This window comes from Mytilus californianus, unplaced genomic scaffold (assembly GCF_021869535.1).
Source record: "Mytilus californianus isolate M0D057914Y unplaced genomic scaffold, xbMytCali1.0.p SCAF_2, whole genome shotgun sequence".
NCBI classification, from domain to species: Eukaryota; Metazoa; Mollusca; class Bivalvia; order Mytilida; family Mytilidae; genus Mytilus; species Mytilus californianus.
In genome coordinates, this window is record NW_026262668.1 from 3,893,150 (window position 1) to 3,965,238 (window position 72,089).

Here is a 72,089-nt window from a genome sequence, read left to right on the forward strand (position 1 = left end):
TGTTTTTAAAGCGTTTTATAAAAAAAACTTGTTTATGAAATCTTTAAAAGCTGCATCATAAAATTTAATGATTATTTGCTATATATCCTTTAGTAATTTCGACAAATCTAGATAATTGCAAACATCACTTATCTTTGGTCGTTCTGCTCCATTGAACATTTGTAATAAACGACTAAAAGAAAGTATATGATTTTATCATGTCTACTAATTTTGACATATACATTGACAAAAAAGTGCATTTTTAACCAGAATTTACATAATAGTATTCAATATATATACATATATTTGCAAGATATTCAACATATTAATGTACCATACAAATAACATTCATGCATGACATGAAACATTTTGACTCTGACTGTACGTTTTGCACGATTTAATAGAAAAGAAACAATGTATATAACCGTTTTAATTGTACACCTATACAAATCTTTATCAATCACATTGTATAAGCAGATGCCCCCCCCCCCCCCTACCCCCCCCCCCCCCCCACCCCCACCAGAAAATTAAAAGAAAAGTTATGAAAATTGGAAAAAAAACATACCAAAATATAACAACAAATATCAAACAAAAACAAACAAATCTAACTTTATCTGTATATCTCTGTCCTCTTGTAACAACAAATCTACCATAATCTGTATATCTCTGTCCTCTTGTAACAACAAATCTACCATCATCTGTATATCTCTGTCCTCTTGTAATGTTATTTTATAATTTCTCTTAATTTATGGATATTATCTTTCCAAGAAGGAACCCAGCTATTCGAATAGGAATATAGAAATAAGGAGATTTGGTATGATTGCTAATGAGAAAACTATCCAACAGTAACCTGACGAAATTTTAAACAACCACAGGTCACAACTATATGACCTTCAACAATGAACCAAACCCATACAATTTAGTAAGCTATAAGAGGCCCCGAAATGACAGACAAAGGAATACTTGTGAATATGATTAAGTGTTTGATCACATTACACGGTGACTCGGCAGAAATTAGGTTCCCACAAAAATACAAGGACGCATGACATTGACAGCTTAAATATTCAACAAAATTTGACCAAACTCTTCAGACATGCTGTATAGATAGACTTCCAAATTTGCTCAGATTATATCGAACCAAGTGGAAACTTGCAAAATCTATATATATTCATGTATAATGTTTGAAATATCCTTTGTATATATTCGCTATGAGGCGAAAAACCCTTTCCACCAGAAATAATTTGCAAATTTTCGAAATGTTTTTTCCATCTCTGAAACGATAACTTTAAACGTTTTCATACTTTTAAACATTTATGTGGTTTGATCAAATCTGACTGACATTATGATTTGAAAACCTTCTATATTTGTATAAATTTCAGATCTCCTTTCGTGCTGATCAGTTCGTTATCAGCATCTCAATATCTTTAACTATAATGTTTCTTGTAAAAATTAATAATTGACGGTATTTTTCATCCTACCTTTTATTGTAACGATGTGTCGCATATATAACTTAAGCATTGAAAATAATATATCTAAACTCGGGAAAGTTCTGGCATCTTTCTAAAGATGTTCAAATAGTCGTCACCGCAATCCCGTCCTCTTTACTCCGAATGTGACCTACTAAATTAGACTTATCAATGGGTTTGTACTAACATGGGCAACACAATGGGTGCCACATGTGGAGCAGGATCTGCTTACCTTTCCGGAGCACTTGAGATCACCCTGGTGGAGTTCGTGATGCTAAATCTTTAGTTTTCTATGTTGTGTTTTGTATGCTGTTTTTGTCTTTTGGTCATTTTCGTTTTTTGCCATGGCGTTGTCAGTTTATTTTCGACTTACAAGTTTGAATGTCCATTTGGTATCTTTCGCCTCTCTTTTGTTAACACATAGTTATGAGCAAAGTTTGGTATCAGACATGAGCCAAAAAGCAGATATATATCAACTAAGACAAAGTTCAAGAAAGTTCGTATAGCTGTACTGGTTCTGGTGTTTTTATTGTCTATTGTCCAGTACTTTTCCTAACTGGTTTTATCGAAAGTTCATCGATGTAAGTTAGTTAATCAATTCATAAAGATTAATAGAAGAGCGCTGATTTGTTAGATAATTAGTATAACTCCACTACATTCTCATAATTATACCTATCCAAAATAAAGAACTGTGTCAGAATCGACTTCAGTTAAATCACAACTTCTTTGGTCTTTTGATGAACATATTGTTGATTGCAAAACACATAGTTTTTATTTCCAGTCCCAATTTTTCTACGGTTGTGCGGATCGTGGTTGGTTTAGAATTTCACATACTGTGAGGATATTGTCAATATTAGTAGACCTTATGATGACCTCAAGCTATCTTTTGGGTTCTTTGTGTCGTTTGTTTGCTATCTCATTTATGTGTACCCACATTTTCTTTAATTCATGACATTCTATAAAGATAAAAAGGGAAACTTATCGAATCTAAGTCTGTGCATTTCGTCCAAGTCTTGTTGATTATTTTAGCGTTCAACTTGGTCAGTTGAATGTACATTGAACTCGCTACAGACATTAACAATCTAAGATAACTTACGATGCTGCACACAAGTGTCCGGTGGTGCATTATGTGACTGGTAATGTATAACGAATCTAATTGCACACTGTAGGTAATTGCAATGTGTTTTCAGAGTTTAAGTCGTTGCTTGGCATTCATTTGTATCCAATTTGTTCGGTACCAAAATGAAATAATTCAAAGATTACTATGATACAATGGTATTGATATAACATTTTGTGACAGACAAGCATTTCACAATTGAACATTTTAATTTAGCGCACACAAACAAAGATTACATATTTTGGACTAGAACGAATTTGTTTTATAAACATATATGCCATTTAATTAATTTTTTATCATACATAGCTATTCCTTTATTTTTCCATGGTCTGTTTATTTCGAATCAAAAGAAACACGTACTTATTTACAGCATAATTTCAAACACGACTCCTGATTTCCTTCTAGTTCCTTTGTCACTACTGACAATTTGTTCACATGAAAAAAATCCTGTTTGTTTATCAGCAGCCATGTTGTCTTCGATTGACGTCATACTATTCCCGTCAAACGAAGCTGACCTATTACTCTCGAAAGAGGTCTGCCGACTGTCGTTCCCAAATTTCATTTGTCGAAAGGAAGATGCATAACTGCAATTGTCTAACGATTCCTTTCTAGAATTCGAAACAATGCTATTGTTATCTGAACTTGTGACTTCGGACAATAAACTCGTGGTATCATATGACGTAGATCCGGTATCTGGTATAACATTATCATCACGTGCTGGTTGTCTTGATGTTGAATCAAGATTGTTCGTTTCAGTTGTTAAATCCTTAGGCGATAGCGGTTCTATATTGGGGCTAAGAATATTTTGACCACTTGATTGACCAGAAGAATTAGCATTACTCTTCTTATGCAAATTTTGCAAATCATTAGAAAGGTCATTTTTTATTTCACTGTACTCACAGCTTGACAAGTTATTGGTACTATCTTGCGCCGACAATGTATCGCTATCACTTGAAAGTGTTAGCTCTGATTCTGTATGACATATGTTAAAAATAGGTGATGAACATGTATGGGCCAGTTCATCAGATAAATATGTATCCATTGTGGGAGGAACATTAGTAGAATGTGATCTCGGCTCTACATGTGCGTGTGTTGGTTGCGGTATAGCCTCTCCTGTCGAATGAGAACGTTTTGTGTATTGTAATTTGGGCTTCCGGTCAATGATATTTAAACTTTTCATAATCCGTCTAAGAGTTTTAAGTCCCGGATTTTTCTTGTCTTTCTTACCCGTTGTAAGACTCGCATATTGTTCTTTTTGACATATTCCTGAGGCACCACTTGGTAGATCACAACAAGCAACGCTCATGGCAGGTTTATCCGATGGAAAATCATTAGTCAGAACACACGACATTTTTTCCGTAGAATTTAAATGATCCATTTGTTGTTGGAATGAATTATTTTTTTCAGACTTTTCCATCTGTTGAGTTGCATCACACTGTTTGTGTAAACAAAATTGATCGGTTTTGTCGAAACTGTTCATGTTGAGTTTGTTGGCATTGTTTATTTCTTCATCATTTATAACTTTTTTTAGACGTAACGACGAACCCAGTAAATTCCAAAATCCATGTCCAAACTTTAGCCGCCGGGCTTTAATTGAGCTGATGCCACGTAAGACACGGGGATAAGATACATCTTCATCTAGGAGTACGGGAATAATCTTTCTGCGTTTAGCATCTGAAAAAATACCAATAAAATATTCATATCGTGAATCAAATTAACTGTCATGTGATGGTGATATTATGAAAATAATGTTGAAAATAATAACATACTAAACGGAAATACCACAAAAAAGTCTTTTACTCTACAATCCACACCCACATCGTCCTTTCAAACGTTGATTTTTATTAGTTAACCTTCTGATAAAAAACAAATTAAATTCAATTTAATGGCGCCCTATAATTAATGTCAATAACCTATGTTACTAGATTTTAGCCTGTAAATAAATATACATATATATGAATAAAAGTAAGGGATGATGGGTTTGCTTCAAGTTTTTAGATTCCAGTTAGAAAATCAAAATTAAGACCGATCTCAAATGTATTTAAAATGCGCGTTCAAAGGGAGATAAGTAATACTATACGATATATTAGGTGTTTCTTTTTTTGATTTATGCGATTATAAGATACATTCAAAATCATAGCAAACTTTTACACAAAACTTATTTTTTTACCTTTACGTAGCCTTTTCTAAGATACTTCCTTGCAATTATATAAACTAAGGAGATTTGGTATGATTGCCAATGAGACAACTATCCAACAGAGTCCAAATGACGTGGATTTAATCAACAAAGGAATACCAAACAGTTTGAATAATGAACAAAAGCCATACCTAATAGAGTTTTTTTTTTTTTACTTCCTCAAATAAATAAGGTTCTTTTAACCTATTCTTTTAAGAATTATTTTTTTTTTATACTTTGTCATATGGGGACCTTTTTTAAAGCTCTTTACTATACGGTATGGGTTTTGTTCATTGTTGAAAATCATGTAGTAACCTGTTGTTATCCTTTCGTCTTTGTTGGATATTCATTTACGGTTTTCAAAATTTAGTTTTGAATATTATTGAATTAAATAAAGTATCCCTTAAGAAAATGTTTCAATCATTTTCTTTTTTCAAAATTTCTTTAAGAGGTTGGCATGTGACCTAGTAACCCCGCCACATTCTGTGTGTGCCTGTCCCAAGTCAGGAGTAATTCAGTGGTTTCTGTGTGTATTAGATACACCTATGAATTTCTCGTTTTTATATAGATTAGACCGTTGGTTTTCCTGTTTGAATTGTTTTACACTAGTCATTTTGGGGCCCTTATAGCTTGATGTTCGGTGTGAGCCAAGGCTCTGTGTTGAAGGCCGTACTTTGACCTATAATTGTTTACTTTTACAAATTGTGACTTGGATGGAGAGTTGTCTCATTGGCACTCATACCTCATCTTCTTATATCTATTAACGCTATATGCGTTACTACCAGTCTGTGGAATACCAGTGCTACGGGACAATAAGTTCATTGGGGGTACCTTCCACTTTGTTATCAAGTCGTCGGAACAAAGATGATTGCATGAGTTTTGATAAAATCAAAGTTGATAAGTTTGAAAATTTCACCCAAAACATAATCGGTGAAAAGTTGACCGTTGAAAGGTTGTATGTATAGCTTCGTTTGTATTTATACACCATCGTCTCTTCATCGTGATGAAGATTGTATGTCTGCATTACAGTAATTCAGAAACTAATGTCCGAAAAGGCAAATATGCTATGTTTTGCAAACATTCTAAAGGTTCTTGACATTGTCTACAACTTAAAAATTTGTGACACCTACTGTGTTCCATAAAGCAATAGTATTACACATTGTTTTAAAACTCAATCAATCGAATTAAAAAAATATCTTTAGTTCCTCAGCCATAAAAATGGAAAAAAGAACACTGCTAGAGTAACAAGCATTCTGTGAGTATTGCATGGCAATACATAGTCCCCTACCGGTTACAAATTCATTGTAATGGAACGAAATTCTAACTTGTCATGGTGTTAACTACACAAAAATATCAAGTCAAAATCTTCAAACACGACGAAAAAAACTGTTGAAAACTGATTATTTAAGTGAATTTTCTATGTCCAAAGACCATACATAACTCTGCACAAAATTATCAGACTGGAACAAAATTCCAACTTGATCTGTAAATTGTCACGATAAAACTATATACTAATTATCAAATCAATATCTTCAAGAATGACAAACAAAACTACCTGTCCACTAAATTATTCAAACAATTTACCAAAGAAAAGGAAAAAATTGAAAATGTCATTTTGTCTTTTAAATCTTTTAAAAAATGAGTCATTTCCCTTCGAACAGAAATCTACTAATTAATAAGTATTTCATCAAAAATTTTATTCTAGGGAAAGGGCTTCAACTGAACAAAGAGAAAGGCTAAAATCGTGAAAATTAAACTTGACCTGTAACTTGTCATGATAAATCAATAAACGAAATATCAAATCAATAAATTCAAGCACGAAGAAAAAAAGTCTGGAAAACTGATTTGCCGGACGGACAGACAGACGGACGGACAGACGGACGGAGTGCAAACCTAAAGTCCCCTTCGACGGACTAAAAAAATAAAATTCAACTCGGTTGAAATACAACGACTTTTTCAAAGAAAAAATAACCATTGAAAGTTCATGATTTATCCATTAAAAAAAGATTATCTTTCAAATATTGAGGGCATTCTTAAGAAACAACTTACTAGAGTCGAAACGCATATATTACATTTTACAAATAGTTCAATGTTCTTCAGAATTGTAAATCTTCTGTTTTAGACAGTTACAACCGGAAACGAAATTATTTATACTACATGTACTTTATATTTGTTAACATTCAATAGATACATAATATCTAACATTAAATCAATATAATTTTGTAATTTGAAAAATGCAATACTTATTCAGCCAGGACTGACATGAAATCTTTTTAACAGCTTTATGATTTTCTTTTAAAAAGCCATTCGACATGGTTTATCGTCAGTTTTGCTACCGTTGTTGTGTGACTTACACATGCTATAATTCCCCATGGTATCAGCAGCTAGGCTTTAATACTGGCATGATTAAAATCGTATAATTTGATTGCAATGGTTAATGAATGATAATGAAATGTTTTGGTCTGTTTAAATCGAAGTATTGAAATTCATAAAAAAAAATAAGATTCCTCATAGTAACATAAAATAACTATAAGCAAATATAATCATCGTGTACACAGTACACCAGATGTGTCAGTCTGATCTTTAATAATAAAATTGACATATGTTTGAAAAGAAAAAAAGAAGTTTGCAATTTTGACAAGGCTCCTATACCATGACCCCACCAAACCTTATCCCTTTTGGAAAATACAAAGAGATAGTTAAAATGTGTTTACAAATTGATGCAATTTTAATTGACCGTTTACACGGTTAAAAAAAATACACCAAGAAACCTTATTAATATCTAACATTACGAAAAAAAAAACAATATTAGCTTTATTAAAGGAGAAAATATCAAAGGTCAGTCACAACACTATGGTCAAAAGAAAATGACAAGAAGACCAACAATATTCACAAAAACAAATAGCAGTCCACACAAAACCTTGAAGGTTAGACAACACGAATCCCAACACAAACCGGATGACTCAGATTCTCCGGAATGGTAACCTATTACCTCCAATGCACACAAATGTGTTCACTTAATTTCTTTAAATTCTAACAGTAAAAAAGTTCAATTATGTACTGTATGCAGATTCAGACATTTCTCATCGGCATAAAAGTGATGATGCATCAATGCTCGGCGGCATAAAGCGACAAAGCATCATCGCCCTGCGGCATACAAGCAACGATCCAAAATAAAAAAAATTTGATTTTTCCTTTTATCGTCTATATGTATGTTTTCTTTTGCAGATATTGTCCAAAATATCAATTTTTCCCATCGCCCTCATTTAGTAACTAAGGCATAATTTTTTTCGCTCTTAAAATTGTAAAGGCTTACCTGGATCGAGTGTCTTGACAAACTGTGTTGCAAATACACAAGCAGGACTGGTAAGGTAATGTTTAGAGAGAATAACTATAAGTCTGCTGTCACACCTTTAAATATATTATGAATCACTTACAGAATAATTGACAATTAAATGCAAATTGTCACCTTGTGTGATGTAAAATTGAAAGGTTTATGTCCGAATATGATAAATCATTGACAACGAAACAAGAGAAGGCTTTATAAAATATGGAATCTATCAATTTGATAGGAAAGAAATGAAATTAAATTCATAAATCTAGACATTTTACTTTCTATGTAAAATTATTTTGTAATAAAGTGAACAGAAAATATTATTTGGAAAACCCCTAACGAAATAAGGAAATATTTGATTTTGAGGAAGAAGGAATCTATATCTTGTGATCTTTATTTAAATGCAGAATAATTGTTATCATGTGTTTATAAGTGGAATTCAATTTTAAAATTAATAACAATTTTTCCAATATCTAAACGTTAAAAAAAGAAATTAAAATTCCTTGTTATTAAATAATAAGGTATATTACAAAAGTGCATGACTTCGTCTCTCATATGGACATACCAAAAGCAAAATGGGAGTAAAAAAGTCGGAACAGAAATTCAATACAGATTGATGCATTGATAAGACAGACAAATAGAACACAATATATATTAAATGCATATTTAAAGTATGATTGATATCCCAATATTAAATATGGTGCTTGTAATATCTATTTTTTTTCATGCTGGAGGAGCTTGGGGGAAAACATAAAACATATTTCACCGTTATGGAATAAATAGGTAATTTACCTTGTTTCTATGACTTCCGCTAAGGTTTCAAATTCGTATTTTCCACTTAGCAATGCTTCCTGTGGCAAAAAGAAATCAGCGTTCTGGTCTTTGTATTTCATGATGATTTCATTAGCAAGATTTATATTTTCATCAGCACAACAAATGCAAGCAGAATATCTTTTTAGAAAACCTTCCCCTAAAAATAAAAACAAATAATCGATAAGTTTGATCAACTTAATTTAATTTATTTTTACATTCGCATGGTGGGCGGTACATGCACAGCAGGAGATGTTAACCCGTCGATGCACCTATTCTCACTCTTTTTTTGGAGTTCATGCGATTTCCTAAGGTTTGTATTTTTACCTTGACCTTTATCATTTAAATGAATTTATGAGATATGGACATAAGCAAACTACTATTGCTTATAATCCATAGCTTCTTATAATTCTCTAAGTCTCAGAAAACACTTTGATATATAACTATAATACTCATATACTAGTACTTATTTTATTAATCGTGTATTGTGTATTTGTTATTTGTCAAAATTTTTTGTAGAGTTTAACGCTTTTTCTGAACCGATTGTTTTAAGTTCTTTGATATAACTTGTATTAATACCCTAGTCGGCGTTGTTAAAAAAAAGAGGGGCAACTCCGCCAGCTTAGTGCTTTTGTTATTCATGTTTATTTTGAAAAAATGACGTTGATGGCAGATCTTTGATAGTCTCTATTGACAACTTTGTAAGAATCGTGGTAGTTTATGTTATAATCTCTAAATGTCTTTGCGTTTTTATGTCGTTTGGTTGCTGTCTCATTGCTGTATACCCAAAGTTTTTTTTGTCTATGTAAATGAAGTGTTTACAATGATAAATCCACATTAAAAGTGTCAACAGTTACTGTTCATGTAACATATCAAAGTGTCAACTGTTCATGTTACACATCAAAGTGTCAATTGTTCATGTTACGCATCAAAGTGTCAACTGTTCGTGTTACACATCAAAGTGTCAACTGTTCATGTTACATGACAAAGTATCAACAGTCACTGTTCATTTTAAATGACAAAATGTTAACAGTTACTGTTCATTTTACATGACAAAGTGTTAACAGTTACTGTTCGTTACATGACAAAGTGTTAACAGTCACTCACTGTTCATGTTACATATATGAAAGTGGCAACTTTTCATGTTACATATCAAAGTGTCAACAGTTACTGTGCATGTTACATGACAAAGTGTTAAAAGTTACTTTTTATGTTACATTTTAAAGTGTCAACTATTCATGTTACATATCAAATGTGTCAACAATTACTGTTCATGTTACATATCAAAGTGTCAACAATTATATTACATAAACAAACTACTAATATGTCACTAGGGAAATGGCTGAATAAGTATATGCCTAATTTCATGAAATATTATATCCATTATGATTTCTAGTTCAGATTCGTTATCATAATGCAACTATTACTGTATAATATTATTTCCTTCTGCTGTCTTTTGGCTGTTTTTATTATTCGGCTGCTCTCTTATTACAGGTTTACGGAAGTGCCAGCACCGACTGTTGACACCGACATTGACAAGTAAAACGAAATGGGTCATCTCAAATGTGAATTTTGCGGCGAACTTGATTAATAAGGTATTTTTTGTGCAAATAAAACCAGAGTCTCCATGGTCGTAGTATGTATCGCACCACCGGCAATAAACAGCAAAATTTAAATTTCAATCGAATGTGTCACAAGCTCATGTCTGTACTCATGTATTTGAAGCCAGTTAAGAATTTCTATATGATTTTTTTTACAACTACAATGTCATAGTATACACAAATAAAAAAAAATCCCGTTTTCTGATAAATATATTTACCTGTTCAACAGATCTATACGAAAATAGAGGGAAGGTTAGTTATCCAGGGGGAGTGGGAGAAACGGGAACAGATAATCAATGCTGGCAAAAATTACTTGAAAATTTGTGGCAACCAATTAGAGGCTGTGCAGCCATTCTGACAATTCATGTGCCATGAGACACAATTTGGGAAAATGACCGATCAGGGTTTTAGCTAATGGGCCAATAAATGTTTGACGAAAATTTGTCAGCCAATCACATCCCATGGTGGCCATGTTTTAAAAATGTTTGGAATAGTCAGTGCCAGTTTTGGTGGAGAATAATATCAGGAACATTCTTACCATCTAATTTCAAACCTGCATTTAGTAGTTTTTGACGAGAAGTTAACTACTCAAAGGCTGTAATGACCATTTCTATATTAGATACTTAGGGCTGTCAGAAATAAATTTTGTAATGTAACCTCTCATCTAAAGAGCACTCTTTAGTTATTTACAAAGCTTGGTTCAAATACTTTTTAAGCCGGAAAGGACAAAGGACAACGACGGATGACAAGTGATCATGATAATAGCTTACAAATACCTTTGGCCCAAGTAAGCTTACAAGAGGGGGATAATATTTGTGAAATTGTATATAGAAAATCGGGTTATGTTGTATATAATGTGTATTCGGTCGCATCCATCATACCATGTTTTCTCTGGTTGATTATCAACGTTAGGGTTACAACATCTCAAGCGGAAATTACTACATGTATTCCAATATTTCAAAGAGCTTTGGGGTTTTTCGTGTAGTGGCCTGCTCTGAACCAATGGAGGGGAAAACGAGGTACTTGGCCTAGACTCCCTGCTGCAGTCGGTGCAATAGACGGCACTTCTGCATAAATATATATACAGGCTACAAATTGAGTCGCAAGAAATGTATTTTTCCGGTCATGGTCACTACCACGCCATACATACGCAAGTTATAGTTGACAACGAGGGAAACTTTTGTTACTTTGAAAGCGGATTTTAGGCCTTTAAAATGACACATAGTAGTACGTGATGATAAGACAAATTGGACTGAAGCACGGCTAAATTTCCCGGAAAAATATATGCCGATAGGAGATAAGAATTATTCAAATTGGAATCGCCATTACGTGTCAGCAAATCAATAGAAACCCGATCACCAGAAACGGAAGTGTCGAAAATTCAATCGCATCATTGCGGAATATAGAATTATTGTCCCACGTGCCATTAATGACCTGAAAAATTAATACAGTGTGATGGGTATTTTATCATATTTTGGAGGGACCATAGACAAAAACTCAGACAAATTGTGGAGACCTGTGCATGACCTGAGCAGGACTTGTGAACAGACAGACAGAACCGACGGCAATCCTTATTTAATTGCATAGATCGTTCTGTAAGATCGTGTTTAACAGTTATTTGCAACTTTTACCTTGAAATGCTAGTATCATAATGCATTTTATTTTTATTTTGAGACTTCCCCTACATTTGACCTGTCAAAGTTGGTACCGAGACTTTCCGTAAATCTCTACTACTGTATGTACTTCTCATTTAGTCATATTGCATATTAGAACTGATATAAAAATACTCCAAATTCCGATGAATAATTCATCATCGTTATACAGATACCACAAAAAGCATTAGCAATGATAAATTATAAATTGTGAATGAAAATGTAACTTACTATCGTCTGTAGTTAGAAATCCATCGTCTTCATAAACTGGACTGACTGGTCGCGGTACCAGATAACGAACTCCATCATCTGCACATATGCTTCTCTCTGTGTCTTCAACCTTATCTAACTTTTTGATTTTGCTATTTTCAACTGTCCCGCGTTTTTTATTTTCAACTGCACAGCGAATGTTTATCTCTATGTCTCCTGTATTGTTAATATTGGCAAGTTTAGTTGTCTCATTCCTATTGTGATCTGTAATAGATGTGTTCTCTCTACTAATTCTACTTATTGTACTCTCAACACTATCCACTTGTTGAAGATTCACTGCCTCGTTTTCGTTTCCATTTATTAAGGATCGAAGTTCTTCATCATTTAACGAGCACGTCCTATAGCCTTCATCTTCTTGTAAACAGTTGTCGGATAAGTTGTTTTCCCCAAAAACATTTTTATCTATGTTTAACGATGGTAAACAATTATCGGAGAAGTTATTTGCACCAATAACTTTTTTGTCTGTGTTTATCGATGGTAAACAGTTATCTGACAAGTTGTTTTCACCAACAACTTTGAGATCTGTGTTTAACGATGTTACAGTTTTGCATGCGGTACTTGAACCAAGATTGTTTTCATTATCAATATTCCCTAAAAAAAAAAACAAATATAACTAGTCACAAAAATGATCTGCGTCTATTAGGTTTACTCTGTAGCATTTTAGTATAAGATAAGATAAGATAAGATAAGATATTTTTATTTCCAATTATGGACCCCAAAGGGCATAAACATTACAACATCAATAATTTTTTTCATAATACAATACAAACAATGAGATAAAAAAAAAAAAAAAAAAAGTTAAACAAGAACTATTTAAGTTCTTAAAGAATACGTAGATAAAGAATCTATAGTATGTTGTTTTTTTTAATACTAATGCATTTTATTGCAAGTGTGGTTGATATAGATAACAAACAAGCAGCCCAAAAAGAAAAAAAGAAAAATAGATATCCACATATGTATAGTACACAAAAAGTTGGATCAATTAAATATATAATAATTAGCCAAAAAGAAAGTAGAAATTAAACATGTCCATGACTCATCCTGTGTCAGCAGCAAATAGGAAAGCATTATGGTTTCCTAAAGGCAGCTGACACCAGGGGGCGATACCTTATGGGCCATAGGCATGTAAAATGTGTGTAAATGTCTCTTTCCTACCTGTATCAAAAGCAAACAAGGAAGCATCATAGGTAACTTGAATGCAGTTGATACCAGGGGACGATGCCTCAAGGATATAAGAGAACATTTGAATAAATAATATATCTTAACAATTATTTTTTTTTTTAATCGGCTAGTATGTTTGTGATATTCAGATGAATATAATTTTCTATGTCCAATCAAATGTATATACACACATAGATTTCCTTTAACTAATCTTCACTAAGGAAGATGTTTGTATATAAAATTACATATTATTTTAAGTAACTCAACATTTTCTACACTAAATAACCAGATAATTTTGCTTTGACTGTTCATATGATTAAAATAAGAATTATATTGTGCAATACTAGCTAACATACAATTTCTATCATCCTCAAATTTGTTACAATCAAATAGAAAATGAGCCTCATCTTCGACAGTATTGGAAGAACATTTATTACATATTCTGTTAATTCGGGGAATACCCTGATATCTACCTAATTCTATTTGTAATCTATGAGAAGATACACGTAATTTAGTAAAACTTCTTCTAAGTTCAAAATTCTTGATCAATGTTAGATATTTTTCAAAACCAAAATTTGTTTTATATAAAAGGTAGGTTTTCAGTTTACTGTCTGAAAATTTATCTATTTGTTTTTTCCAACAGCTAATAAACAATATTGATAGCTTGGTTTGTATATATTTCTTAAATTTGTATAAGGATTCACAAAATGGAGCATTTATGGCATTTGTATAGTCAATACCAAGTATTTTAAAAACAACATTTATTGAACCATACCATGATGTTATATTCATGTGATGTAGTGTCTTTGATTGTGTATATGCCTCTTTTAAAAGAGGAAAATTATTACCTAAATTCTCTAATCTATACCAGTACAATTACATTCCTTTTATAATATTAAAATATATTGGAAATCTTCCAAGTTCAGATAACACTGCAGCATTTGTTGTTTTCTTGTGTACCCCAAGTATAAATTTACAAAATTTTATATGAAGTTTCTCACAGGGTAAACCTGAATATAATTTTTCAAAAGATATATCTTCCTTCTTACATTTAGAGGAAAGAGAATTAAACATCCCCCATATTTCGCTACCATATAATAAAATAGGTTTTACAGTGTGGTCAAAAACATGAATACTTGTTTTTACATCAGGATTAAGTGATAAAAGATCTTTCCTTAATTTGAAATGAGCTTTCAGGGATTTTTTGTATAGTTCATTTTGAGCATAACTGTATGAACCAGATGAGCTTAAATATAAACCTAGGTATTTGTATTTTGAAACACATTCCAGATTTATATTCTGAAATGTGAATATCTGTTTTACATGTCTGCCTGCCTTGTTGAAAATCAGCACCTTTGTCTTATTAGTATTCACATTGAGACACCAATCTTTGCAAAATTTATCAAGCATTCCCAGCTTTTCTCGTAGTCCTTCAGCTGATGTAGATAATAAAACAATATCATCAGCATACATTAAACAATGTAGATCTTTGTCATTGACATTAACTGGGTCTCTAGTATCTGACAAATATCTGGGCAAATCATTTATGAATATCTTGAATAAATTCGGACTGAGGTTGTCACCTTGTTTGACTCCAATATCTAATGGGAAAAAATCACTTACTTGATTTTGAATTTTGACACATGATTTGCTAATTTCATACATACTTTTAATAATGTTATAAAAATAAGACCCAGCCCCAATATCTAGTAGTTTAATCTTGATCCCTGTATGTATAACAGTATCAAAAGCCTTCTGAAAATCAACAAAACAGGCAAACAGTCTACCTTCTTTTGAATTACAGTATTTGTTAATAAGACAGTTTAAAATAAACATATGATCTGCAGTTCTGGCTTTCCTTGTGAATCCAATTTGACTATCATGTATAATATTATGTTCCTGAAGAAATTTGTCCAGTCTTAGACTTAATATTCTATTAAAAAGCTTTCCAATTGCACTTGTTATTGTTATTCCTCTATAATTGTTAGGGTCACTTGTATCGTTGTTTTTAAAAATTGGTGTAATATAACCTTCAGCCCAAGATGTTGGGTATATACCTGAAGACAGACAAGTATTAAACATCTGTTGAAAACTTTTTAAAAGGAAAGTCTGTCCATTCTTTATCATATTATTACTAATGTTATCCAAGCCTGATGATTTATTGCATTTTAAGTGTGAAATGGCTTTGGATATTTCAGACTCAGTGATAACGGAGTCCAACTCGTTGAAACATTTTGAGTTTTCTAACTGTTTCAGTTTTTCACATAGCTCTGTATATCTACTTTGAAATTCACCTTTCAGTTGTGACAACTTTTGGAAATGTGATATCAAAGTTGATGGTTGTACTCCACATTTTTTTTTAGTTTCATTTTTTTCCTGTAGTTCATTAATTAAGTTCCAATACAGTTTTGGATTCTCTTCGTGCAAGGAGTCCAGCTGACTAATCAATGATTGTTTGTATTGTTTGTATTTATATTTCCTTAGTTTGGAGTATTCACGATTCAGTTTATAAAAGTGATTTTTGATAATTGGATCATATGGAAATCTTGAATACATTTTTCCATAATTAAGCAAGTTAGTTCGAGCTTGTTGTAAACTTGCGTCAAACCACTTTTTGTTTTTTTGTTTGTTTGTGTGTTTTTTTAAAGGTCGTTTAAGTGATAGATTTGCTGCTGATAAAAAGATGTTTGAAAGTTTTGATGATGCTTCATCTACTGATGTCTGAGTAAATTGAATTGTGCTGTTGTTGAATTCTAGTATGTAGTTTTGTAGTGTATCTGAAGAAAGTGTTTCTTGAAATTTTATTGCTGAACAGTCAGTCCAGATATAATTAGGTGTCATATTTTTCAACTGGATTGGAATATCATTTTCTCCAGGAACACAATATTTTGCAGATAATTCCCACTCAAGTTTACAATGACAATCAGATAATGTGGGAATAAATCTGGATACTTTAAAATACAGTACATTTTCAAGAATTTCTTCCGACACAGCAACATAATCAACCACACTTGCACCATTGGGGGTATAGCAGTGTATGATGAAAGTTTTTTGTTACCACAGAAATACTTAATGCATCAAGTAAATACATGTAACATACTGACTAAACAAGGGACAAAAAGACGATTTACAACTTAACACATTGATTTGCAGTTTAATACATTGTGTAGCAACCTATCGATTTACAGCTTAAAACAATGGAGAAGACACCTATAGGTTTACAGCTTAACACATTGTGTAGACACCAACCGATTTACAGCTTAACACATTACAGATTTACAGCTTAACACATTGTGTAGGAACCTATCGATTACAGCTTAAAACAATGGGGATTTACAGCTTCACACATCGTGTCATCTTCGCTAGCCAAGGGTTACGATCCACTTCCCTCCTCTCAAGTGGATCGTAACCCTTGGCTAGCGAAGATGACATCGTGTAGACAAATTTCGATTTGAAGCTTAACACTTTATGTAGACACTTATCGATTTATTGATTAACACATGCTTAATACATTGTGTAGACACTTGTCGGTTTACTAATAAAAACATTGTATAAACACTTATCAGTTTACTGCTTAACACATTGTGTAGGCACTTATCGATTTATTGCATGCTTAACACATCGCGAAGACAATTATAGATTTACTGCTTAACAACAGCTAGTGTGGTAGACACTTATCGATTTATTGATTAACACATTGCAAAGACATTTATCGGTTTACTGCTAAACACATTGTGTAGAAACCTATCGATTTACAGCTTTAAACATTGTGTAGACACCTATCTTTTGTTCCATAGTGTATTTTATTCTCTAAATGCCTTTTGATTATTTATGTCGTTGGTTTGTTGTGTCATCGGCGTATCTATCACACATCTCATTCAATTCATGAAGGTAATACTCTTCCGAAATGTTCAATTTTTTTTTATCTTCTGTATTTGTTCGAACAACTTGAAATCAATAAATATTGGTTCATTTACTTTAATCATTCCATATTTGACAATTGTCTATTATTTTTTTTTTATATCAAATGTGTATTGAAACTTCATAAATCCAGAGATGAAAAGATATGAGACATATTAAATCATTAAAACTATGTTTGTATAATTTAAACTGAAGAATAACAGCTACTATGTGAAGTTTATTCCAGAAACACGTCTTGTTAAGGATGTTCGCTCCACTGTTTCAAAATAACAAACTATTTTAAAGACTGTTATAAATTATTAGTATATAAATAATGGAACTTAAAAAGCAGAAAAAAATTATAGGTCCGTGTCCTTGTTTTTGTGGTATAATTAGCAATTGAAAATTTGGCGGGAAATGATTCTCTCTAGATTTTTCATACATTTAACATTAGCACCTTTTTTCTTTCAAAAACTATGAAAAAATAACAAGGATGATATAAGATTTTCAAAAATGGCTCTTCAAACTATATGTAATAACATTATGAAAAGAAAAGTAGGGGTTAGTGGGCAAAATTTGTTTAATGGCAATACATGGATAAAACCAGAGGATTCCGAAAATATGGCGAAAATTCAAAAACAAGAGGAGGAAACATCCTTAACACATAAAATTATATAATACTGACAAGAGAATAAATCTTTTTTTCAAGTATCATTAAATCAATAATATGTTCTTACCAATGTTAAGTACCATCTCACTATTTCGTGTTGTCCTTTCGATGTGATTTTTTATATCTCTCACTGCAAAGCAATGGTACAAAATTAAAATGCAAGTATATATATTTGATTCATTAATTTGGTTTTTGGATAAAAACTAAATAAAGTCCCTTTCAATGTTTAACAAGATGAATGGTTCTTAAAAAATGTATAAAGCAACAAAAAGTAATAATAACAATAATTAATATATATATATGAAATTGTGATAGAAAGATAAGACGAGATTGTGTTTTAATACTTCAACATATCAAAATGGGCAGGTTATCAAAGTTTTAAATCTTTATAAAAGGTTTGCTTAATTTGGCTATGGATTGTCAGAAGGTAACATTAGAGGCCGTTGTTATATATATTGATATATTTTTAATACAATATGCTATGATACTGTACTAAACTACGGAAGCTCAGTCGTTATAACGAATTAGCAAAGTCGTTATAACGATAATAAAATTGAGAATGGAAATGGGGAATGTGTCAAAGAGACAACAACCCGACCATAGAACAGACAACAGCAGAAGGTCACCAACAGGTCTTCAATGCAGCGAGAAATTCCCGCACCGTTATAACGAGTTAACTTAGTCGTTAAAACGAGTAACTAAGTCGTTATAAAAAGTTAGCTAAGTTGTTATAACGATTTACTAAGTCGTTATAACGAGTTAGAATAAAAAAACAATTTCATAGCACGTACCGGTTTCCGTACTATACACACTATGCCTAATATGGTACTTACATACGGATTCTCTAATTTCAGAGAGACAGTCAAATCGTTCCATGATAACCAAATTCTTTAGTAGATTCCCGATGGTTCCCGAATGCCGCAATCCCCATTCCTCTAAACAGGCAAACGTTCTGCTATACTTAGTTTCGAAATATCGAATATGACAAAACTCAAACCCAGCTAGTTCTGCCAGTCCAGACATGTCACCTAGAACACCATGTGAAGACGGTATAACTGCTGGTGGATCTAGATGAATTGACATCAACCGTCTAGTTGAAGGGCTAAGTATTCTTATTGGTAGGTCATTATATTCTTCTGAAAGGTTCACTCCTTCGCCCATTACGTCACAATATATATGGCTTGAAAAATTATAGACTTATCCTTCTCTCACTGAAAACAGAAAGAACAAAATTAATGTAAGAAAATCCAATCTATGTTTCCTCTTATTTATATATAAAAAAAGAAACATTAGTTATGTTCATGCGTTTTTAAATTGCTAAATTGCATCACTAACGGAAAAATGAAATGAAAGGAACAAAAAGATAGCTCTTACATTTATAAGAGCAGAAATTATAATAATTATGTTAATTCAAAGAATAATTCTGTAGAAAAAATGAGAAAATTGAAACGTTGTTATATTTTTCGCAAAACTTTTTTGTTAAAATAACTATAAAGATATGACCAGAGGTCCGTATCTGGCCTGCTGAAGACAAAATATCTGTCCATATTCAACATCAGCTATTTGATATACATTTTGTATGACAGTCTTAATCCTAACTTTGCAGAATCTACCTTGTATTCGTCTAAATAATCATGAAATACTTGCCACTGGATGTCACACAAATAGCACTCCATCAATCTAATGGTGCATTACAAAGATGCAAATCAAATACTATCTGTGATACTTTTTAACATGAGTGTATTTCATACATCAAGTTCCTAATCTCAATTTGACAGCGTATAACTATCTATCACCTGCAGAACGTTTGTTGAACTCTATCAACTTTTTAACATATTATGACCTCTATCCCATTTGAAACGTATATGTTGACCTCTATCACCTTATTACCTAGATATGTTTTGGGTTTTTGGTGATGTCTGGTGGTCATATGAATACATTTATCAAAGATAAATATGCATTGATTTTAACCAGAACATCAAATTCTTTATTAAATAAAAAAGGACAATTAGGCCCCACAGTGGGTTTCATAGCTAGGCATTTTCTTCTTTTTTTCGGCAAAGAGAAATTGAAGTGTCAGATGTTTTTTTGTCTTCATGTCTATCTGATTAAAAATAAAACTTTTTTCACATCAGGACAATAAAATCACATCAGGACAATAAAAGATTTTGAGAAGGCAGATATTTTCTGGGTAGGTAGGGTTAGGGCAAACAAACATATTCTTTTTCATGCCCTTAACGGGAACATGCATCCAAATCATGTGACAGGTTAAACTTACTTAGTGAGCAATTAACTCTTTCCTTGTATTTGAAAAATGTGACAGGGTTTAACCCACTTTGAGGGAAATCAAATCCCGCCTCTTCATATCAAGTAACTAAAGCTTTACTGAAAAGATGGACAAAACTCCCGCCTCTTCATATCAAGTAACTAAAGTTTTACTGAAAAGATGGACAAATAAGGACTTGTTAAATGTCTCTATAATCATGAAAAGATAAAGTAAATTTACATTACGACAAAATTGAAAATTATAAAGTAACAAGTGCAATCTAATTTAATTACTATTTTAATTGATTTCATCGCTGCATATTTTTGCATTAATTTACCAGAACAAAGAAAGTCCTTGAACAGTAAAGGTTAATCTCCACTGTCTCGTATGTTCCAAATCAAGTAATTGATTGGATATGTACAAATAACTGATGTATAACTAGGAGAATATGTAACTCAGCTTTATTATTAATAAAGAATGTTTGTATTTAGAGAAATGTCTTCCCGGTTCAATCTATCTTTAAAACAGACAAAATATTATCTGTCAAGATGTCAAATATTGCCAACAAATTATGGAAAACTCAACTCAATCAATCTTTTAGTACTCCTACACAGATGTCAAAGACAGTGTAAAAATTCAAAGATTATGTATTTCGTCGGAATTTATTTTGTCCAATTTACTATAACATATATACTGATCTACAATTAACTTTTTAAACCATTTTCGTATTTGAGGTATTGCGGAATAAAGAGAGTACAACGTTACTCCAAAGCTTATTAAGCCAATCTATCCCTTTCTCTACTTCTAGCAAATTTGACGACAAAATGATGACCCGTAGATAATGTCATAGTGCCCGACCCCCTTACCGCCTGCATAACAAATACCATGCACATGGCAAAAATCGGATGTTGGTGGAATTGTTCTATCGTAGCTGTTGGTCAATACCGTGATGTGAAGGAATAACCTATCTCTGTTTACATCTACATTATACAAAGCCGCTATGTTTAAAACTTGAAACATTAAAAACCACAATAGAAAGCTCTGTATTTGAACTTGACTAAATCACAAATGATTGTTCTTCTTCTTACCCCAATTATGAGATTTGAACATCGATAAAGTAATGTTGCCTATATCTAAAATATCTTACCAAATATAGTTTTTTTCATCCTCCCTTTCTTTTGGAAAAATGATCGGACAAGTTTTAGATAGTAACAAACTCAATATGTCGTTTCCTTTTTCATAATAATCATCAAGGGAACGCCTTTTGACTTTTTTGAATACATACGTCATTTCGCAACAAGTATGTCTTTCAACAGATGTCTATATAAGAGAACAAATGGGAAACAAATAACCAAAGGTTTGTGTGACCTAATTATTAATCTATTCTTCGGATACGCGTTTAATAGCGTAAAAGTTGGCACAGCATATGCCTATCAGGAACATTGGTTTCTACAAATAACTATAGTAAAAATGATAACCTTTAAACATTAAAAAAAATGTAGGTCATTTCGCCACAATTATTTTTTATATAATTGTAGTTAGCATATCTATACATATCTGCCTTTTCAATAACCTTTCATTTCACCTGTTGAAGTGAGGCCGGAGATTTGTCGAATCATTCTACAGGTATTAATTGTTGTATGCATGATTTGCATGTACATCATTGTGTTAGAAATCGATGAATTAATTAAATAAAAAGTCGAATCAAAAGTCATAATTATTATCCTCCTGTGGTTACTTTTCAAAAATAGGAAAAAATGATTGGTGAATCGAGAGAATAAAATACACGTTTTGTTCCTGTACATAAGGAAATAACATTGTAACCTTTACAGAAAGTGCAAGGTAAACACGATAGAATGAAAGGAAATTGTTGTTAAAGAGTGTACACCTTTACCTGGAGCATCGTAGAAAAAAAAAACTAGTTCAGAATTTTGCTTCGTCAGGATCTAACCGGAGGCCACTTGTGAATACAACCAAAAAAACTGTTTTTGTCTCCTGAAAATAAGCAGGCGTTTGTGCAGGTCTTGGTCATATACATAATTAAGATATACTTATGTCGTGTATTAGAATAGAATATAATAGCTATATATAATGAATTACAAAAGCATTCATAATAAACCTTCCGCGTTCCAACAGCTGATTATAACAATACTTTATTTGAACAAATATCCAGTGTCAGATCGGAGAAGAATTGAGATTTTCCGATCAACGAATAATCGATATCGTGCGATCAAGGAAGGCTTCTGTTATCTACCTTACATAATATCCTGCATTCTTTAATAGGGCGTTAGATACGATTTAGATAAAAACAATAAAGTATGTATCTATCATTAGTAAAAGTGGAACATTGAAATAACAATTCGCTATTAGCAGCCAGTTTAGTTTGTAAAAATAAGCTGATAAACATCTCTGTTATTATATTGTCTTGCAAGACAATACTTCGGTCTCATTTGGATTCGTTTGCATGCAATCTTTGATTTTACCCTTGGTTGCACATATGCTAAGCTTGGTCAGTTATGAAAAAGAAAGGATCTTAAAATTTTAAAGTGAAACAAGGGAGCCACCAGGAAGAACCATTTTGCTGACTGACTTGGCCCACAAAATACTATACTTATATAGGTAAAATGATGATTTATATATTTTTTAATCTTCGACATTAAATCAAGTAGACCGCGTGCTTTTCTGTTAATTAATGTCTATATTTATGTTGATATCGGGTCACATGACCATCGGCAGTCTTCTGGTGTCATCGCAACGGTTATTAATATTGCGTTCATATCTAAAATACGCTCAAAATGCAAACTGATACACCATGGACCGTCCGTCAAAAGGAGAATTTTGAAATTAAAACACAAGACACATATTCCATTGAATCACTTCACCTACCCGTTTGGACTTGAAATGTAGAAACGGAACTCCAGACGTCTCAAGAAATTTTAATAAGGAGAAGAAGTATTGAAATACAAATTTGACTTCCTTCCTTACACGCTCATTAACACAGGCACTTGTCTCAGAAAATATTTCTAAAAGTATATAGGAAAAAAATTTCAGAGACAAATGCCTGATCGTATCCATCGGGATTTGAATTGAGTCTCAAGAAATAGGTCAGTTTTACGGTTTGTTGTTATGATTCGTTGCATTGATTACTGTTTCCCATGGAACTTTTAGAATTCTGGTAAATATTTTAGTATGTTATGAATAAAATTAAAAGAGAGTCTGAGTAATCGACGGAAATAGATTTGGCAGCTACTGCCTCTTTAAGATGACACCCAAAGTGTTATTTGTTCGGGTAGTTATATTGAATTCAAATCAATTGGAATTATGATTAATATCGCCTACAGATGAAACATGTAGTTAAAAGTATGTCCGTCATTTCGCATGTCAGTTTAATAAAATTACTTCATTATATTCAAATCACGACAAGTGGACATCCGTAAAGAATTTCCAAGTGATTGTGTAAATATAATCATGTCTTTTTTTTACAAACATGATATTACACATCATTTATATATATATATCTTAATTTGACCCATATATGTGTGTAATCAGTTTTGAATCAATAAAACAAATGTAAAAGGAGACTTAATTGAGAAGGCGTGACAACGGTATTTATCCCATTTAAGATCAGTGGACAACTTCTACTAATTACAGATATAGTTTAATATTAACACACTGGTTAGTAAGCACAATATCCCACAGAATGAATTCTGGTGTATATTTCTTTTCATTTCATCAGAAATAAATTATTATTGGGTTATTTGTAAAGCATGATAGAAGGCCCCAATCTATAAAATAAAATAAAATATTTAGAGAAAAGACAGTGAAAGATATTTGAAAAAAATAGATGAAAAGAATATAGAAGTAGCAATAATAAGAAACATTGTTTGTCTTAATGCTTTTCAAAAAATTTCGGCAACAAAACGGGTGAAAAAAGGGAGAAATTCATTACTTCTCCGCTCTGTTCTATCGCGTTCCGCCTCCCATAATGTAAATATATCCTCTCCTTTGAATTATATGAACATTTTTACAATTCATTGCAACCTTTTACTACAACAATTGGTTAATAAAACTGTTACCTGTACAGAAATAAAATGTATATGACTTTACGAAATTTTTCCTGTCTATTACAAGCTCATTGCTGAGTACGAAAAAGACATTCAAACAAAAAAGGCCAACAAAGCGATCATACTTTCAAAATATCAAGTTTATTTAATTGAATTTCAAGTTTTCAGCGGTAGTTGTCCCATGAGTAATCACATGATGATAACATGACGTCAAAACATAAAGATGTATAATTATTTTCACTTAATATAAATTAATTAGTTGAATTTAAGACATATACTTACAGAAACTTTTAATCAGTTAATCTTATAAAACATCATTCCTATTTCACTATTATTGAAGAAGCCATTTTGTATAAATTTAAAATGAATATTTCCAGTCACTGTACGCAGGTTAACGTTAAGTGAAATCAAGCATGAATGACGGATTAGGAACATCATTTTTATGTTGACATCGTACAACGTAACAACATGTTAGGTACGACGTGGGGATATTATATTATTGGTGAATAATTTTATAGGCAATTTACAATTATTTACTTTTTAATGCCTTTCGTCCACTCGAAACATGATTTTCAATTCTTTTCAGATTGCAAATTTTTAATTTAATTTGAATGCTGAACAAACGATCGTTTATTCAAAAAAATAATTTAATGGTCTAAGCCGTATTGGGAATAAATTTTAGGATTTCTATTTAGTTTTCAATGCTGTTCCCTTTTTTATTAGATGAGGGTTGTAATGGGGGTATCTTCATGACGAATAACGGTAAAAAAAATCTGGCCAAATGACGTTAACGGTAATTTTTGGTGCATGACGATAAAATGTACACTTTCTTTATGACGATAAAAAAATCGACTGATTTTGACGAATCAAGTTAAATTTTTCCAAAAATAACGGTAACGGTTAATTATTTGAGACCTCTGACGAATCACGATAAGGATATTTTGACGAATCACGATAGAATTTTAACCAATTTGACGCTAACGGTAGCCGAAAATGACCGTTTGACGCCTGACGGTAAAGGGCATTACCACCCTCTTAGATAACTGGTTTGATTCGTGTGCCACTTGGGATATGTAGACAAAACGTGCATCTGCGAAACAAACTATACATAAGCTTAGTATCTTTGATATATTTTAGCTTTAACACTCTTACCTAACCTTTTTTTTAACTTTACTCTGTTTAGCTGGCTATTGTTAATTGATTCAGGTCACATCTGCATGGAATGCCTTAAACTGTATTTTTTTCAATTTAAAAGAAAAATGTATTTGTTGTTGTGACTTGTAACCGTGTCTAATGTAAAGAAAAATAAATATTGGGATTGAAATGTTACGGACATAATCTCCTACCTAATGATCCCTTATGAGAGTCGCCTCGGTAAACATTTTAAAATCCATTTTAACATTATTCCACAGAAAGTTCACATAATGCATCAAGTCGAGTTTAAAGACAAGTTAAAAAAGATATTTAATAAAACATGTGTACCGTGTTGGATTTATATTCGTTACGTACATAGAACAAGGACAGTTGGAGATGTACCGGTCACCTTTATTTGGCCCCTCAATTCAATATTATGTAAGACTCCTGTTAATAAACGTACATTTGTAGTAAACAATTTCTTCTATAAGTAAATCGCACATTGAAACCGATCACGCACCTATATATAGGCCAACCCATTGGAACTATATATGTGAGAACGTGATATGATTTCCGTGAACTAGCTTCCATCAGCCCGAGCTTGACACCAAAAGACGAGAATCAACACGTTGGAGAACACTCAACTTAAAAGAGGTTAAATATCAATGTGTAAAAGATCAAGAAAATTTTAAATATGTTGATACAAACAGAGATATATAATTGTCTATACATCTATGATACAAACAAGCTATTACATATATATATATGACTTTGTGTTGTTTCCTTTACATCAACCCAACCGACGGGCGACAAATCAAACATTTGATATGTCTACATTAATACTTAGAAGCATGAATGTTTAATGGTATCATAAGTTTCCGATTAAAAAAAATTACGGAACAAATTTTTTGGTCATATGAAAGCAAAACAATGCAAATCTATACAGACAAAAATAGTCATGTCTACAGTTGCACACATATATCAGAAAAATAGTTTTTATTACTTTTAAAAGTGAAAAGGTTACTTGGTCGTATCCTTCTTGTCTTCAGATATGGTTTTTCCAGTTGTAATTAAAAGTAATTATAAATCGCATATCAACATCCTGAGTATGATCTTATTTGGAGATTGACAATATCAGAATAAAATCTGTATGCAATAAAATACTAATATGATTAAATAGAAACTGGCACTTGCAAAACATGCCTCAGGAAATCTTCTGACTATATGGTAAATGTAACTCTTACTTTAGACATATCATTTTTTGCTAAACCGGATTTTAAAAAAAATCCTTTCATTTTACGTGGATAATAGAAATTTGTTTTTTCTCATAGAAGACCACGGGTAGTTCGAATTTCCACTTACAAACGATGAACCAGGAAATACTCATCAAATAATACAGTTTTCAACACCAATTACTGTCGAAAATTACATTTTGGAATTGTACAAGTTTCTGCTTTTCTCAAGACGATATTGTTTTTGGTCTGGTCAAACATGGTTTATTTATCAGTTGAAATATGCTTTGAACTAGCTTTCAGTACCTGGGACTTTTTTGTCTGTTTGTTAAGTTTTTGTTGTGCTTCGTGCCGATCTGACATGTCTGAATATATCAGATCCCTGACAGTTGATTTTAGTTTGTTCTTATGGTGACCTGTAACAGTTACACCACTATCCAAGGCTATTGTAAGGCCCCGTCATGACAAAATACGAAACAGTTCAAAACGAGAAAACCGCCAGAATTATGCTAAAACAATAAATAAAAAAAACAAAGATGACAGGCAGCAACCAAGGAAAACTGTCTAAATTACAGGCAACTAAGGTCAGCCCATATAAAGAATGCGGTGGAGTTACACATGTATGTGAGCGCTCAAACCTTCCACAACTCTTAAACTCGGACGTTGGTGTATTCAATCGGTTTATTTTTAAAATAAAACTGCTTCTGCCTTTTTCTCTTGATTTGTAATGATCTTTTATGAATGAGGTATATTGTAATAAGCGAAAAATATAAATAATGAAAATGTTCAAAGTAGATAGACTCATAAAATGCCGAAGGGACAAAATAAAATTATAATTCAAATAATAACAGAAAAAAAACCGACGTTGTGTGCATGACAAATCAAAGTACTGAAGTACTGAACATCGGATGACCACAAGTTCTTGAGGATGGTCAAAAGCACTTGTCTCAGAAAAAAAAAACAACATATCTCTTTACCTGAAACTGAGGTTAATGTACAGAGATATATTTTTTTCTGAGACAAGTTCGTGCGTGGATGATGAATAAATGACAGGAAATTCATCTTCACCGTAATAACTACATGTATTATATTGTAGTGATACAAATCAGTATACACTGATTTGTTGTTATATATTATATTAAAATAACAGTTACATACATATATGATTTGCATCCATTTGTATATCATTCTATTCTACTATTCTAATAATAGTGCAATGCAAGTGCATGGTGGACACTTTTCTGTAAAAATTCGATTTTTCTAAGATTGGATACGAGTAGGCATTCATATTTTCCCGCAAAAACAATTACAGAGTTACCGGTCCTTCAAAACGTTCTTTGAGATATTCTTCCGCATGCTTTAGCACAATTTTTCGGTACGTGTGCATTGATATTATCAATGATTTTTTACTTATATATATATATATATCTAACTACAAAACATTTTCATATTATTAATTTATGTTGTAAACAAAAATATTTTTATCAGTATTCATTGAAGAGATGTATTTATATCAAACGATAAGGAATGTTATTTTGCATTCGTTTATGTGCGCATATTTATCATGTTTATAGATCGGTTACAAACCCAAAACTAATTTACATAATGGAAATCTAGGCGATAGCAATACATCGGGATGACCTCAAGGTCATCGCGATGTAAAAAGTTCGGCGATGTGTATCATTTGATGATGCCGTAATCTAAGAACGATTTTGTCTTTCCTATGCGCCGATTGTGTACAGGTGAATGTTATTTTTTATTTATCATTATAAACCTCTTCCGTTAGCCAATTGTACATATAATATGAATTGTCAATCATAACATGTATATAACCAGTGTATGTAATGTGCGAATCCTAAAATGTCATTTTTACTGTATCCGTGGTGAATTTCTGATGTAGAATGATAAATAAACAGACGACAAATTCAAGATTTTTGAATAGAATAAGAAATAATATATGTGTACTGTTTTTATAAATTCATGATATAGGTATGATATGCGGACGGGTTTTCATCGCGCCTACAGCCATCCAGGTGCAAAATTGATACACAAATAGATAAATATTAAGAATAGTTCACGAACAGAGCGTGCAAAAAGATTTAAAAGTAGCAGTTAAGTTTCATTTGCAGAAAATGTACCTTTTAACACAATTATTAAGGCTGTTTAACTTAAAACAGGTTTTGTTATTCAGCTTGTTGATATTGAATCAAATTCCACTATGCCGTTTTTCTTTATGCGATTCATGTTTACTGTCGAATAATGATACTAGACTTTCATTTTCACTGTTGGGCGATTCATTTCTATTGTATATGCGATGCATTTTCACAGAAGGAAATTAATTAATTTTCATTATATAAAGTCTCAATTCAGCCAACTCTCTAATAAAAATTTATGAAGTCAGAAGGATTGATTATATATGCATACTTAGTGAGTGAAAGTCTGAGGTAATATATCAATAAATTCCTTAAACATGGTATTTATTGCTAATATAGTCAATTCTATTTTCTCGAATAATTTGTCCTGATCAATATGTAGGATAAAATTTATTCTTTCCTATGACACGTCATCATTAAATACATATATCTTGGACAGTTAAGCCAATCCACGTCACCGGAAAAGCAAAGTTTCTGTTTCGGTCTAAATCTACATCGCATACTAATAAATTAAACGTCATTAGAGCTAATTTCCTAATGCTTGTAGTTAAAAAGTGTGGTTGGCCTTGCTTGTGTAAATGTACTCTAAGCATTGCAATTAAGATTGAGCAAACGTTTATACAAACAAAGCAAGCAAGCCAACCAAACATTTAAACTACAAGCGTTAGGAAAATAGCTCTAATGGATGTATTTGAGATAACAAAGAGCATTTACAAAACGATCTTCATTTCACGATTGAATGAGTGGAAACGTTTCCATCTTGCACAAACAATTGACGCTTGGATGACTGGATAATTGATATTTATCATGCCATTGTGTATAAATCTTATACAGTAAAGAAAGTTCGAGCAACAGTCGAGTCACCTTAAATATGCTTGAATTTCTTACAAGTCGGAGTTACAAATAAGCCAATACACAATTGTGAGAATACAAAGAAATATTGAAAACAGTTTATTGTTACATGTTTAAATGGTTCTACACCACGGGGTATACATAACCGCCGTACAGTTGATTCCGGCCGTTAATCGCTACATCGCGAAGCAATGTTGGTAGATATACCGTTCTTGTATTTACACCAAAGACTAATCAGATCCGACATTATTGACTTACTGTTCAGTTAAGTATTCAATGCTTATGAAAACAAAGTTTACTGCTCCTGGCAGCATTGTATATCATTTATATTACATGAACACCATGTGACTATTTTAAATAGACAGGTCTGATAATTACTTGTAAATATCGCGAAACAAACACTATGTGTAACTCAAACTTGATTAAACTACAAATAGAGCATAGTTGATTGGCTCTTTCACAAAGAAAATTCGTCGTAGAAAAACGTTATATTCATGGATGTTCTGCTCCAGTAAATTTTCGGATCCATGACAAGCTAATAGCAAACTCACTAACAATATTTGAATATTCATGAAATGAACGTGGTTATACCCGAGTATATTCAAGTAAGCATCTACGACTAGCTTGCATTTCAAATTGTAAATATCATCAATATTAAAGTCATTTAAAAACTATTTTTAGTTGTTGTATGTCGAATAATCATATAAAACGACAATGAAAATTCATCGCACTTCCAAAAATTCCACATCAGAAATGATTGCACTTACAGTGATAATTCATCGCATCTATAGTTAAAATGAACGCATTCAGTAATCAATATTATGGATTCTGCTGCTTAAATAACACCTTTTTGGACGATAATCATGTTTTTATACATTAAAATGAAATTCTGTTAAAATATACATTCAAATCTATTATTTTGTATTTTCAAAAAGAAAACAAACGCAGTTTTCCCATCATCCGTTATTCTACAATAGACATACTCGCATACAACAGTGAAAATGAACTAACTGGATTCGCACTTTATATACACTATATAACTGTTGTCCCCTGCTCACATCGGTAAGCTATGTTATTATGTTTCAGGACACTGACCTGCCGATATGTATGGCCTTCGATGATCAGAGAATTGACTCCTCGGCTCGTTTTAGTGTGCAATATGTCCATCGTGTCACAACGAAGTTCCCGAACAATATGAACCAAAATTAACTTAAACATAAGGGAGCACCGTTTATATCCAGAGTTTACTAATATACCTTCTAGGTATAGTACATGTACATGTATTTACTCACCCGTGTTAAAATGTAAATGCAAATAGAAGCAAATATAGAATCGGTGCTAATGAAAGGATCGAATCGGCGCAAATGAGAGATCTAATTTTTTTCAAATCGGCGCAAACGTCATACGCCCTCTAAGAAAGAGGACGGGTTTTTGATAGTAAGATATTTTATGCAAAGACCCCTAAATGTGTAATAAATCTTCTTATATATTTATTACATTTTAATCATGACCGTAGTTTCACATCACATGAGTCATGTTAAAAGATTCTGTTATTGTATAAACCGCAAAAATCAAATGTTGATACTTACTATATCTTGAAGAATATGTTAATTTAAAAATAAATTTAAACGGTAATGGTGGTTTCTAAGCAGGTACAGATTATTTACATAAAAACCTTGTATACATGATGTTTTTGTAAATCTGGTACCAATGATTCGTTAGCTGCGGAACCGTAGCTCTTAGTTCCTTATGTTATTTTTTTACTATTTGCGGTCTATGGTCCGCAAATAGTCAAAAAATAACATAAGGACCTAAGAGCTACGGTTCCGCAGCTAATGATTCGTACGATAAATGACGAATAATAATAGCAAGGCTCATTAATTTATTTAATAGCAATAAGGCACCATGCAGTAATTTGCTGATGATTTTTTTTTACCCGATCATGAAATTATCCAATCTTTATGATTTTGGCTTTGTGATCAATTTGAAGATTGATCTTTCGGGCACGTTAAATGTAATAATAATCAAAGCTGAAATGTCACGGAATTACACGTCAATTAAATGAAAGATTAGACCTTCCCTCACAGTCAGAGAAAAATATAACGGTGATAAAAACAAAACAAAAGATAATTTAAGGAATAAAATAGAAAAGACCATACACAAAGTTGAATGAAAAAAATGAATAAAAAGTAAAAAGAATAAAATAAACAAATTAATGAGATTTAAACACATAAGTTTTCGTGGTTAAAACATAGATGTATGTGTTTATACATCTAAGGTTAAACTTAATGCATAACACAGTGGCTAATATAAATGAAAGGTTTATTTGTTTCCGTTGTTCTGTTGTTAAATTGTTAATAAATTCAGTCAACGATATAATATTATTCGTAATATTTTTATTTTTAACATGTTAAACAAACTCTAGATCTGCAGATCTAAAGAACACAGATAATTCATTAATATAAATACGACAACCATGCTCTCTTAACCACATACACAATCATTAATGTACAAACTAAAATCATGCTTTCTTAACCACACACACAATCATTAATGTACACAGTAGGACCATACTTCTTAACGAGACACACAATCATAAATGTACAAACTTAAATCATGTTTTTTTTTAATAACAAACACAACAGTTTTCTTCAATCATTAATGTATAAACTAAAACCATGCTTTCTTAACGACACACACAATCATTAATGTACAATCTAAAACCATGCCTCTTATTACCACACAAGCAATCATACTATAACCTTTCTTTCTTAACTACACATACAATTATTAATGTACACAGTAAAACCATGCTTTATTTTTAACCACACACGTAATCATGTATGTACAAAGTAAAACCATGCTTCTTAACCACATAAAACAGTCATTATAAACAAACTAAAATCATGATTTCTTAACAACACACATTATCATTAATGTGTGTACACGTTAAAATCATCCTTTCTTAAGGGCATACGATACAGTTTTGATCCCATAATGAAATTTTGATGAAAATTTGCATATAGGCTATTTTTTACCTGATTAAATCAAATATGTAATAAAAAATATACCATCATGTGCTACTTTTTGAGTAAATTGAGGTTGAAATTTCAGATATTTCCTCAAAATTCGGATTTGTGGACGTTCTTTTCTTTTCGATAGAAATACATAACTTTTTTGTTTTAAAAGATAAACACAAGCTGTTTTTTGTTAAATTATTTGTAATTTCTGTTTTATATAAATGTTCTATAAATTTGTACATTTTATTTTTACAAATAACTCATATTAATCAAATGATCATGATTGCAGAAAAAAAAACGTCATTTTTTGCTGTATATTTATCAAATTTAAAAGAAATTGCAGTATTGACTTTTTCATGAAAATTGGTAAACATAATCTTCATTCGTAATCAAACCAAATGTCATTTTAAAAAAAGAGGGGTCCATGAACTCGTTTTCAAGTTAAATCAGATTGAATGATAAAAATCAGTCGAAAACTGCATCTTTTCCCGATAAGTCACAGTTTGACGTCGCGAAAATAACAATTTACGTTAGCAACGTCATTACCTCCCCTGTAACTGTATCGTATGCCCTTAACCATACACACACACACAATTATTAATGTAAACATTAAAACCATTCTTGCTGAAATATTCAATTATTAATAAAAATTCATTTCGGTCATATGTACGTATACGTGTGGCATAAATGTTTGTCTCATTTGCTTTTACTGAGTGCGTTTTGTATACGGCAAAGAAATTTCATCGCTTTAGACTTTTGCTCTGGTCGTTGTTGTATATTTTGACAGTTAGGTAAAATTTTATTAAATGATTCGTACGATGATGATATTTCTAATTTTCTTTTTGGTGATGAACCATTAATGTCCATACAGTTTTGATTGTCATTCAACATGCAGACTGACATATCGTCGGGTAGGGACTCGGCTGATATCATAGAAAATCTACTTGAGCTCGACTCGCTCGATGATCTACCTGACGACAGGATAGTCCAAGAATGTGTTCTTTTTTCGATCCGTTCAGGGGTACTCTTTTTCAACTCTGGTGAACTATTACTTTGTGGCATTCGTGAATTGTTCTTTCCTTGTTCCGATGACCTGTTAAATTTCTCCATTGATGACGAATTTGATAACTCTTTTCGTTCATGACTGTTTTTAGGAACAAAACTCAATTCCTGTTCAGGATCTAAAGGAGCCCTGATTGAAGAGGCTAAGCGGTCCCAAAACCATTCCATTAAATCAGGTTTAGTATAGTCACAAATAGTAACATGTCTTAAAATATCTGGTATTTTAAGTTTGTCTTCCAATAAAACAGGAATCAATCTTTTCTTTCGTGCTCCTTAAAATGTAGAAAAAAGGAGACAATGAATGTAAAAGTCTGACAGACACAATTATTTTCAGTCATTTACGCGGTTTATTCAGTGTGCACCACATTTTTGGGGCTATTTCGAATAGACAGAGAAAAAATTACAGTCATTCCTTATAATTTAAATCTAAATTCCATTTTAAATAGTAAATAATGAAAAACGTTGATGACGTCACGGTCCAATGAGAAAATTATGTCTATGAGCTGATAGACAAAAAACACTCAGCCAATCAGAAAACGTGCATCCAAAATTAAATTATTAGTAAAATTTATTGTACATGTAGATGAATTATTATATAAAGTGTATTTCTTAAAAACTCCGGTCAAAGCTGTCACTATAACTTTATACCGGAATTGGTTTGAAAGATTCCTAAGGTATGTATTGTTAAATCGGTATTCCAGTAGTATAAGTTAGCGCTTAATCTTTAGATTGTCTCAAAACTTTCATTTTCTTTATTTTTTAGCTTTCTGTGTAGTGGTTTACTATTGCTGTTTTGTCATTTTGTCATTTTACTTTTTTTGAAATGATGAAATTTGACTTTTGATTGCTGATTGCAGCCTTGGTTTTTCCTTCTCTCTTTTTGTCGCTGTTTACGATGCATTTGTCCCTAACACGGCCTACCCTCATGGGAAATACATGTTCATAACTTGGTGAAAGAGTTACTTAGTTTTCATCTTCTTTGAGTAAAATATTTTTTATATGATTATAACAGTTTTTCGCAGATTATATTTCTTAGAAACGTTATATTGCATATTTGAATGAAATTACCTGGCGCTAATGATTGTGCAAATTTAACTTGGAAATCGCAATCTTGGCTGAGAAGAAACTCGTGGCTTATTACTATGACCATTCGTCTACATCTGCAAAAAAAAAAAGACAACATAATTATGATTACTTATGCAGCAACCTAATTTATCATAGAGATATCTGTCAGTATCAGCTTTTAAAAATGTTCATTACATGTAATGATGTTGACCATGATATCACACAGTTATAAAAATAATAAGAGAGTAGATCTGAAAATTAATTTTAATAACGTGGCGGTATTTTTTTCAAACAATATTTTCAGGGAATTTACATGCAAATAAGTTTTTTTAAAATTAAGATGTTGTTACTTTCCAAATTATATACCGTCTTTTATTTTCTTGTTCAAGTTAATGGTAATAAAAGATGCAGAATGAATTTTTATTGGTTTTACGACATATATTTAGAAAGGCCAATGAGAAGGATTGCGAGCACGTAAAACTGGTTCATCACCAACCCATTGTGTGCCTGTACAAAATCAGACTATCTTGAACAATTTTTTCGATATTTTCGTCTATATTTTTGAAGGTGTTGCGTGTTGTCCAATATTTTTGGTAATATGTGTTATCCTGTTTTTGTATTATGTAAAAGGTTTTAATACTGAAAATCCAACATCATTGATTGAAGGATGACAAAGTAGAGAACTTGACTAATGTAAGCTGGGAAGACATTTGATATAGCGATAAAGGTTAATGTTCATAAATTTATGACTTTATTTAAAAAGTTTGACACAATGATAAACTTTTATATTAAACAAAAATCTAAAGCAGACCTCCCACATTCAAACTGCCCTCCAGTTCATGTTCTGCTTTGTAAAACGCTAACAATAATTATGTCATAAAAAGAAAAAAATATTGACAATTCCATTCGGTATTGAAGCTATTGGAAATGAGTTATTGAAATCCAGTGTGTCGATTATAAGAAGTTGCGGAAATACATTTGTACAACCGCTTTCAGATATGGCAAAGTCCTTATTATGCAATCGGGAACCTCTAAATTTACTTGGAAGAAACTTAAAACAAGATAGAAGGTTAACAATGTCCAAGAACATACAAGAGGAGAAGATTCATTAAAAACTAAGTAAATGGTTTACAAATACAAAGTTCAAACCGCTGAACCAATAAATGATTAACGGCAATATTTAATGAGTGAGAGGTGCATGTAATAGAAGAATGTAGTACGTTTGAATATATGCAAAAAGGACAAAAAATGGGAACGTAAATGTTTATTCTTAAATATCTACGCATATTATAAATTGCATTTAAAATGCATTTGGTTCCCTCACTCAGAATAAACATTGTCTAACATTTTATTACAAAACATCAATGTATAAACCTCAATTACCTTGCTTTGATCAATTCAGCATCCATCATGTATTTTGCCCCTCCAGCAAGACAATCTCTAATGGGAATACAAAGTTGCAAACCATGTTTGTGTTCAAGCTGTTTAATACATTGTTGTACAAAGTAAGAGTCCTTGCCCTCTGCATTTGGGTTGTAACAAATAAAAGCGTCATATATAACAGGATTATCTGAAGAAAAAAAAAGATAATTATTCCCTTATAGACATTTGTAAACAAGTTGTTGCTTATTCATTATATAATGTACTGGCAAAGAAAGGTTATGACGGGCGTTACCATCTTTACATATATATTAGTTCTCCTTCAATCTATTCGTTTATCACAATACGTCCACAAAATGTGTCCTTATGCAGTATTGGTACATAGATATAGGAAGATGTGGTATGAGTGCCAATGAGACAACTCTCCATCCAATAGATATAGGAAGATGTGGTATGAGTGCCAATGAGACAACTCTCCATCCAATAGATATAGGAAGATGTGGTATGAGTGCCAATGAGACAACTCTCCATCCAATAGATATAGGAAGATGTGGTATGAGTGCCAATGAGACAACTATCCATCCAATAGATATAGGAAGATGTGGTATGAGTGCCAATGAGACAACTCTCCATCCAATAGATATAGGAAGATGTGGTATGAGTGCCAATGAGACAACTCTCCATCCAATAGATATAAGAAGATGTGGTATGAGTGCCAATGAGACAACTCTCCATCCAAGTTACAATTTATAAAAGTAAACCATTATAGGTCAAGGTACGGCCTTCAACACGGAGCATTGGCTCACACCGAACAGCAAGCTATAAAGGGACCCAAAAAATTACTAGTGTAAAACCATTCAAACGGAAAAACCAACGGTCTAATCTTTATAAAAACATGCATTTTCATCACTAAGAGTTATATTTTTTTGTCCAGCTAAATTAACTAATGAATGGTTGCTTTTTCAAGGAGAAATTTAAAGGTCCCAATGAATAAACTCCTCAGAGAACAATAGCTATTGTAAAGGGACAGGTGAACTTGGAAACATCTAAATGGCTTGATAAAGAGGAACTCATTATGGGGAAAGGTTTAGTTTCTTTCGCAACAATTCTTGATTGTAATCGTACTATAACTGGTGACGTATAAAAACTTAAGAAGTACCTGGATTTGCAATATCATGGATTGTCAGGAATTTTGTTTCATCACAAAAATGGTCTCCTATGTTAGGTGGAACGGTTGTTGAAGATACTAAAATATAAATTCATAAAAATTACAGTCAATTAATAAGATAAACTCATAGTACAATGTATCAGTATTATATTGTATACATGAAAAATGTGAAACACGGGTTTAGTATTTCTTTACATGTATCTGAAATTAACCGCGACGAACAAAATGTTGATGATACCTATGGTTGCATAATAAACCCCCCCCCCCCCAAAAAAAAAAAAAACAAAAAAAAAAACATCTGAAAATATCTTTACATTTACGAAAAATAAAGATAAAGAATAACAATGCTGAGTGATGTCTGTTTGATGTATTATCATTTGCAAGGAGAAATGTCTGATTAACTTATATATGTATATACAATACAATACAATATTTTTATTGTCAATCAAGGACGCACTTAGAGAGCAGTATAATTACAAATAATTTATTACAATGATTATTATTAATTCTTAATGATATATAATGACAAAATATAGAATAGAAAAAAAAATAAACACAAAAGAAAAAGCAAAACCCCAGATATGTATATTTATACTGCACTCGTTCTATTTGAGCAGTCAAAATGCGTTGACCGTATATTTCTATGTCATATACAGTCACTGACCTGATATCACTTTTCCTCATGAATATTTAAATAGAAATTGCCGAAATTATAATTAATTATTCATACGACCTATTCAACCTGTTCTTGTTTCCAATGTATGCAACGACTCAAACTTATTTCTTTTGCAATTTTTAGAAAAAAAACATATTTCACTTGTTAATACTTTTGGTTTGCAAACTATAAATCATTAGGTTTTATGCTTATTGTTGATATTTTAGTTCATTCTCAAACAAATTCGTTCACCATCGACTGCGGGTTTCAACAGGCAATGTACATTTCATTGTTATGTATATTTCCCCGCCTGCATGATATGAGGCCTTTTTATAAAAGGGGGAAGTTTCCCAATATTTAAATCAAATAATAACATTAACACATTAAACAACAAATGAAAATGTTTTTTTTTTAGATTGCAGTTTAAGACAATAATAGTGCATTGACTTGACATATCAACGATATAAGGATTCGGCCCGAAACGGGGAAAAAGCTCGGCAGAGCCTCGCATTTCCCTGTTTCTAAGCCTCATCCTTATATCGTTGATATGTCAAGTCAATGCACTATTATTGTCTATATATTTAACATAAAGAAATGTTGAGGCATATATTCAACTGTTTATGGATATCATTAGTGCCATAAAATTCAAATTTGGCCTATGAATGATTCACTGGGTCAGTTAACCAGCATATATATATACTCAATATCACAATGTTGTTATATCGTCACGAAAACATTTCACTTAAACGAAATGACAACTGATATAAGGGAGGTAATAAAAACTTACTGGTGGGTTCTTGTAATGGACAATAATCGTTTTTCAGTCTTTCTTGTTGGTCGATAAAAGTTTGTGCATCTCGTTCTGCAAAATAAACATGTATACATTTTGTATTTAGTGTAATTTTGAAGTTTTTCCTTTTTAAATTTATAACATTGTAGGAAGAATTGAGTAATAAAAAAATTTAAGTGAGGCATTCAAAAATGAAATGGTGTTGATAGGTTTTTCCAAAACCCAATTATATTATGAAATATTGACTTGTGTTTATATTCGAAGATTAACAAATCGGATTATTGACAGTTTGTTTTCTATTTTAGATCATCATGTCTCCATGGCAACATTAAAGAAAAATAGATTTGGTAATTGTATGCTCTTTATTTATTTATTTATTTGTTCAAACATTATGAATGGATGAATTTGAACGTGCCGAATGAAATTTTTCAGAATAATATTACGTGATAGAAATGACGAAAGCGCCAAGAGGCTTTTGTAATTCAAACTCCATAAAGAATCGGCCAATACTTTTTAACCATCGCTTGTTATGTAAAAAAAAGAAGAAAAATTACGCCTGGAAAATTCAAATGTTCCACGAGATACAGTTAACAGTTGTATTTGTAATACTTGTACCGTTTTATCTGTAAATCGTACCAGGTATTCTGTTGTAAAGTACATAATAGTTTATCGCTTGTGTTTGTCTCCTAGTGTATTGAGTTTTTCATTATCGTAACGTGTTTCAGAATATAGAAAGACTGAGACACGTTATATATGATATTCGCCTCTTACCTATATACGATTTGCTATCAGATAAAACGTCTTTCCTATCTAATTTGTGTAAACAAGACCACAAGTGTCCCAAAGTAGAATCCCAATTTGAATTTGTTTCCCATTCATAAAGAAGTTCTTCAGTCGGTTTCCCTGATCTTTCCATTTTTGATATTTCAAGATTGCTGAATCCCACCAGTTCAGCTAGTCCTCTCCAATCACAAAGCATTCCATTATCTACATTAATAGCGGTTAACTCTTTATCCAAGTGCATTGCTATTTGACGACGGGCAGTCGGGCGTAAAGCCTGGAGAGAAATGGACCTGAATTTCGGCTCCAGCATTGTGATTCTATCGTCCTCCTCCATATCACAGTCTGTTATAGTTTCCATTGTTACAGTAAAATGTCCTCGAATCTGTCAAATTGAAAAACGGTGCTGCACTTATTGTGCTATAAAATTTATACACTGAATTTATTAAAAATATTAATATTTTGTGTTTGCATTTTCTTTGTATTCCTATACTAATTCATATGCAATTTGAACAACCACGCTTACAGCTTAAATGGAAGATTACAATTGAACGTAAACTGATTGTGAATCAAGTTTTAAAGTAGTTACGTAAATGACCTAAAATGTGCAATGTATTGCAATTGATCCTTGGCTATATTTAAATACTTCCGTGATCTGCTTATTGGGTAAACCCCTTTTAAATACATCCTAATATGGCATTAAGGTAAAACATTAACACTCCATGTAAACAGGAAGAAAACATACTGTCATATCTGCCATTTAAACTTGGGAAACCCCAAAAGTTTTAAGGCATTGAATTTCTTTTGTATATTTAAAAACCTAATTGTATACACATGTACTAAATTGCAAGTTAGATAAACAAAGATATTGTGTATTACAGAAAATGGCAGGAACACGTCTCTTCTTTTTAGTATTGTTGAATGATTTTTCTTAAAATCGGTAAACACTTGCATTGAACACTGCATGTACAATTGCTATCATAGAAGTCAGTCAGAGAATTTCCTTAAATCATTTATTTGTTCCTTACAAATCCATTTTGTTAGATCAACACGTTTTGCATTTATTCTTTGACCTTAATATGTCGATTTCCAAGTGCTCAAACACGTGTTTCTTTAAGACTTTTACCCCTTTTCGGATGGTGTTTTTAACAAAATCTCAAAGTGCCATGACATCAATACAGCTACGAAACGAATAAAGTAGATATGTGACTGTGTACATATACTTAGGTAATAACATAGTCTTCACAGTTCCTTTTGAACCCAGAGCCAAATTTTCTTGAGCATGGATCCCTACTTCTAGAGCTTGGAACCCTATCTGTGAAGCCGGTAGCCTTATCATTGGAGTTCGGAACCCTATTAGTCGAACCTGGAGCCAATACTGTGGAGCCTGGAGCCCAACGATAATTTAAAAATTAGAATGCAGCCTAGAGCTCAGATATACTTAGGGAACTTCATTCATTTACTGCAATGGTGTCTTTTGTTATTATTTCATTTAATGGAAAAACAAGTTCAATTTATTGTAACTCCAGATAAGATTTTAAAGAAAACCTAGTCATTATAACAGTGAACTTCGTTTCTTAACATTTTGATTACTTTTGTCCATGTTGAGTTACCACTTATAAGTCACGGAAAGTGTCTTATTTCCTTTATTACCCAAAAAAACCTCGTGCTGAGTCATTCAATCAGGCATTCCCTTAATGGAGTACTTGAAAACTTCATTTTTTTGTACTTGTTATAAAATTAATAGCTATATTTAAAAACTTGTTTAAGTGAAATCATCGATAAATTGATTTACTGCTGATTTTGAAATAGAATGTACACTGGGAAGGGCTACGAATTTTCTATAAAATCATATATTTGTCATTGAAGCAACAAATGGGTTCAGAATCATTGTTCTTTTATTTTTCCTTTGATATTTTTTTTTATTTCAGCTTCAATAAAAAAACATCTGCATAAACGAAGTGTGTCTTATTTAACTCAACTGGTTAAAAGGTCAGTGTGGGATATTAATCAATCGGCTACACACCAGGGAAAGAACACGGATTTGGGTTCAACGCTCCATCATAATTTTATCGATGTGCTCTGGGTTCCATTCTTATTTTATTGTTGGGCTCCAGGCTCATTTAAGCAATGTTTTAGTTCCATGCTCAAGTGATAGGGTTTTTGGCTCCACTGACAGGGCTCCATGCTTGGGAGGTATGGATTCGGGCTTAAGCTACGTGGGCTTCGAACCCTATAAAAGTAACTGTGACGCCCGTGTTATTACCCCAACATTTTTGTTCGTTGTTTTAATCATGTCGTAAGGGAGCTACCATTTGATTTTTTTTTTTTGGGGGGGGGGGGGGGGGGGGGGTGGGGGGAGAGAGGGGCTAGAATGAAATTTGAAAAAAATAGGCAGCACAGGAGTTTTGAGTAAAAAAAAAGGCAGGATGAGACACTTGCAAAAATAAAAGTCAGGATGACAATTTAGGTAAAAAAAAGTCAGGATAAACTTTTAAAAAAAGAGGCAGGACCGATCAGAGTGAAAAATAAAAAGGCAGGACAGAGATTACAACTAAAAAATAATGCAGGACGAAATTTTTCATCCTAGCCCCCCCATAAAAATCAAATGGTAGCTCCCTAAGAGAAAAGGGAAACCCAAAGGCGCTCCGAATGAATTTCTTCATGATCTACTTTTAATATTTAAAACATTTCTACAACCATGAAAACATACTTGCGCTTTGGTAAATTTTTCGCTTGGGTTTCATGGAGTCTTCATTTGTTATACAAGCCGTGACTTTCCTCTCTGATGGTTGATTACACGCATATGAAGAGTTTCGATAGACGCACGATAGAAGCCAAATCATATGTCGTGAATTGTTGAGAAAATATAATAACAGAATTTACCAAGGATGCAGAGGACACGCATCCTAACCATCATGAGCTTGTGGTGTGGGCATACAAATGACATGTAGACATGAATATAAAAAATTACAGCTTTGCGCAAAATTGAAAACACATTTTTGCGCGCCAGTGCTTTGCAAGATAAATAAGCTGAGACCTAACATCCATAGAAATTGAATATCCATCTGGAAAAAATGATTAGTATGCATTGAAAGATGACTCCTTAAAATCGGGTTTTTTTTTTAGACTTTTTTAAACAGTTTTTTAAGTACATTCGATACTATTCATCTTGAAAGGATAAGTTATTATTCTATTAATACTTATGACATTGTTTCTATTCCGCGATGAGCATTTTTGAAAGAAAATTAACATCAAGGTACCGAGCCATTTGTAATTTATTTATTTTTTTTTTATGTATCGAACAAATCAGTATTTTCAGATAGTACATTAGCCATATACGTTTTAGTAAGATCAGTCAGGAAACGAGGATATGTCAATATGTGGTTTTGTTACAGTAGTTATTTATAGACAACTTATTCGAAATAGACGAAAATATGAATTAGATGATAGGAGTGTTTTGAGGGATTTCCAATTACTATATATTATATAGGTGTTAATAGTATCTTAAAATATTTAAAGTTATAATTTGTAATATATGATAAAAATAGTGTAATACTACATGTATAGCTGTAGATCTCAGTAGTCATTACGGAACATTTTCTATTGACTACAATTGGCTCGATTTAAATACTAGTGGACTGTGTCCCTAATGATGAAATCTGCTGAGGCTCGATGATAGGTGAACTGAAAGTTCCTCTGTTTGTCTTGTAAGATGACATTATCTGAGGCCCGATATAAATGCTAAGTGAATTTCCACCCTTCAAGGATATTATCTGCTGAAGCTCAATATATAAATTCTAGGTGGACTACAAGTCCCTTAGGATAGTATTCATTGTAGCTCATCACAAATACTAGGGTCTTCCAGTACCTAAGGATGTGATCCGCTGAAACTCTTCATAAATATTAGTGGATTGTCTACCCCAAGAGTTGTTTTTGGCAAAACCTTTCGGATTTTAGGTCCTTAATGCGCTTCAACTTCGTACTTCAACGTTTTATTCGAGCTTCACTGATGAGTATTTTGTAGACGAAACTCGCGTTTGGCGTACAAAATTATTAGTCGGGTGTCCTTTTTATTTCCAAAAGGATGTTATCTGCTGAGGCTCGATACTGTCAGTCCAAAAGGATGTTATCCTCTGTGAGGGTCGATAGATTGTTAGTGTTATTCGCTGATCGAGGTTCGATGCTAGGTGGACTGTCAGTCCTCTATTTGTCCCGAAAGGATGTTATCCTCTGTGAGGTTCGATAAATTGTTAGTGGACTGTCGGTCACTAACGATGTTATCGCTGATCGAGGTTCGATGCTAGGTGGACTGTCAGTCCCTCTATTTGTCCCGAAAGGATGTTATCATCTGAGCCGCGAAGCAAATAGACTGTTGGTCACTAATGATGTTATAAGTTGAGGCTCGACTCGAGGTGGACTGTCAGTCCCTCTATCTGTCCATTAAGATGAAATACTCTGAGGCTCTATACGTTTTATGTTTCTTTAATCACTCTGTAATGTTTATGTCATATTGTTATTAATGTTATGCTCTTAATGGGCCCTTTAATTTGGAAAAATAAAAATATTGTATTGTATTATTGTATTGTATACAAGCGTTAATGGACTGTCAATCTCTAAAAATGTACTATAGTCGCTGCGTAATCGAGAATTATGCATGCACTCGTCATGCATTTTTAAAGTTATCCGAAAATGATACAAAATAAAGTTTCAACTCTCCCAAAAAACAAAATCTTTTCTTCCGACACAAATTATAATGTTGGCCCCTCCTAGTTAAATAGGATCCCATCTATTTGCTCCCAAAGCTTTGTTTTAAAGACCAATACAAGATTGTGTACGTCGGTTTCTGTGGTGCTTCTTCCGATATGGTTATTATCATGTTTTAATGATATATTTAACAATCTATTTCTGAATAAATTAAGCAGAAACTCATTTACCATCAATACAAAATTATTCTCCATTATAACAGAAAACATAATGATATGATACAATACAACCGATCTAATATTGATTAATAATTGTCCAGTGGCAAATATTACAAGTATTAATACTGACGATAATAACAAACTATCAATAAATCCAACATGTAGGTTCTACAAGAGGGTAGACATGGATTAAAGGCGGGAAATTTGAACAGTGACTGAAAAGGTGTGTATGTTGAATTACTGGGACAAATAGTTTGCCTTGCAACAATCCACCTACATACCACTGAAAGAGCTATTGTAAAATATACGCAATCTATGATACATATGTGTACTAATGGATACCAATGTAACGAACAGTTTATTTTAATAATTTAAAGATTTATTAATATTGTTATCATCATTATGTGTATAAAAAACGTTTCCCATTTTGGTTACTTACCAGTCACTATTATTTTGTTTTTAATTTGTTAGGCCTTGAAGGTATAATATTTTATTTCCATTTTCTATAATTTTGTCCATGGGTAAATTTCAATTGTTAAATAATCGAACGTGCTTTAGTGTCTTTTTAGACGGGAATAAGGGCCGGAGGATCATTTGTTCAACAATAATTTGTCAATTTAGCAGTCAGTTTGTTTTTTGTCTCCGGTATATCTAATACACTTTTCAAAATCATGTTTAGAAATTATAGAATATTTAAATGTTATGTAATGTAATGACATTTCACAATAGTATTTCATTTTGAAATATTTCCTAATATTGTTTAGATATACAAGTGTTTCCGTGCACAAGTGCGTACTTTTATAATTGTATAATGTCATGGGCGTATATATATAGTAATATATAAGTATTCGATCAACAATTAGTTTCTGAAAAAAACGATAAATGACATAAATAAATATTCAATTTAGGGCAAAAAGTGCGCATTCTATTACGTCAGTGAGTTTACAATGCGTTAGTACATACTTAAAGCTATTTTCATATATTACTTATAACAAGCCTAGACGATGACATAATATGTTTTAAGAATGATTGCTTTTTGTAGAACAACAATCCTAAAAAGATGAAAACAAAAAACCAGACTAAAGTCAACTTGAAATGTCACGGAGTCAGTTATTATACATTCTAGCTTGGATTGTTTGAAAATGTAAAATAGAAAGTGCAAACTAATAAAAGACAAATCGAAATGATTCTTAAAGTGCTGCACTAAATATATAACGCTTCAAGGAAAACTTATATATGACATTTAATGATAGTTGAGAACAACCTTTAACAATAACAATATTGTTTCCAGAGTAGCATAGAAGACATAAGACAATGGTTTGGGCAAAGGGGACAGGTTAGATCCGCCACTTGTGCATCTTCATTAGAAAGTTCCAATTCCGAATTCCATTCTTTTTTTTTCTTTTCTTTTCTTTTTTGTTTTTTTTTCTTGTCAATTTTTTTTTCTTTCACCAAGACAATACAAATTCTAGAATTACAACATTCCTGGTCCATCTCAAAAGTCTCGTCCGCGTTCACTGCAGCATATATAGTGTACAAGAATAACAGCAATATTGACTATAGTTATATACTGTGTGATAGAATGTGACGACACTTTAAGGTTGACGTTAAGACTTTTTGTATCCTTACAGTAAAGTTAACTTTCAGATACATCAATACCCAATTATTCGAATGATAATCGCTTGCGATATTTGTCACTGAACATGGCGTACTACATAGAAGCTGTATTTTTTAATATACCCTTGAAGTGAGTACATTTATTATTTCTAGTTTTCAGCTCACCTGGCCCAATGGGCCAAGTGAGCTTTTCTCATCACTTGACGTCCGTCGTCTTTCGTCGTCGTCCGGTGTCCGTTAACTTTTACAAAAATCATTATTGGGGTAACTAGTTTAAAAAAATATGTCCGACGACACCGCCTACCAACCAACATGGCCGCCATGGCTAAAAATAGAACATAGAGATAAAATGCAGTTTTTGGCTTATATCTCTGAAACTAAAGCATTTAGAGCAAATCTGACATAAGTACAAATGTTCATCAGGTTTAGATCTATCTGCCCTGATGAAATTTCCAGACGAATCAAGCAATCCGTTGTTGGGTTGCTGCCCCTAAATTGGTAATTTTAAGGAAATTTTGCATTTTTTGGTTGTTATCTTGAATATTATTATAGATATAGATGAACTGTAAACAGCAATAATGTTCAGCAAAGTAAAATCTACAATTAAGTCTAATGACCAAAATGGTAAATTGACCCCTTAAGGAGTTATTGCCCTTTATAGTCAATTTTTAAATTTTTCTTAAATTTTTGTAATCTTTTACAAAAATCTTCTCCACTTAATCTACTGAGCCAAATAGAATTAAACTTAGCCACAATTTTAGACAATTTTTAGATGACCCTGCCAACATGGCCACTATGCCTAAAAATATAACATAGGGGTTTACTATAGAAGTCTATGCATGAGAAAATTGTAAAAAAAAAAACAAATTCAAATGTTCACAACTTGAAAACTAATTTTAATAATGATAAGGGGTCTTCGGTAACTATTATAAGACTACAATGGAATGACCTGCTTTTAATTTAACTACTGGGCCAAATTAAACCAATCTTGGCCTCAATCATTATTAGGGTATCTAATACTATTTATTATGAGTTTAACCTTATTTTACATGATTTCCAAAACCACAGTAGATACAGGTGAGCGACACAGAATCTTGAGAGCCTCTAGTTTAATATGCATACATGGGGGTATGGGGTAAATGAGAATGAAAAATCAACAACAGGTATTATACCATATGTGGATTATTCTAGTATAGTTCGTGCTATACAAATAGGATTTTGAATAAAACATCATGTTCACTTGAAGAAAAGCGATATTCCCCGCGCTAAACGTCGTATGCTTTTACATACATTGTGTTCGATGTACAGTAAAAATTGGTTTCGTTAAATAATTCTCCTTGAGTACATCTTTTTCTCTCGGTATGTGGAATAAAACAATAACCTTTTGTTTCGGTATATATATAGTTAAATTGAAATACTGATATCTATTTCGGCCGTTGGTCTCAGTGAATTGCAGTTTTTCAAAAGTCAATATTATGAATCAAGAATTTACCTCATAAAAAAACGGACGTGATTGCATAAATTGGCATCATACCGAGAATTGACTTTGACAATGTTCTCAAGAATTTGGATGACAAAAGTTTTATCACTATTAATCGTTTCATTGCTATTTCCCACATCCGTCCGCGAACAAATCATCGTGACGTATTATTTATTATTGTCATTTCTGATATTTTGCGTCAAACATATTGCGCGTAAAGGAAATAACATCAATAAAACCCCTTTTCCCGAATGCAGCATATACATATTTAAATGATCTAATTGCAATTAGATTTGAAATAATTTATTATGTGAAATAAATATATATTTATAATTCGTCTAAACAACAGCCCAACAATGTTAAATCTGTAAATTTGCGGAAGCAAATGTTTTGTTCTTCCCTGGCCGGGATTCGAACTCATGCTACTGAGATATCGTGGCACCAAAATATATATATATATATATATATCTTTATTCCCATACAGACAATACATTACTTCAGTACAGAGAAAAACAATAACATGTACAATAAACACAATATAAATACAGTGATGACAGAATCACAATTAAACAAATAACATCAGATACAACAAAGCTGAGCCAGGAGGACAAACACAATCACTTACACATTTGATATGCATACTAAGTTTCTTAAGAATATCTTTACGGTTATAGGACATTAGTTCTAAAAATTTGATTGCGTTATGTCTTTTAGTAAAACAAGTTTTTATATATTTCTTTCGTTCTAGGGGAAAAGCCGTGCATTTCAAAATGTAGTGATACTCATTAGCAACTTGTCTATTCGGACAAAAGATACATAAGCTGTTGTCACTTTCTATAGTTTGCCATCTTCCACGTTCTATTGGCAGTTTGATGAAACAAATTGATATTTGTTCAGTATTTTGAATGAACTGGAATTAATAGGTAGACAGAGACACTTACAATCAAGCCACAGTAAATACAGCTGTTTTACTAACGTCTTGATAGCACGTCTTGATAGCGAGAGAACAATGGAATGTTATCAAATAATAACGTAACCATTCCTATTGATATTTGGTGTGATTAAACAGACATATCTGAAGAAATGGGGCATTTATGTATCTTGAACGCCCTAAAATAATGTAGGTTTATATATTTTAGACCAAATATTTCATTCCACAAATCAATTTTGATCACGAAGAGCACTGAAGGCTCCCGAGAACCTCTGAATATTTTATCTTCTAATCTTGAATATAGACATGTTGGTTTTGGTATTTATCTTGTTTTCAAACAATCGGAAAGTAAACATGGGTTGATATATCAAGTATTGATCATTCATTTTGTTGATTAAATTGATTATAGCTGCAGACGATGGTTACTTAACATCCAATGGCAAAGATGCATGCATTTTTGGCACCATACCATCTTGATTTTATATGAATATACACTTTTTCGTACTTTTCCTGACATGCTATCCTACAAAGTCAAAATCATCTGAAAGACATGTTACCATACACAAACAAATTATTCTGACGCCTATCAGTCTGTACAGTCTCCTGATCACTAAGTGTCGATTGTTTTGTTGAAGTGTAATGATGGTCCCTATTGAAGAGTATTACATTGTGGCCTTCAAAATAGGACATGAACTAAAACAATAGGTCAAACTCTTCATACAATTGATCCTATGCAAGTGGTTAAGAAATTCAAAAGAAAAGTCTATAGATGAACGAACAAGCAATGGGTTAAGCTAGTTTTGTGAATTTTAAGGTTATATTCCCAAATTTACATTAATGGGAGGGTCTTTGGTCAATTTGATGAAATGTTGAGAAAGAAACCAAACACGATCTACGTTGACTTTAAGTACCGGTTCTTTCAACATATTAAATTAAGATAAGAAGCTATTTCATTATGTAGCCTATGTAATCTGCGTTGTTAAAACTATTACTTGTTGTAAGGATTGCCCATGACCCATTTCATGTCATAGATATATGAATTTGAGCGGCTTAAAAATTTAAATGGCAATTCAAATTATATCACAAGATTTACAATACAAATTTAATTCCATTATATCACTTCCTTGTTCCAGGCATGACCCAAGTAGTCACATTTTAAATACACATTATTGGCTAACTTTTGATCAGTTTTAGCCTTTCATTTAGTTTTATTGAATTTTTATGATGCACCACGGGGAGTTGTGTTTATTTGGTTAAATAAGATAGAAGTTATATAGCAATTTTATTTCATTTTATTCCTACATGAACAACTGTATGTCAAGTAAGAATTTTATGTAATCTTAGTGAAAACAGACGACCAATGTTGTTATACACGTAATACATACAGAAGGGGCTTATAAACAAAATTATTTTATATTCGACCTATGCTATATATGTCATAATATATGAATTAATGGATGGCTGCTTCTCATCCAGTGCCCAACATTTATTTTCAGGACGATAAAATGTTGATAACATATGAAAATACCATGTTTATACTAGATCAACGCATTAAATCGGATTGTTGTCATGCCGGGTTAGAAGGTAACAATCCATATGAAGACACTCCAAAATTGACTCCAAGCCGACCTGTATATGTTTTTTTGCTCTTATTTCGTAAATCGCATATGCTTTATGGAGATGCAAAAACAGCAATTTTAATGTTTTTGGTTTGAACCCGCAACCTCCTGCATTCGACGAGGCAAACACGATACCTACATACTATTTAGTATTAAGATCCCTGGTTTGTAAGACAGATTAATTTGGTGTTATTATTGTAGTCTTGTATAATTTAATTCAAAGAAGGGTTCCTTTTGTGTAAAGTGTTCTGAGCAGTCAATAAGGATGTTATCCACTGAGACTCGATGCTAGATGAACTGTCAGTTTCTTGGTCTGTCCATAAGGATGTTATCCTCTGAAGCTCAATACAAATAACAGTGGACTGCCGGTCATTGATGATGTTATTCGTTGAAGCTCGATGCTAGGTGGACTGTCAGTCTATCTATATGTCTCTTAGGATGCTATACTATCAGACCCTATACAAATGTTAGTGGACTGTTGGTCAGTAATGATGTTATTCGCTGAGGCTCGATGATAGGTGGATTGTCAGACCCTCCGTCTGTCCCTAATGATGTTGTTGAGGCTCGATACAAATATTAGTGGACTGTCAGTCACTAATGATGTTATCCGCTGAGGCTCGGTGATAGGTGGAATGTCAGTCCCTTGGTCTATCATTAAGGATGTTATCCCCTGAGGTTCGATGCTTGGTGGACTGTCAGTCCCTCCGTCTGTCCCCTCTGAGGATAGATACACATGTTAGTGGAGTGTCGGTCACTAATGATTTTATTTGCTTAGGCTCGGCAATAGTTGGACTGTCAGTCCCTCGTTCTGTTCCTAAGGATACAATACATTCATAAATGGACTGTCAGTCACTCATGATGTAATTCACTGAGGCTCGATGCTAGGTGGAATGTGTCTAAGGATGTTATCATCTGAGGCTAGATATGAATGTTAGTGGACTGTCAATCACTTATGAAGTTATCCACTGAGGCTCGATGGTTAGTGTACTGTCAGTCCCTCTATATGTCCGTAATGACTGAGGCCCGATACAAATGGTAGTGGACTGTCCGCCCCTTCAAATGTACTAGACGCTGAGTAGACGGGAATTCTGCACTCGACATGCATTTTAAAAGTTCTCTGAAGATGAATACAAAGCAAAGTTTCAACTCACTTATGAACAGCTTTCCTTACATAATCGCAATGTTGGTCCCTCCATGTTAAATAGAATCCCATCTATTTTGTTTCGTTTTCGTTTGTATAATGTTTCTTCCGATATGGTTATTATCATGCTTTAAGTTTGCTAATAAAATAATTACTGACGATAATAACAAATTATCAATAGATCCAACATGTAGGTTCTGCAAGTGGGTCGACATGGATGAAGGGCAAGACATTTGAACCCTCACTGAAAAGAGGTGTATGTTGAATTATCGTGGCAATTAACGAATTTGCCTTGCATCAGTCTACCTACGTAACCAGAGACGACCTTTTGTAAAGGCTCTTCATATCTTCATACGAAATCTATAATACATATGTGTACTCATATTGAAATACAAGGATACTATTTTAATAATCTAAAGCTTTATTATCATTATCATTTGTATAGAAACACTTACTGCTGACTTTTTTTACCTTATATAATTTTGTAATCTTCAAGAAGGGAATAACGTGCTTTTTACGCGCTTCTTGACTTTTTTGGCGGGGGGAGGGGAGTTGTAGAATTGGAAAAAATGATTTATCAATTTAACAGTTAGTTCTTTGTCTGCAGTATGTATAGATAAGACAATGATTGTACAATGAACTCTGCTAAGAAACCAAAATTTCAAGGAACTGCCTTCAATAACAAAAATAAAATGTAGAATCTCTCATACACTTTTCAAATAGAATAATTCCAAAATCACGTTAAGAAAACATAGAATTATTGATACATTATGTAACGACATTTCACAATGGTCTTTCATTTTGAAATATTTCCTAACATTGTTTAGATTTTCTAGTGTTTCCGTGCACATGTGCGTACTTTTATAATTGAATTTAATGTCAACGACGTATATATATATATATATACATAGTATTCGATCAATAATCAGTTTATGGAAACTATGATAAAAATATTAGAAGATGTTCAAACTAGGGTAAACATGTTGTGTGCACTCTTACTTCAAGTTCTTTTAGATTTACCATATCTAGACGATGACATCATATATTTAACGTCAGTATTTACTTCAAGTTCTTTTTATCTATTATCAATATCATGTCTAGACGATGACATCATATATTTAACGAAGAGTTTTCAACAATTGATTTATATAGAACAACCATCTTAAAAAGACGAAAAAAAATAACCAGACTAAAGTCAACTAGAAATGTCATGGTGTCAGTTATAATATATTCAAACTTCGGTTGACAATGTTTCTTCGGGTAACAATCTACTCTTCCACCCTCTCATCTATGAGTTATCTATATATTGGTATTATTCTAGAAGTTTTTCTATACAAACTGGATTTTGAATAAAACCGGATATGTCGTTTGTTGCTGTGTAACATATTTGTTTTCGTTCATTATTTTGTACATAAATTAGGCCGTTAGTTTTCTCGTTTGAATTGTTTTACATTTTTCATTTCGGGCCCTTTTAAAGCTGACTTCTGGTATTGGGCTTTGCTCATTGTTGCAGACCATATGGTGACCTATAATTGTTAATTTCTGTGTCATTTGGTCTCGTGTGGAGAGTTGTCTCATTGGCAATCATACTGCATCTTCTTTTTATATTGACAACGACATGACAACAGTACACAAAAAACAACATAGAAAACTAAAGACAAAACAACACGAACCCAACCATAAATTGGAGGTGTTCTCAGGTGCTCCGGAAGGGGAGGAAGAGCCTGCTCCACATGTGGCACCCATCGTGTTGCTCATGTAAGTTCAAACCCGGTAACAAGTCTAATTCGGTAGGTCACATTCGGGGAAAAGGAGACGGGATTGTAGTTACTACAATAGGAAGATACCCGTCGTCATCTGTGAAACAGATATTCGATAACGGTAAACCAACTCGTGATGGCGTCCGAAAAATTATCGAAGGGATGATTTCAACTTCACAACTTGGAACTCAATAGCTTCTTTGTGACAAACTTGGAGGACAAAATCATTATACTACTAATCGTTTTCATTGCTATTTCCCACTCCCTTCCGCGAACAAAAACGTATTATGTATAGTATTGTCATTTCTGATATCTTGCGTCAAACATATTGCGCGTAAAGGAAATAACATTCGGGGACTACAATATAACCCCTTATTCCCATGCAATATTGACATATTTAAATGATATAATTGCCATTAGCTTTGAAATAAAAAATATATATTTCTTTCAATGCATTACATCGGTACAAAGAAAAACAAAGCATGTACAATAAACATAATATAATACAATGACAACGGAGGCACAATTAAAGAAATAACATCAGATCTAACAAAGCTTAGCCAGGAGGAAAAGAAACAATTTTTTAACCAGATTTTTGATTCCACAAATACATTTGCAGATCTCCAGAGAACATCTTATATTCTATTTTCTAATCTCGAATATAGACATGTTGGTTTTGGTATTCATCTGGTTAAACATTCAAAAAGTAAACAAGTATTGATAACTCATTGTGTTGACTGAATTGATTATGGCTCCAGACGATTGTTACTTAACATCTAGGGACAAAGATGCATGAATTTCGGCACGATACAGTCTGAATGTTAAACGAATATACACTTTTTCGTACTTTACCCGACATGCTACCCTACAAAGTAAAAATCATCTGAAAGACATGTCACCATACAAATCCACCAGTCTGTAAGTCTCTGGTCAATTAATGTCGACTGTTTTTGTTGAAGTGTAATGATGGCCTTCGAAAATGGACATGCGCTGAAACAATAGACCAAACTCTTCATACTATTGACTCTAGGCAGTCGGTTAAGAAATTCGAAATAAATAGTATACGGCTCACAAGCCGGATTAATATATAAATATAAAGAAATGAACGAACAAGCAATGGTGTAAGCTAGTTTTGTGTATTTTAAGGTTATATTCCCAAATTTACATTAATGGGAGGGTCTTTGGTCAATTTGACGAAAATTTTAGTATGAAACCAAACATTTTCTACGTTTAAATGCCGATACTTTCTACAGATTAAATTAAGATAAGAAGCGATTTTATTTTGAAGCCTATGTAATCTGCATTGTTAAAACTATTACTTGTAAGAAATGCCTTTTCCCATTTCTTGTCAAAAATATATGAATTTGAGCGGCTTAAAAATTGGAATGGCAATTCAAATTATATCACAAGTTTTACAATACAAATTTAATTTCATTATATCAACATCTTGTTCCAGGTATGACTTAAGTCGTCACATTTTAAATACATATAATGATGGTTAATTGAGGTAAAATGTTTAAAAGAAATAAATTTTAATATTTCATATAAAACTAAGTGAATCTTCCATTTAATTGTAGAAAATAACTAATTCTTGTACAAAAGTTTTTGTATAAAAAGATGTAATTAGAGTGTCTATAATGTTATGTTACTTTTAATATATAAGTATTTGATGTAAAATTCTTCCTATTTGATTTAACTTGACACTTAGAATATAAAGAAGGTTTGACAGCTTAAACTCTTAGAAGTATTTCCTTAAGCAAATATATCTAATTCTTTTCTATTGTTCACCTAGAATTCTATCTAACCAATCAATCGGATTTCCCCTAATGGTCGTAAAAACAATGTATTGAGTAATTTCAAATACTAAACCCAAATCATGTAAAAATGTAAATTAGATAAGAGAGATCTAACCAATAGAAACTGTTCTCATAAAATTAATTATTCTAAAAGGCATTTTGATTAGTGAATAAAACGAGTCCAATCAGCACGTGTTCTTAGGGTTTAAAATATGAAACCCTAAGGGACCATACATTACTATTATGGTTGGACTCGAAATTAACATACATGTATATAGACATCTTTGTTTTTTCACCAGGTTCGTAAACTTTATAATTTTTGTTTAATGAAAAATAAAACATAACCTTATTTATCTTTTAATGTAACAATTTTATAACAGAAAACTTTCTTTATTAAAGTTACCGTTAATATCATGATAAACTATTTCAATTAAGTAATAAAGTATTTTGATAATTATTAATTTAAGTTCATTTTAAGAATCAAACTCTTTTATTTCATATTAATGTATTTTATATGATTACTCTTATGGTTGGACTCGAAATAAACATTTATAGACATCTTTGTTTTATTCACCAGGAGGCCTCGAAAGAACGCGAACGACAGTCCCCAAAATTGTCGTAGTTAAAAAAAGTTAACAGAGAAATGTAAACCGCAGATCGACAATATAACTCTCAGCGGGAGAGGGGAGACAACTGCTTAGTCTGCCCTTCCTCTCTTTCCCGCATAACATACACAATATTGGCTATTATTTTGATGAGTTTTAGCCTTTCATTTAGTTTTATTGAATTTTCATGATGTAAGATATGGAGTTGTGTTGATTTTGCTAAATGAAATAGAAGTTATATAGCAATTTTTATTTCATTTCATTCCCACATGAACAACTGTATGTCAAGTAAGAATTTCATTTATTCTTAGTGAAATCAAACGACCAATGTTTTATACACGTAATTCATACAGTAGGGGCTTATAAGCAAAATTATTTAATATTTGACATATGCTATACATGTCATAATATATGAATTCATGAATCCAGTGCCCAACATTTATTTTCAATACGATAAAATGTTGATAACATGTGAAAATACCATATTTTATACTAGATCAACACATTAAATCGGATTTCTGTCGTGCCGGGTTTACAAGGTAACAATCCAAATGAAACACTTCAACGTTCAAAATAAACATTTCTCTTCCAAAATTGACTCCAAGCCGACCGGTATATTTTATTTGCTCTTATTTCGTAAATTGCGTATACTTTATGGAGATGCAAAAAACACCAATTTTAACCTCTTTGGTTTGAACCAACCTGCTACCAAACCCGCAACCTCACACACTCGACGAGGCAAGAACGATACCTACATACTATTTAGTATTAAGATCCATGGTGTGTAAGACAGACTAATTTGGTGATCTTAATGTAGTCGTGTTTAATTTATTTCAACGAAGGATTGCTTTTTGGCAAAGTGTTCTGAGCAGAACAATAATTATTTCAATCATAATAATGCCTAATTTTTATCTTTTATTAGTATGCATTTGAATCCTCGTCTCTTCTGTATTTTCAAGTCATAAACTGCTTTTAAGTTTACTTTTCACAGAATATGACAAAATTTGTGATTCATTATCCTGAGAAGAATATTTGTTAAGTTAAAAAATGTTACTTATTTTCTAGAAAGTACACCCGGCTGTATCATGTAGTCAAGGGACAAGCAGTGTCGTTAAACACAAGAAAATTGAGAAGGCCACATGTAAGGTGTACAGAACATGCACCATTCGCAACATATTACATTCTAAAATAGCTTAAATCGTTATATGTAATAACGTTGCATTTTACTTACTGCAGTTTTCCTTTATTAGTATCGAGAAAACGCTTTTTTATACTTGTAAGTTGGTCTTTAAATACTAAAGGGTGCACACTGATTAAAGGACGAGGCGTTTAAGTGTCGGTGATCCTGACAAAAACGCATCGCCAATTGCCGTATAGTGTTTGCCAAACAAACTAAATTGTGATATCTCGCTTATTGCCGTATATTAATGTTCAAACAACAATTGTGATATCTTGCCTTTGGTGTTTTTTGTTGGTCAAACAAGAATTGTGATATCTCGCCTATGTCGTATATTGTTGGTCAAACAACAAGTGTAATATCTCGCCTTTGCTGTAAATTATTGGTCAAAAAACAATTGCGATATCTCGCATATGTCTACATTGTTAGTCAAACAACAATTGTGATATCTTGCCTTTGTTTTATATTGTTGGTCAAACAACACTTGTAATATCTCGGCTATTTGATTTATTGTTGGTCAAACAACACTTGTAATATCTCGGCTATGTCATATATTGTTGGTCAAACAACACTTGTGATATATCGGCTATGTCATTTATTGTTGGTCAAACAACACTTGTGATATATCACCTATGTCGTATAGTGTTGGCCAAACAACACTTGTGATATCTCACCTATCTCATATATTATTGCTCAAGCAACACTTGTGATGTCTCGCATATGTCATATATTGTTGGTCAAACAACAATTGTGATATCTCACCTATGTCGTATAGTGTTGGCCAAACAACACATGTGATATCTCACCTATCTCATATATAATTGCTCAAGCAACAATTGTGATATCTTGCCTATATCGTATATTTTTTGCCAAACAACAATTGTGATGTCTCGACTAGTGTAAAAGTTTTAGTCAAGCGACAATTGTAATTTATCGCCTATGCTATATAGTGTTGGTCAAATAATAATTATGTTATCTCACCTATGTCGTATGTTGTTGGACAACAACAATAGTGGTGTCATATATTGTTGGTCAAACAACGATTGTGATCATATTGTTGGTCAAACAACGATTGTGATCATATTGTTGGTCAAACAACGATTGTGATCATATATTGTTGGGCAAACAACGATTATGATATCTCGCCTATATTGCCGTATAGTGTTGGTCAAACGTCGATTGTGATGTCTCGCCTATGTCGTATATTGTTGATCAAACAACAGTTGTGATATTTCGCCTATGTCGTATATTGTTGGTCAAAAAACAATTGTGTTATCTCTCCTTTGTCGTATATTGTTGGTCAGAATAACTTCGAAGAATCTTTATGATTCGTATCTAGTACATGTAAGTAGAGTATAAAATCTAAGGAACTTTTATTATTTTCTAAGCAAATTGACCTCGTTTTGATGAAATTTCGTTGACAATTACATGTCACCGATTGGTGCACCAAAAATAGGGACATATAATTTTAGCTCGAACTAGAATTTGTATTATGTATTGTAAATACCCACTTCCTGTTTAGTATTTATATCTCAATACAATGAATTTGTTTACGAACCTATTTTTACCTGCACCTTCCACATACATGTAAATAAAAATAATTCCTTTTCTTTTAAAACGTACAATTATGTTTAGTTTCAAATCTTTCAAATTATAAAAACGCTTCCTCAATACGTGTTACTTCTTTTCACATTTATAACATGTATAAGTTAGGGAAACTTTTGAGGTTTTTTACCTTTCATTTAGAACCATTTGTCCATTATTTCCTTTATTAAAGAAGATATCATTCATTTATTTCATTTATTGATTTTTGCTCAACTATTTCATTCATATATAGCACTATGAATACACGAGGCATCGTATCTAACATTCCTATTCTGACCGCTTTCATCTTGTCAGTTATACATGTTTGTTACACTATTTAGTGGGGATGTCAACGAGTACTCGAGTATCGCTCGGTAGGACCGAGTATCGAATACCAAAATGATACTCGACTAATCGGTTTCCGTTAGAATGTTGTTGCCTTCTTAAAGAAATAATATTTTAATTAAGAGGGCCTCCCGGGTAATTAAATGTTCATCAAAATTAAAATACGCTTCGAATGTTTTCGTTTAATTGTCACTTAAAATTCCCTCGAACAGATGTAGGCTATGAACAAGAGCACATTTCTAAGGCTTACACTTTTAGCTTATTGTGTCTTAGTCATTCCACCACCTCTCTACCGTCAGAGCAAATATTTTCATCAGCATGACTGTTAGTTACGTAACAAAGTTGAGAAATCGACTCGTCCAAGAAAAATTTGAAAAGATAATATTTCTTCACAAGAACAAATTCATTGCACCCTGTATCGACCCTCAGAGAATGATTAAAGGCGTCAGTAAGTTCCAATCATCACCCCTTTGTTGATAATTAAATGTGTTTTTTTACGATTCACAAATACTATTGTTTGAGTAAACATTTTTCTATAGATGTTTATTAATTAATTGATTAGATTATTGCCAGTTAACATAATTAGTGGATGTAGTAAATGAGCTATTAATTATGGTATAAAGTTCCTAGGACTATTATCTAGTCCTAAGTAATAATTTGGAGGGTTTTGCGTCCATAAGACAACGACCCACAATACGTAAAATGGGTATAATTTTGTGTTTCCATTTTGTAGATGTTTTTCCGAGCGAGTACTCGAGTATCGCTCGGTAAATCTAACGAGTACTCGACTAGTAAATCTTCACCGAGTTGACATCCCTACTATTTAGTGTTTATTTTGAAACCAATTATATCAGTTGATTTATATGTCAATAAAGATTTGAATTTTGTTAATGACGTCTTTACACTAAATCCATTGGATGTTGGATATGTACTGATTGACAGGTGAGCTAATAACACAATATTTGATGGCAGCCTTTAATGAAACAATATGTAATAGTTCTCCTAAATAAACAAATCTGTGATAATGCCTCATTATGAAACAATCAATGATGGTGCCTCTTAGTTATATAATGTGTTGGTTCTAATTATCATGATACCCCTCAATAAACAAATCGGGATGGTGTTCCTTGATGCATAAAATTGTAAAAAAATCACTAAAAATAATATCTGACAAGAAAAAAGAATACAAAAACAATATTGTGTAATGTCTTTAATGCATTCAGTATTTCAAAGTCAGCAATTTAAAATGACAAAACTTAACAACCAAATCTAACAAAGTACTTATTACAAATCTAAACAATTAAAGCATGGTTTTATTACTTGATGACCTTTTAAAAATGTACCAACTATTTCCTTCCTATGTACAAATTATTTAAGTAGACATGGGTCAACAATTAAAAATATCATCAACTCAATTAGGATCATTGAGAAAAAACATTGAAATGTAAAATGCATGAAGCATTTATTTCCTTTCAACAAAGGGTTAAAAGTTTTTAGTGGACAATTGTTATATCTTAAATCTCATCATAGTCTACTTGGGATAGTCGTTTGTTATACTTATTCAATACTTGAAACTTCAGCTATGTAGATAATGTTTACATATTCTGATAAACTAAATATACTAATATATCTTTTTAGAAAGCATTAAAAAACACAGCACATAACTTATACATGACCAGTCAAGGATTCCGCTGAGCCTGGGAGAAAAAGACTTGAAGGCCAGACGGTGACCAATAGTTGTTAACATCTAGGTCATTTGGTCTCTGGTGGAGAGTTGTCTAATTGGCAATCATACCACATCTTTTCATTTTTTTATAATGATACATTTTCAAAATTTTTATTCTCAATATTAGCTGCATCAAACAAATTTTTTTTTAATGGGGAAGGTTTATTGAGCAAAAAAAAATTCATTCAAGCCTATGACCTTCTCTGGTTATTAATTTTTTTATAAATATATTTGAAGTAAGATGGAGATGTTATCTGTATCCTCATATTGAAATTACCTCATGCTCCTTTTGCTGCATCGTAAGTTTCTCATTAATGAAAAAGACATTTTTTAGGCTAAGTTTTTTAAAATTTGATAATATGATTCTTAATTTTTGTTTCATTAAAACAATTATCTCAGGGACTAATAAATAATTAATAAATTTTGCACTCCTATAAAAAATTATATTTAAAAATGTATGTTTTAATTTTCAAAATGTACTGATGGAATATAAACAATAAAAAGTCTAACAAATTAATATTTCCTGTGTTTTATGTTTCACTGTATATAAAAAAAAATTATAGGGAATTTCCTTTATTTGCTATATTTTTAAGCTTCCATGAATTTTTTTTTGTATGACGAATATTAGCTATCAACATTTAATATCAGAAGAGTGTCAATGAAAACTTTAGATATGCATATTACATGTATAAAAAACTGAAGTGCAGCTATTTCAATTATTTTGACCTGTCCAGGAGTTAGCTTCCTTTTAAATGACGCCCAGTCAGCTGCAATAAGTTATTAAAAACAATTGTTTCATAATGCCTGTTAAATAACAAAATGCTAAAAAAAAAAAAGATATTGGAAGCATCCTGACAATGATGTATACTATGGACACTTCATTCAAATATCTAAATACACTGCTGACTTGGTTAATGTGCAATAGAGGTTCAAAATATATTGATGTATGCATGAAGGGACTAAGGGCCTAGTCTAGGAATAGATATAATGATGATGATGAATGGCTGTTTAACAACCAGCGGCAAATTAAATACATATTCAGGACGAGAACATGTTAATGTAATGTGAATATTAACCCTGCTTTGTACTAAACCGACATGCTGAGCCAGATTTTTAATGTGCAAGGGTAAAAAGGGACTTTTAAAGTCAGTCCGGTTTAGACATGACTACCTAAACAATAATGTATTGTGTGGTTAGTTAAAAATGAAGGATGTTTCAAAGAGTGCTTCATATTACCAATTCAAATGTTGTGCTTAAAATTTGCTCCTTTCTTAATCTGCAAGTTCAAAATATGAATTAGTACTGTGAATTGAAAATTCATTAAAAAAAATTATTTTAAAACATTAAAATACGAGGTTTACCAAATATGATCAGATGTATACCATCATGTTAACATTCATCAACACATGGCCTACTTCTAGCAGTCACCAGATCTACTTGACCCACTCCTGAGAATTATAGAAAATATAAATATATACATGTTTTTTTATGAAGGAGGAAGTAATTATATAAACAAAACATGATAGCTATGAATAATAAATCGAATGACACAAACATTCAAAATTTACATCATATGATAATGATTTTTTAAATATCTAATTGCTACAGAATTCTTATATAAAATATTGATGCAGTGAGCTGAATTTTTTCACAACCACTTACTAAACTGACACATGAATAACAGGACATGAAATTGTACGGTGTTTAAAAACTTTAATTTTTAGAGCACAGGCTATATTCTAATAATGATATCAATAAAGCAAATATTAGATCAACCAAAAAACTTTTTTTGTTTGTTTTGCCAACCATATAAACCACCCAAAAATTAATTTTCATAACAACTTATTTTTGTTAGCCTACTACATGCCACTGAATGTTAAGCAAGCCACATTTAATCAATTAACCTTACTGATTTGCAATTGCCTGCTAGTGTCACTGTTTTTTCATCCTTATACAACTAAAAATAGTTCTAACAGGCACTGTACTATAGGACTCTCAGGACCATATCACAATTTACTATAACATATTTCTGATGTATATATTCAGTCTGGACAGTAGCACCCTCTTAATTGAATACCCTATCTAATGCTTGGTATATAAATGTTCCAATAAGACATTAATATAATGTGATCGCTGAAATAATAACTTTGAAAATTTTCTGGGTCATAATCATAATAAAAGAAAAGATAATTTATTTTATCCAAAATGACAACATGTGTTGTTTTTTCTCAAACTAATTTTCTTTTAAAACATCAAAAACCAAATTAACAAATTTGATCAAAAATGTAATACACTTTTTCTTTGAAAAGAGTGAAATCACTGTTTAAATACTAAATTATTAATATTTAGTGCAGATTTTCAAAAATGACAGATGCAAATGATGAAACTGAGAAAATTCTGAAATGAATATAATCTAAAAATTACTAAATATCCACAAATTTTCATAAATTTGCAATACTTAACAGGATGTAAAAAAACATAACATAACATTATGAAATGAGACAAATAAATATAATGTACAATTTACCTTTATGCACTTTGCATTAATTGCCCTATTTAACTGATATGCCAAAATACACAATATTTCTGATTCTTTATTTCCGCGATGGTGTTTTAAAAAATCATTAATTAACATGCTTTCGCCATTTATATATACATGTATAATTACATAAGAGTGGCAAAATAGAGAAAAAACATACGATAATGCATATAAATATTTTTAGATGTTCAATCATTCAAAAGATTAATAATTAAGTTATATGGTATGTGCTGTTCCTGAATTACATGCATTGGGAGTATTATTTTTAGACCCCAACCATAATATAAAATTTAATTTTACTTATAATTCTTATAAAATTCTAAGGAAAATGCATTCATCAACAATTAGATAATTTGTGTGCCTCCTTTTCCCCGCCATGATAAAAGTTGGAACAGCCCTTTATGAAGATAGCAACCTCGTCTTTGTGTTTCACACTGTGATGTATGTAGAGATAAAATCTTGTTTTTTGCACATGCATATGGTTTGTTACGATAAAAGGATTGAAAATCTGGCAAAAGTGAACCCTGAAGTGTTTTGATATTCATGATAATGCTCATAGCAAAACTTAATGTTATGGAAAAGTAAACAAACAATAGGAACCTTAAAGCAGTGATCATAATAAAAATAAGCAGCCAATCAAAATCCATAATAAAAATTAGTGTTTTTGTTAAAGGCACTGAAGAAAATTTAAAAATATTGACAGAAACCTAGGAAAAAGCTAACATATAAACTATAACATTATTTTTAATACAGTTATAAGTTTACTGTCATGTTAACATTTTTATACTGATCTCAACGCAAAATAACATTGTACACAACTATGATATAAATGAATACATTTCTAAATAACAATTGAACTGGCAGAAAAAATATTTCAACTGTTATCAAAAATTTACATACAAGTGAAACATATCTTTACTTCCTTCCAACCTTGGGAAGTAATAATTAATACAGGAGGAAAAATTCTTTACACATTAACTTACTAAACTAATTCGAAATCAGGAGTTCCTCATTACACAACAACTAAAAAGTTCTCAATACTGAATCTTCTATGCCATCAAGTTGAATCTGACAAGAGAATAAGAAATAACAAGTATTCCATGCTTATTGTATATATTTTCTATATCTTACTTGATACAAGTCAATATATTAAGCTTGTTAAGTTTTTCCTCAGGTTAAAAAATATAGATTATAGGAACGATAACTTTATTATTCCTTTTTTATGTCTGAGTTAGTAGTCTGGTTTAGATATATTTGTTCCTTATAAGAGAAGTTCCTCTGGACACTTTGTTATAAACAATGCTATAATATCTGTTCTTGTTAAAACAAATATTCTATACTCTAATTCTGATAGAAACAAATACTGTGATATATTTTCCAGTGGAAATAACATTTCAGAATATATCTTCTTGTTGGAAGTATTATTGTGATGGAACTTCTATTTTGTGACAGTCACAACTAGTGGTCTGTCCTAGCACTTAAAATTCACCGTGGCTAGTATCAATTAAATATACTAATTGCCTTTACATACAATTAACAAAACATTTTAAAAGCTGACCATGCATAACTTGAAAGTACATATATTATATCATAAATAAATCAATTTTAAGTTTGTTACAATGTTTAATCTTTCGAATTTCAACAAACTGTATCATAACACATCTATTGTGATACAAACTGTATCATAACACATCTATTGTGGTACAAACTGTATCATAACACATTTATTGTGGTACACTCTAACAATTAATCAAGCTTGACTACTTGTATGATTATTGTACTTCTTCCCAGATACTTTTGCTTTTATTTGTCCAAATATGTTGGTACCCTTCTTCTTTTCTCGTGCCTTGCTTGATGAAGTTGGAAAACTCTCTGTAGATAATGATGTATATTCATTACTGAAGCTACTTTGATTTGATTGAAGCGACGAGGCCCCATGAGACTGGAATGACGAAGAGTGAAATCCAGAGTCATTACTTGACATTGAAGCTGACTCCGACAGCTGACGCTGTGCATTCTTTATTGAGTCATTTGAAAGACGGTAATTTTCAATAGAAGAGAGAGATTGTGATGGTGAAAGTGAGGCTTGTGACTGCAGGGAAGATGAAGAAGGTATCGACATCGGTGAAGATGACTCTATACTTGAGCCCATACGAGAAGGTTCAGGGTCTAATGGTGCCTTCACTGACTTAGCTAGTCTGTCCCAGAACCATTCCATCAAATCATTTTTGGTATAGTCACACAATGTTACATGTCTAAGAATTTGTGGAATGGGCACTGAAGGTTCTATGAGGACAGGAATAAGCTTCTTACTTCTTGCACCTACAAAGAAATAAATTGTATTAATGATGCACAAAATATCAGGATCCTTACAAAGAAAAAACATATTGAAGCCTTTATGAATGTCAAATATAAGTTGAAAGGCTGAATGATACAGGTCCAATTTTGTTGTTGTGTTGGTTAGTTGCTGTCTCACAGTCTATTATCATTTACACATCATCTGCTCTTACTTATATATATATAGTTAATATGAATGACAGACTGTTATTTCACTCAATCAGCTCTACAAATTTTATACCTATTAAAGTTACTTCCTAAGAAAAGGCACATGAAACGAAGGTCATAATAAAAGGTCAAGAGGTAGACAGGGGTTTACAGGAAATAACTGTTGAAATCAGTAATGATTTGGTAATAAGCAGTTTCATCCAATTTCTTTAACCATTCATGTGATACATAATTCAAATTATCTGTGTTTCCTAGCTTAGTTTGTACCTTTTAAGATTAAGGTCAAAAGGTATATATATATATATATGTAAACCTTACAACAGAAACAGCTAAAAACAAAGGCATCTAATAGTATAAATGTAAATCAAAATGTATTCAAACTCAGATAATATCAGTGGGCCATAAAATGTTTCCAAGTCATATTGATATTTATATTCAATAACTGTTCTATATTTCTAAACAAAACTTCCACAAGGATCTTCATTTTAGGCTTCTTCCTTATATTATACCTTTTTTAGCAACATACTCCCCATAAACAGGTAGCGATTTATTTTCGCAGAAATTTTTCTGAGGACAGCTGGAATTGCCTCTGGAGATTGAAAATGTAGAAGATTATGCTTATCCTTTGTTTACAAACCTGATCACATTTAACATATGTTTATAAATGTGTGTTAGTTTATTTCTCTCCACTACTGATATTTTTGTGCAAGCTTTAGGCATGTTAGGATAGCTTTCACTTCTGGAAACTATTTATACTTGTTCAAAAATACTGAAAACATATGAATACTCCACTGACATTGTTCCAATAATAAACTGATTTCATTGGTCAATGATAATGTGTTTGTTTCCTCTAACTAACCTTTTCCCTTTTTAGCAATGGGTCTTATTGCAATTTGTTCTCAAACCAGCCAACAATGCAAATTATAGAAGGAATCATAATACATTTCTTAAGGAAGATTACTTTAAACCACAAACATCCAGGCATCAACATTTTGAGAACTTAATACTCATCGTTATGACATTTTTAAGAATAGTTCTTACCTGGTGCTAAAGCATGAGCAAACTTGACTTGGAAATCACAGGCAGAGCTATGTAGATATTCATGTGATAAAACTATTATCATTCTTTTACATCTACAAAAATAAAAAACAGATATGGTAATTAAAGATATTAAATGTAGCAATATGATCTAGTGCCCTCTAAATGAAAGTATTTCCAATGCAAATTACTTCAAAATTATGTCAAATTTACAGAATTATTAATTGGAATCCTGAAAGACCATCCTTTTGCATACATTTTCGAAAACCGACTCAATAAGGCAATTTAAAATTTCCATTTTTTCCAGAATCCATCTTTTCTTAGGAGGTCTCACCATGGTATGATTTTTCTAACATGTCAATTTATGTTTAAAAAAGTGGTGTATTAAGGCGTTTTCATAAATACTTGTATCAAAAAACAATGAAGGCTTAATGTCAAGGAGACAACAACCTAACAATACTAATTCCTGCAAAAAGACAATAAAAGGTCACAACATTATGTTTAGTTAATGGCACCAATACATCATATGACAAGATCTTAATCGCTTAGAGTCATGCATAAAGTTACCAGAAACAAACAAAGATTTGACATCCCTATTCAAATTAAATGAAAAAAGCCAACCACTGACAATTTTTATAACAGGGGACAGATCTATAATCATCCTGTGGGTAAAATTGACTTAGTTAGAAATCAACATTTCCTTATTTTCTAGGAAGAATTTAAATTGCAGTATAACAATAATATATGTCTATGTAATCAGTGTTTATAAACCATTGGTACATGTATATGTAAATTCTCTAACTCGTAACATTCTACACAACTTTCAGCATCAAAAAAGTAAACACCATAGCCTTAATTTTTTTCAGGTAAAATCCTCTAACATATATTTGACATATATATAACATAGAACAAGAATGTGTCCATAGTACATGGACGCCCCACTTGCACTATCATTTTCTATGTTTAGTGGACTGTGAAATTGGGGTCAAAACTCTTATTTTGCATTAAAATTAGAAAGATCATATCATAGGGAACATGTGAACTAAGTTTCAAGTTGATTGGACTTCAACTTAATCCAAAAACTACCTTGACCAAAAACTTTAAACTGAAGCGGGACAGACGGACGGACGAATGAACGGACGCACAGACCAGAAAACATAATGCCCCTACTTCTATTGTAGGTGGGGCATAAAAAGATACCTTGATTCTATAAGTTTAGCATCTGTTACATATCTGGAACCTCCAGGTAGATCATCTCTGCCAGGGACACACAGTTTCAGATCATATTCCTTTTCAAGCTTTTTAATCATGTCTTTCACAAAAATAATATCCTTCCCAGTGGAATCTGCATTGTAGCATACAAAAGCGTCAAACAATGTTATACTGCCATCAACTGAAAAACACGGGTTGTTAATGAATATTTGTTAAACATAACATGTAACAACTTAAAAATGCAGGTCATGAATTAATATTTATAATAAAAAAACAAATTGATTTAAATGATACTAGAGCAGATAGTACAAATTATTTATTGTTTAATTCAATGGTTTCATAGCATTCTCATGTTCTAATTAGAAGCCTAATGGTTACTGTTTCATGGAACTCCTATACCCAGCATTCTTTTATTTATCTACATGTAATTATAATGAAAGTCTAAAAATCCTTCAGATAAATGTTTCTGTAAAAAAAAAATTTCTTCATCTTAGTGCATTTTTTCATCTTAACCCTTAGACTGCTGCATTCATTTCTATTGTACTTTTGTGTATTGCTGAATAAAATTTTAATCACTGATGAAATAAACATGTTTACTTACAATTGCAATATCTTTGTAAATATTGAATATTCATCAATAAAAGTTATATAAAAAAGTATTGTTATATTCTGTATTTTTTATTTATTTTATTTTTGTGTGAGTCTCCGGTCATTTATTACCTGTACAGGTGCAAATAGAGGTAAACAAAGGTAATTTTTTTTTTCATGTTTTATTAACGCGAATCCATCAATGTAAAAACTTTTCAAAGGTATCCATGACTTCAGAATTGAACCAATATTGTTAAAAATCTCTTTTAAGAACTAGTTCCATTGTGATTATCAAAAGAAAAAAGCTTCTTCTCGGAACAACGTTTTTTTTATGCAACTATTTTCCAGTATTTTCCTTCCGACTTTCGACTTTTACTTCCATGTACAAATATGTTTTAACAACAAGTTCATTGATATAACTTTCGTCAATAAATAATCTTGACAAACATAATGTTTGAATCTTTCAATGTCAGTGATCAATATTGATTCACAGTTGAAAGGCGCAATGATAAACATCGCAAATCCTGTTTCATGTCATCCATTTCGAACATCGTCTGGGGAATCCCCGTGGTTCCCGCTTTAAAAGTCTTCTTTTCGCTGTTTTGCTAGAATGTTTCTATTTCTATCTATTATATCTTCTGTTCTCGTCCAAATCATTTAAATTGGCCGCCGCTGTTACATCGTTATCATTGAAATACTTCTGAACGTGTTGGCCATCACTCCAAACAATTTCCGCCATTTTGTTACTTTTTTCATCTAAATTTTTCACTTTTGGTTTCATTGCTTATACCTGATTTAAAGTCAAGAGAAACTCGAAAGTATGCCGAATTTTAACCAATCAGAATCCATACAAGTCTAAACTAGCGCAATCTCATGAATATTGACTCCGCCCATTCCATGGTAACTGTGTAAACAAATGAGATACGGAAACGACAATAGTCGCGCGTAGCAGTAGCGGACTGCTTAATCGGAACGACAATAGTCGCCCGTAGCAGTCTAAGGGTTAAGGGCAGGGCTTCCAAAACGGTCATATATTCCGGACTTGACCGAAACTTTCATAAAAAGACCGGCTGCTCTCAGCCTCAAACGGTCAAATAGAATTGGTGTGCCACATTTTGTTATTCAAGGCATTTTCATGAAACGGTCATTTCAATTTTTACCAACTATCGATCGATAAAAATGTCCGTTTGGGGCTTTGGGCATGTCCGTTTGGGCATTTTAGTTTATAATTGTGGCAATCTATTTCACAAAGATATTTCGGTCATAATTGGGTTTAATAAAACAGAAGCAGCATATTTCAGATACTTTGAAGTGTCTCAGTTAGTCTAATCCTCTGGGTACATAAATGTACGGCTTGGTCTTTAGCTTGTGTGCATCAATAAAAAGTAGAAAAAACACGTTTTCTTTTATTTAAATAACAACAAGCTGTCAAACAATTATCCCTTCAATAAGTTATATTGAAGCCATAAATCATTCACTGATTACAGGTTTGTTACCTTTGATGAGGTGTCCTTAGCTTATCTTTATCAATAGAATTAATGATGCATAACAATGTACATAAAGGTAATCCGGTAAACGAGGTCAAACATGTAAGCGTGTATGGAACAACATCCTATTTAATTACGCTTTATAGATATTATTTTAAATGAGCATTCAGTTTTAAAAGTATCCTGATATTTAAAAGTTATTCTTCAAATAAGGATATTTATAAATGAATAAGTATGATATATATTATTTTATTTAACACTGTACACTGTACATCGTGTTAAATACTGGGGTACTCTCAAGGGGAAAATTTACTAAAATATATAGGAAAAACCAATGGACAAATTTCAGTCAATAAATGATTTAACTAAGTTAAATGGTGCCGTGATCACTTCTAAATTATATCAAGAGAACAATGCCTGCTCCGAATTTATTCAGACAATTTCCAATGTTATAGAGAAAGAGGTGATGTCCGACGTAAAGTTAAGTCCCGCCGTGGGAATTATGATCGACTAAGGTGTAGTCTAGGTATTGACGCTTTAGATCAACTTATGAGGATAAGCTTAGTAGGTGTAGATGTTAAAGACTTTGACCCTGTTCCTGCTATCCGCAAATGGCAATCCGTTCGTAACCGCCATGTTTATCAGAACAATGCATTTAGCAAGCTCATGAATGTAAAATCTTTAATTAGACTAAATGAACTCTAATCTTGTGCTGTGATCTGTGCTTCTTTTCAATGTGCTCATTGTAATATTTATTGCGTGTGTTTGTCAGCATTGTGCTCTTCTGACATTTTATTGTTGTTATATGCTTACATAAAATATCATGTTGTTATTCATTAAATTATTTATCAACTGAGGATGTTTTTATTTATTCCTTATTTTCTAAATCAGGTTGGGAAATTGTACAAAGAAAAATGTTATCACTGTTCAGTAGATTTTACACGGTTTAAAACAATATCCTTCATCGGGCCTCCTCAATGTTATCTATAAATACCGTATCAGTTGTAAAAGTCACGTGGTCAGGTAATAAATACACAAAAAGAAAAGTATCACGTGTATTGATGATCAAGTTGTACTGCAATTAAAGCCAACATCAACAGTTTCAAATAAGATGGCCTTAATTTACAAAGTGTTAAGTACTCACAGAGAGAAGATAGATTATATAAACAGAAACAAAAACATGAGAACAGTCAGGTACTGAAGCTGATTGATGCAATGATGGTTACTGTATTACGATACACAGAAAAATGACACAATACCGAGGATAATATTTTATTTATTTTTAGAATGAAGAAAACAAAACAGTTATAAATAATTTTATTGCATATAACACTACTAATTATTTAGACACATATATCAATTTATGCATCCTCTCGGTTACATTTAAGTATCCAGCTGATCATTGACCGTCATAAATAATTCTTTGAAAAATGTCCGGCTGTCGTCAGGAAATTTTGGAAGCCCTGGTTAAGGGATAGTTTTTTTTTACATTAGAGATATGTTTATAACAATGAAGTATTTACCATATATATATGCACCTATACCATATTGTACAAATATCAACATCAAATTGTAAACCTCAGAAGTACTAATTTAAAGTACAGTTGTTACATTTAAATTTTTTCACCAGGGAACCCTGATGACACTTTGAAATCTCTTAGTTGTTTAGAGCTGATGTCAGAAAAGTTTACCAGGCTGGAAGATTTAACTCTTGTTACATGGGTAATTGAAATGTTCAGGTTTGTTATTGTGCATCATTAGAACACCAGATAGAGCCTGTAGGAATAAATGGAGAATGTGTCCCCATGGACACAGATGATGCCCCCCTTGCATACAACATTATAAAGGGACATAACTCAAGAACAATAAAAGTGACCCTACCCAAATTTGTACCTGATCTGAGTTTTGTGTTAATAAGTATTGTGTAAAGGTTTCGTAATGTTTGGTTGGGGCAAAACTTAAGTTACAGAATGGAAACTAAAAATTTTGCAATTTTTCGATTTATAAAGGGCATAACTTGATAATGATTAAAGTGATGCAACCAAAATTCAAACTTGATCTGTGTTTTGTGGTAATAAGCATTGTGTATAAGTTTCATAACATTTGGTTGAGGCAAACTTAAGTTAAAGAACGGAAACTAAAAATTTTGTAATTTTTCCATTGATAAAGGGGCATAACTCTAGAACAGTTAAAGTGACGCCACAAAAATTCAAACTTGATCTGTGTTTTGTAGTAATAAGCATTGTGTATAAGTTTC

At 32.0% G+C, this 72,089-nt stretch overlaps 3 protein-coding genes across 3 annotated transcripts in view; all 3 read right to left on the bottom strand.

Annotated features, from left to right (window-relative positions):
* Window positions 1-2,704: 2,704 nt before the first annotated feature.
* On the bottom strand, window positions 2,705-24,857 carry LOC127729104 (uncharacterized). The gene is made up of 7 exons (XM_052236758.1): window positions 24,749-24,857; window positions 18,970-19,347; window positions 18,204-18,266; window positions 12,367-12,996; window positions 8,865-9,042; window positions 8,055-8,149; window positions 2,705-4,236 (listed from the first exon to the last, which is right to left on the bottom strand). Exons 2-7 carry the CDS (start codon window positions 19,295-19,297, stop codon window positions 2,927-2,929), a joined length of 2,604 nt encoding a protein of 867 aa, XP_052092718.1. The 5' UTR covers window positions 19,298-19,347; window positions 24,749-24,857; the 3' UTR covers window positions 2,705-2,926.
* A 7,359-nt stretch (window positions 24,858-32,216) lies between these two features.
* On the bottom strand, window positions 32,217-40,348 carry LOC127729105 (myeloid differentiation primary response protein MyD88-like). Its single transcript, XM_052236759.1, has 6 exons — window positions 39,749-40,348; window positions 38,975-39,049; window positions 37,524-37,610; window positions 36,368-36,554; window positions 34,988-35,079; window positions 32,217-34,191 (listed from the first exon to the last, which is right to left on the bottom strand). Exons 1-6 carry the CDS (start codon window positions 40,116-40,118, stop codon window positions 33,554-33,556), a joined length of 1,449 nt encoding a protein of 482 aa, XP_052092719.1. The 5' UTR covers window positions 40,119-40,348; the 3' UTR covers window positions 32,217-33,553.
* A 19,584-nt stretch (window positions 40,349-59,932) lies between these two features.
* The window catches only part of LOC127729106 (myeloid differentiation primary response protein MyD88-like), a 23,886-nt gene continuing 11,729 nt past the window's right edge, over window positions 59,933-72,089 (bottom strand). Inside the window, exons 4-6 of the mRNA XM_052236760.1 lie at window positions 67,746-67,938; window positions 66,549-66,640; window positions 59,933-65,324 (exon numbers count right to left, since the gene is read on the bottom strand). Of these exons, the coding sequence (XP_052092720.1) occupies window positions 64,753-65,324; window positions 66,549-66,640; window positions 67,746-67,938 (857 nt within the window). The 3' untranslated portion in view covers window positions 59,933-64,752. The remainder of the gene's footprint in view (window positions 65,325-66,548; window positions 66,641-67,745; window positions 67,939-72,089) is intronic.

Coding starts and splice junctions, on each gene's coding strand:
- LOC127729104 (XM_052236758.1), bottom strand. CDS start 19,297: ATGGGCGAAGGAGTGAACCTTTCAGAAGAATATAATGACCTACCAATA. Junction 18,267..18,969: donor TGAAATTAGAGAATCCGTAT/GTAAGTACCATA, acceptor ATTGCTTTGCAG/TGAGAGATATAAAAAATCAC. Junction 4,237..8,054: donor TGTCAAGACACTCGATCCAG/GTAAGCCTTTAC, acceptor GTATTTTTTCAG/ATGCTAAACGCAGAAAGATT.
- LOC127729105 (XM_052236759.1), bottom strand. CDS start 40,118: ATGGAAACTATAACAGACTGTGATATGGAGGAGGACGATAGAATCACA. Junction 39,050..39,748: donor TGATAGCAAATCGTATATAG/GTAAGAGGCGAA, acceptor TTTATTTTGCAG/AACGAGATGCACAAACTTTT. Junction 37,611..38,974: donor TCCATTACAAGAACCCACCA/GTAAGTTTTTAT, acceptor TTTATATTTTAG/TATCTTCAACAACCGTTCCA.